General features: G+C 44.8%; 3 protein-coding genes and 1 long non-coding RNA gene across 4 annotated transcripts; all 4 read left to right on the top strand.

Moving 5' to 3' along the window:
* The first annotated feature begins 32,267 nt into the window (after nucleotides 1–32,267).
* LOC123493882 (uncharacterized) lies at nucleotides 32,268–34,800 on the top strand. Its single transcript, XR_006663288.2, has 3 exons — nucleotides 32,268–32,315; nucleotides 33,398–33,460; nucleotides 34,452–34,800. It is a non-coding gene; the product is annotated as an uncharacterized lncRNA (long non-coding RNA).
* Nucleotides 34,801–35,751: 951 nt separating this feature from the next.
* Nucleotides 35,752–39,657, top strand: LOC109773713 (AT-hook motif nuclear-localized protein 10). Its single transcript, XM_020332423.4, has 5 exons — nucleotides 35,752–37,057; nucleotides 37,532–37,584; nucleotides 37,751–37,882; nucleotides 38,044–38,205; nucleotides 39,081–39,657. The coding sequence occupies exons 1-5, from the start codon at nucleotides 36,505–36,507 to the stop codon at nucleotides 39,375–39,377; spliced, it is 1,197 nt and encodes a 398-aa protein (XP_020188012.1). The 5' UTR covers nucleotides 35,752–36,504; the 3' UTR covers nucleotides 39,378–39,657.
* Nucleotides 39,658–39,973: 316 nt separating this feature from the next.
* On the top strand, nucleotides 39,974–42,795 carry LOC109773712 (uncharacterized). The gene is made up of 2 exons (XM_020332421.4): nucleotides 39,974–40,391; nucleotides 42,443–42,795. The coding sequence occupies exons 1-2, from the start codon at nucleotides 40,212–40,214 to the stop codon at nucleotides 42,614–42,616; spliced, it is 354 nt and encodes a 117-aa protein (XP_020188010.1). The 5' UTR covers nucleotides 39,974–40,211; the 3' UTR covers nucleotides 42,617–42,795.
* Nucleotides 42,796–43,525: 730 nt separating this feature from the next.
* LOC109773723 (uncharacterized) lies at nucleotides 43,526–44,276 on the top strand. The gene has a single exon (XM_020332436.3). The coding sequence runs from the start codon at nucleotides 43,783–43,785 to the stop codon at nucleotides 44,122–44,124; it is 342 nt and encodes a 113-aa protein (XP_020188025.1). The 5' UTR covers nucleotides 43,526–43,782; the 3' UTR covers nucleotides 44,125–44,276.
* The last annotated feature ends 27,813 nt before the right edge of the window (nucleotides 44,277–72,089 follow it).

The following is a 72,089-nucleotide window of genomic DNA, read 5'->3' as shown; positions in this document are numbered from 1 at the left end:
ACACAGGCGAACCCCAAGGTGAGGAGCTGGCTCGAATAAATCCTTTGTCCAACAATTCCTTTATCTGCTTCTTCAACTCCACCAATTCTGAGGGTGCCATTCTATACGGCTTCTTATAGATGGGAGCGGTGCCAGGTGCTAGTTCAATGCTGAATTCGATCTCTCGGTCTGGTGGCATGCCTGGCAGTTCTTCCGGGAATACATCAGAAAACTCGCATACCACTGGAACTTTTCTCAGTTCTGCAATGTCCATTTTGTTCAGTTTTGGTTTCTGTGATCGTGGCCTTTCTTGAGCGGAAACTCTTATAGTCTTGCCGTGATGGTGAGTGAGAATCACTGTCCGATTGAAGCAGTCAATGAATCCTTTGTTGGTGGTCAACCAGTCCATCCCTAAAATGACATCCAGTCCTTTACTTTCCAACACGATGAGATTCGCGTGGAATTGTAGTCCTTCGAACTCAATGACCACTCCTTGGCAGTAACCTTGAGCGATTTGCTTATTACCGGGGGACTTGATGATCATAGATTTTTCCAAGGGGAGTATCGGAAAATCATGTTGCGAAACAAAACTCTTCGAAACGAACAAATGGGAAGCTCCAGAATCAAACAAAACCGTGGCAGGTACTGTGTTGACAGGGAACGTACCGAGCACGATGTCTGGGGCATTCTGCGCCTCTTCCCTGGTCACATGGTTCAGGTGACCCTTCCTGTGGTTGTTGCTGGGGTTGAAGTTGTTGCGCTTGGGGGCTGGATTGTTTCCACCATTGTTCGGCTTGGGTGCCGAGTCTCTTGGCTTCGTTCACTGTTTAGCATAATGCCCTTGTTGACCACAAGCATAGCAGGTGACCCCTGGATGGTATGTGAACTCCTTGTCCCTGGCATGAAACTGTCCGACGGGCCTTGGCTCAGTAGTCGTGGATTTCCTTGCGTCTGTCCTTGGGACCTCAGTCTTGCCTCGGTTGCTGCGGGCAATAGTCGTCTTGTCCCTCTTCCGCTTACGGATATCTTCCAGACCACGGCGCTCATTCTCCAAGGTGATGGCCTTGTCCACCAGCGTCTTAAAATCCGGAAAGGTGTGCACAATCAGTTGGCATCTCAGTGCTGGTGCCAGGCCGTCCAGGAATTTTTCCATCCTCTTGCTTTCTGTCATGTGCTCGTCGTAGGCATAACGAGACAGCTGGGTGAACTGACCATTGTACTCTGTCACTGACATGCCTCTTTGCTTCAGGTCATCAAACTCTCTCTTCTTGATCTTTAGGATGCTTCTGGGGATGTGTGCCCCACGGAAGCCTTCCTTGAACTCTTCCCAGGTGATGTTGTGTTCCCTGGGATGCATGTGTAGGAAGTTTTCCCACCATGCTGCGGCTGCTCCAGTAAGGTAGTGTGGTGCATAAAGCACCTTCTCATGATCTGAGCACTGAGCAATAATCAGTTTCCTGTCAATCTCACGAAGCCAATCATCGGCTTCCAGCGGCCTATCGGTGTGAGCAAAAGTTGAGGGGCGAGTCTTCTGTAACTCGGATAACTTGGAATGTGGTTGATAGGGTTCACGGTGGTTTCCCATATTGATGACATGGTTCATCATCTCTTGGTGCTGTTGCTGGCTTTGCTCGAAGAGATGGCATACTTGAGACAGTGCTGCTTCGCTGTCTTGTTGGCTGGACTGACCCTGAGTGAAATTGTTGCAGGTCTGTGTCCCGTAAACCTCTTCTGGCTGATTGGGCATGGAGCGAGTCCACGGGCGAGACATTTTTCCAGACTGAGGTATTATTTGCAAAACCCATGAGAAAAACTGTGTAGCACAAGAAAAATCTCGCAAAGGCAATAATCAAAAGGCTTCAAGGTTTTCAAAGAAACACAAATGATTTTTTATGGAGAAGAAGTGCTTAACATAAATCTTACATGCGAAAAGCAAACACGTGATACAGCACTCAGGATGCGCGTACACAATCCTGACATGTTATTAAAACTAGCGTACTACTCCGGAAGGCAGCAAACACACCAATACAAACTATCATACAGGAATAAACAGCACATAATACAGGCAGACATAACACGCGGCTACTCGGTGCTCTCAGTCGGAGATGGTGAAGATCTCCTTCCCCTTGCCGATGGCAAGGCTCAGCGGTCCAGGAGAGTCAACCTCCACCTCCTCTCTAGCTGGCTCCTGGCGCGTGACGCTGCGCTGCGGTGATGGTGCGGGGGCGACTGGTGGTAGAGCGTGTGCGGCAGGTGGTGCGGCTCTGACTGGAGTAGGAGCGATGACTCGGTCGAACTCCTCAGTGGTAGGAAGACGGCGAGCAGTGGCCAAAATGGACGGTGCATAAGAGGCTGAAGACGAGACGAATGTCAGGGGCGGCGCCGTGTTGAGAAGTTCCTTCCTGCTGGCAGGACCGCCCCAGACTAAGTCCATGCGGGCAGCCACAAGATCATCTACGAGGTTGTCGAAAGATTCCTCCAGAGCCTTGAGATACTCCACAACCATCTCGATGGCTTCATCTCACTCTCCCCGATGGCAGGCAAACGCATAGTGGCTGGTGTAAGGCACATGGCATGGGAGGTAGCGGTAGCGACGAGTCTTCATCATAGGAAGGATGTCCCGAAGGCGAGCTATCGCCTCACGGGCAGCCATCTGCATGGCATGCCTCTCCGTAGGCATGGCCCTTCCCACAAAACGGAAGTGGCGAGCAGCAGAACGTCCTCCCTTGAACTGCACCACAGCTTGGTGCATAGACACGTCGTCATTGAGCTTGTGCTGGTAGAGTGTGAACTCCGGGCGAGCTGCTGGCCCGATCGCGAGCTTGGTGATGGATACGAGGAGCTTGACAAACCCCTCGGGCACGTTGGTGAACACTCGATTTTCACGGCTGCTGCCAGCCATCTACAAAAGTAGGCAAAAATTCTGAGTAGTCATGTCATAAATTTATGATGACCAACAGAAAATAGCTACAATTGCAAAATGCTGAAAAAGCACAAAAATGCTAATAACCGATTAGCGATCGCACCTAGTGGCTTCCTACAGTCAGCCTGGCTCTGATACCAAGCTTGTCACGACCGGTTTTTTAATAAAATAATTATTGAGAGACCAATCCCTTTTACGGACCAGCGAGGAAGAATTCCTTCTCACTGGTAGACAATATCTTGGTCACAGAAGAAAAATACCAGGAGTACTAAATATAATACAAGGTTGAGCAGAGACTGCCCAACAATTTATTACATGCACGCCGCTAAAACAAGACGGCGGATAGGGTGGCAAACTACTAACTCATGATAATAACGGTGGTGGAAATATCATCGCGAAGCGAGTGATATGATTCCAGAAAACTACAACTCTTCGAGCGTCGGAGTGAGGCTCGAGAAGACTTATTGCGGGTGGCGGAAGCGTATACAAAACAAGTGACCAATATCCGGGATCGAGCAGGACTGACTGGGACTCCTCTAGGCATCGGACGCGCTATCAAACTATTCATCCAAGAGATCGCCTTCGTCAACATCTAGCCAAATCAACAAGCCAGATGAGTACTATGAAAGTACTCGCAAGACAGTTCGGACATAAGATATAACAAATGCAAACATGAAGCATATGAACAAGTTAACCCGTGCGTTCAGACATAGAGATAATAAATACTGGGTGCCAAGCGAGGGTCTGAATGACGCCTCGAGCGGAAACTGCAGAATATTAATACGGGTACCAAACGAGTGTCCGAAAGACTCCTCGAGCGGAAAAATGCGGAATAATAATACAGGTGCCAAACGAGTGTCTGAAAGACTCCTCGAGTGGAAAATGCAGAATAGTAATACTGGTGCCAAACGAGTGTCTGAAAGACTCCTCGAGCGGAAAATGCAGAATAGTAATACTGGTGCCAAACGAGTGTCTGAAAGACTCCTCGAGCGGAAAATGCGGAGTAATAATGCGGGTGCCAAACGAGTGTCTGAAAGACTCCTCGAGCGGAAAATGCGGAGTAATAATGCGGGTGCCAAACGAGTGTCTGAAAGACTCCTCGAGCGGAAAATGCGGAGTAATAATGCCACAGTCGGGCGTCGAGGCGACACCACATAAAGGGCTTATAACAGGAAATAAAGACAGTGCATGCCACAGTCGGACGTCTGTGCGACATCACATAAAGGGCTTATATTTAAAGTAAGAAGCAAGAACACGCCACAGTCGGACGTCTGTGCGACGTCACATAAAGGGCTTATATCACAGCTCAATAATACAATAGTTCGGGAACATAAATTATCACAAGCAGGAGACAAATATAAAGCTAGTCCATCCACAGGAATAACAATAAATCTGGATTTACCACTTGAGCTTGTTCACCGGGGACAAGTTTTTCACACGAATAGATATGGATTTACACTACTTGATCATGGATACGATGATTTGGAAAGAATTGACTCTGCAGAGTTTGTACTTAACCACAACCAACGGATTTCAGTATTCACGGGGACTAGTTCCATCTACGGTGTTTTGGAAGAAACACGTCTAACCAGTACACACCCAATTCAACCATCCGAAGCCAGGGATCACCCTCGGCAACATTCAAGAAAAACCTTGAGACGGGGAGGCTACAACCTCGCGTAGCATGGGATCAAATTTCTATACGCGCGCTCTAAGGGGGTGCCCCCCCTCTCGGTCCCAACCGGAAACACCCATGCCCCCTGACCGGATGACTGGCTTTAATCTTGGGCCAAGGTACCATCATCCCGGCCTCTCTGTTTGGTGTGTACACGGAAAGAGGTTACCAACTTACTAAACCGCATCCTGGCAATGAGACATGTGGTAGCACGGAAAGGGGAAAGAACGGTAACGTGGCTCCAACCACGTTAACGTCGGAGGAAGTCAGATGACGCAAGGCTGGTATGCTACAACAGTACCACCTTGCTGCCCTTCATGTGACCACATGATTTGGCCATCTCTCATCAGAGATCATCGCAACTTTGGAACATGCGGGAAAAGAACGATAACGTGGCTCCAACCACGTTAACGTCGGAGAAAGTCGGATGACGCAAGGCTGGTATGCTACTACCACCTTGCTGCCCTTCATGTCACCACATGATTAGGCCATCTCTCATCAGAGATCATTGCGACTTTGGAACAACCGGGTCGTTGCCTTACAAGCAACGAGGTATTTACCGACACTCATATGCCACGCACAAACTCTCACGTGAACATGTAAAACACCTGTCATATCAAATGTTCAAAACATGCTTGCCTGGTTCGGAGAAGTCGGAGTCTAGCTCGGCGAAGTTCGCGGCTCCTTCACCTCTTCCGGAACCTACGGCAATCACGAAACGGGTACTAACGTGAAAACCAACACTTGCACAGAAACTTTTCCAAATATTTTTCAAATAAATCCCATAAAAAACTAGACAAAATTTGAAGATTGTCAGAAAAAGAATCACTCAAAAATTCCTTTTTATTAAAAAGTTAAAAAGGTTTCTGTCCAGGGACTTATCTGTAATGAAACAGAAAAGTTCCAGGGTTTTAACTGAGAAAACAAAAAATGCTTCGGTTGGGAATGCGTAAGCGCAAAGGAGAAAACGTATTTGCCCGAAGGCGCCAACAGAAAACGGTTCGGAGGAGAATAGAATAGAGGCTGACAGGCGGGGTCCACCTGTCAGGTTTAAAAAGCTCGCCGGCGCCCGAAGACTGCGGTGGACGCCGGCGTCGAACCACGGCGAGTTAGGAGAAACGGAGGGTACCAAGAGCTTCAGCGTCTTCTTCCGCATCGGTGGGTGGTGGACTCGTCCAACGGGGAGCACCACGTCGACGGCGACACTATCACCGGCGGACGGCGGCTCGGGTGAGGATGGGGAACTCCGGTGGAGGGTTGCAAACTACGAATTGAGGCGCGGGTCAGAACGAGGGATGCAAGGTGAAGCTACTGGCAAGAGAATGGAGGCGGAGGAGCGCACACGGGGGTGAATCGGGCTGGATCCCGTGGCGGGTCGCGGCGGCCGGAGTCGAGGAAGGAGACCTCCTCGGGGCTCTACCAGTGGCTAGGCTTGCTCTAGGGGGAGTGCAGGGATGGTGGGTGCTCGAGTTGAAGCTCGGGGCCTCTATTTATAGGCAGATCGACGGGGTGGCCGTGAACGGAGAATCTCCGGCGAGTGATTACGGCGGAGCAGTGGATTGGCAGAAGGTTTGAGTGGCCAGGCAGCATCAGTGGAGGTTACTGGAGTCGTTTCACAGCTAAACGGGGTCGGTCTTGGCGTAATGGCGTCGGTCCACGGTGAGGTAACCGCACGGGCTCAACGGCGGCAGAGAGCGCGCTCCGCGCCCTGCGGTTCACGACGAGAGTGGCAGCGCGTTCGGGGGAGTGGAAGGCCACGCGGCGAGCTCCGGTGGTTTGGGCGGCGCTGGGTGGCGTCGTCGGCGCCGTGTCTCCCGCTGGCGTCCGCAAAGCCGCTGCCGGCGTCGGTCACGGGGCGGCGCACCTTCTGCTGCTCGTCGCCGACGCCCGCAAGGCGCCAGGCGTTCGTGCGGTGCAGGAACAAGAGGGCGGGGACGAGGAGCAAGGCGACGTGGTGGTACTGGCGAGATCGACGTCCTTCTCTGAAGAAAACGACAGCAGGCCACTGCAGTGTTCTCTGAACTTTCTGAACTTGACATAGACAGTGCACTGCAGGTGTTCGACAGAAAGATTTTGCAATGAGATGAATTTTTCTAGAGCTGTAACTTGGTGATTGACCACTCAATGCACCCAGAGGCTGCCTGATTTTACTTGGAATTTTTGGAGAAGGTTTTGAATGAATTTCACCAAATTTGGCAAATCTGGTCCAAACTTGCAGCAGGTGTAGTTTGAAAATTTTGAACTGAAGACCAGTGGATCTTCATGGTTCTAGGTTGAGGGTTCAAAGGACTAGGAGGGGAAAAAGGTTTGGGGCAAAAATCAAGACAGAAAGTGGAGTTCCTTTGCAAATCTCCAAGTGCTAGGAAAGAAGGCAGAAATTTATTTGAATAGAATATAAATGGAAATAATCACATGGGGAGGTTTAACTTGCTGGATTTGATGCAAATCATGATCCAAAGGTGAGGAAAGGGTTAGGAGAGAGGATTTGCACTAAGGCCATGGCAAGAAGGAATTGCTGAAAGTGGCAAAGGATTTTCCAAAAGCCATAGTGCAAATTTCAAGGAGATTTTCAAAAGTCATTTCCCAAGTGAAAATATTTTGTCTTGAGTCCAAGTGAAAAGCAAGAACCTCCAAGACCAAAGACAGATCTTGGTTGAATCCAAATAAAACTTTTGCCATAAAGAAAAATATTTGAGAGTGAGAGTTCTCTTGAAGAAAAATTTAAATCACTCCCCTCAAGTCAAATAAAAATCTTTTTAAAAAATCCAAATAAAAAAACTTGGGTGTCACAGAAGCCCGGAGAAAAAAATGAAAATAAGAGAAAAAAGAGAAAAGAAAAAAATGAGAGAAAAAGAGAGAAGGGACAATGTTACTATCCTTTTTTCACACTTGTGCTTCAAGTAGCACCAGGTTCTTCATGATAGAGAGTCTCCTATTTTACCACTTTCATATACTAGTGGGAATTTTTCATTATAGAACTTGGATTGTATATTCCAATGATGGGCTTCCTCATATTGCCCTAGGTCTTCATGAGCAAGCAACTTGGATGCACACCCACTTAGTTTCTTTTTGAGCTTTCATACACTTATAGCTCTAGTGCATCTGTTGCATGGCAATCCCTACTCACTTGCATCAATATCGATTGATGGGCATCTCCATAGCCCATTAATTTGCCTAGTTGATGTGAGACTTTCTCCTTCTTTTTGTCTTCTCCACAACCACCATATTCTATTCCACCTATAGTGCTATATCCATGGCTCACGCTCATGTATTGCATGAAAGTTGAAAATGTTTGAGAACACTAAAAGTATGAAACAATTGCTTGGCTTGTCATCGGGGTTGTGCCTGATGAAATACTTTATGTGATGAATATGGAGCATAGCCAGACTATATGATTTTGTAGGGATATCTTTCTTTGGCCATGTTATTTTGAGAAGACAAGGTTGCTTTATTAGTATGCTTGAAGTATTATTGTTTTTATGTCAATATTAAACTTTTGTTTTGAATCTTATGGATATGAATATTCTTGCCACAATAAATAAGATTGCATTGATAAATATGTTAGGTAGCATTCCACATCAAAAATTCTGTTTTTATCATTTACCTACTCGAGGACGGGCAGGAATTAAGCTTCGGGATGCTTGATATGTCTCCAACGTATCTATAATTTTGATTGTTCCATGCTATTATATTATCTGTTTTGGATGTTTTATATGCATTAATATGCTATTTTATATTATTTTTGCTACTAACTTATTAACCTAGAGCCCAGTGTCAGTTTCTGTTTTTTCCTTGTGTTTGACTTTTTCAGAAAAGGAATGTCAAACGGAGTCCAAATGGAATAAAACTTTACGATGATTTTCCTTGGACCAGAAGACACCTACATGACTTGGAGAGAGTGCCAGAAGAGTCCCGAGGAGGCCAAAAGCCTCTAGGGCGCGCCTCGTGGCTTGTGGGCCCCTCGGGAGTCCTCTAACCCTAGTTCCACCTCTATATATATTCTCAAATATTCTCCAAACATCAAAAGCATCCACAAAAATACTTTTCCGCCGCCGCAAGCTTCTGTTCTCGTGAGATCCCATCTTGAGGACTTCTCCGGCGATCTGCCGGACATGGATTCTGTCACGGAAGGCCTCTACATCAACCTTGCTGCCCTACTGATACGTCTCCAACGTATCTATAATTTTTTATTGTTCCATGCTGTTATATTATCATTCTTGTATGTTTTAAGCATTTTACAATCATTTTATATCATTTTTGGGACTAACCTATTGACATAGTGCCAACTGCCAGTTGCTGTTTTCTACTTGTTTTTTACATCACAGAAAATCAATATCAAACTGAGTCCAAATGCAGCGAAACTTTTTGGAGAATTTTTATGGACCAGAACACCCAGAATGGGCCAGAGCAGCACCTGGGGTGCCCCGAGGGGGGCACCCAGGTGCGCCCAGGTGGGTTGTGCCCACCTCGGTGGCCTCCCGCACCCCCTCTTTGCCCTATAAATTCCCAAATATTCCAAAACCCTTCAGGGTAGCCCTAGATTAGAAGTTCTGCCGCCGCAAGGCCTCTGTATCCATGAGATCCAATCTAGACCCCGTTCCGGCACCCTGCCGAAGGGGGAAATCATCACTAGTGGCCATCTTCATCATCCCGGTGGCCACCACGATGAGGAGGGAGTAGTCCACCCTCGGGGCTGAGGGTTTGTACCAGTAGCTATGTGTTTAATCTCTCTCTCTCTCGTGTTCTTGAGAATTCATGATCTTGATGTATCGCGGGCTTTGTTAATGTAGTTGGATCATATGGTGTTTTCCCCTCTCTATCTTATTGTGATGAATTGAGTTTTTCCCTTTGAGATTTTGTTTTATTGGATTGAATACTTTTATGGATTTGAGAGCACTTGATATATGTCTTGCATATGAATACTCGTGGTGACAATGGGGTATCATATTGATTCACTTGATATATGTTTTGGCACTCAACTCGCGGATTCCCGAGGTGACATTGGGGTGATCTACGCATAGGGGTTGATGCACGTTCCTGTCTTTGTTTCTCCGGTAGAAATCTTGGGGCACTCTTTAAGGTTCTTTATGTTGGATTGAGTATTATGAATCTGAATTTGCTTTGGTGTTATTTTAGTACGAACTCTAGGATAGATCGAACGGAAAGAATAGCTTTGTGTTATTTTAGTACGAACTCTTGAATAGATCGAACGGAAAGAATAGCTTTGAGGTGGTTTCGTACCCTACAAACAATTTATTCGTATGTTCTCCGCTAGATAAGAACTTCGGAGTGATTCTTCGTTGCACGTTGAGGGATGGTTATGTGATCCAATTATATTAGCATTGTTGAGAGATTGCACTAGCGAAAGTACGGACCCTAGGCCTTGTTTCTAAGCATTGTAATACCGTTTTTGTGCCCGTTTACTATTTGCTACCTTGCTATTTTTATTTATTCAGATTATAAAAATATAGTTCTACCATCCGTATTGCACTTTTATCACCATCTCTTCGCCGAACTAGTGCACCTATATAATTTGCCATTGTATTGGGTGTGTTGGGGACACAAGAGATTTCTTGTATTCGGTTGCAGGGTTGTTCGAGAGAGACCACCTTCATCCGACACCTCCCACGGATTGATAAACCTTAGGTCATCCACTTGAGGGAAAATTGCTACTGTCCTACAAAACTCTGCGCTTGGAGGCCCAACACGAGTCTACAAGAATAAAGTTGCATAGTAAACAACAAGCTCTTCTCTGGCGCCGTTGCCGGGGAGGTGAGTGCTTGAAGGTATATCTTTAGATCTTGCAATCGAATCTTTTAGTTTCTTGTTTTATCACTAGTTTAGTTTATAAAACAAAACTACAAAAAAATGGAATTGAGGTGGTCTCATATTATTCATCTTTATAATGTCTTTCATGAAAATGATGGAAATGAAAATTGTGCTCAATTGATAGAAGAAGAATTCTATAAAATATTTGGCAAAAAATCTTTGAATGATGAGCATGATTGCAATGTTGTTGGTATGAACTCTTTGAATATCCATGATGCTAATGATATGCAAAGCCATAAGCTTGGGGATGCTATGTTTGATGAAGATGATATTTTTTGTCCCCCAAGTTTTGATGAGAAAAAATATTATGATGAAAGCATACCTCCTATTTATGATGATTATATTGATGAAAGTGGATTTGGAGAGGTCATGACTTTATTTAATGATGATTCCACTATCTTGGAAGAGGTTTCAATTGACTATGATAACAAAGTTGCTATCTATGATGATTATGGTGATGACATGTATGGTATAAAGAATAATGATAACCATGAAACTTGTCATCATGATTTTAATTTTCACTCTCATGATAGTTATTTTGTTGAGTTTGCTCCCACTACTATTGATGACAAGAAATTTGCTTGTGTGGAGAGTAATAAGTTTTATATGCTTTTGTGTCATGAAAATAATGCTTTATGTGATGGTTATATTGTTGAATTTCTTCATGATGCTACTGAAAATTATTATGAGGGAGGAACTTATGCTTGTAGGAATTGCAATAATATCAAGTTTCCTCTCTATGTGTTGAAAATCTTGAAGTTATGTTTGTTTTGCCTTCCTATGGTAGTTGATTCTTGCTCTCATGAATTGTTTGATCACAAAATCCCTATGCATAGGAAGTGAGTTAGACTTAAATGTGCTAGTCATATGCCTCATGATGCTCTTGTTATGTTTCAATTCTTATCTTTTATGAGAGCATCATTGAAATCATCATGCCTAGCTAAAAGGCATTAAAGAAAAGCGCTTGTTGGGAGACAACCCAAAATTTACCCCTACTGTTTTTGTGTGTTAACATGATTAAGCTACTGTAGTAATCATGTTTTATTGCTTTTGTTTCAATAAAGTGCCAAGTAAAGCCTTTGGGATAGTGTGGATGATAGTTGACGTGAATCTGTGCAAAAACAGAAACTTTTGCGCGCAGTCCAGGAATTTTGAAAATTCACGGGAACGTGATTTTGATCTGATTTTTTTACAGGTAGTATATATACAAATTCTCTACGTTGTCCTAATTTTTCAGAATTTTTGGAGTAGCAGAAGTATGGTTGGAGTACAGATTACTTCAGACTGTTTTGTTTTCAATGCATAGTTTGCTTGTTTTCTAGTTTCTATGGCTTATATTGCTCAATATAAATTGTGCAAATGATATGCTACAGTAGGAATTGTGTGGAATAAATTATGAATCTTGTCTTTGACAGTACCAAAGTGAAATGGTTTGCTCTTTATCATACTAACCTATCTCACAAAGTTCTGTTAAGTTTTGTGTGATTGAAGTTTTCAAGTTTTGGGTGAGATATCGATATGACGAGAACAAGGAGTGAAAAGACCCTAAGCTTGTGGATGCCCAAGGCACCCGCAAGGTAATATTCAAGGAAGATCCAAGCAACTAAGCTTGGGGATGCCCCGGAAGGCATCCCCTCTTTCGTCTCCAACAATACCGGTAACCTTACTTGAGGCTATATTTTTATTCGTTACATGATATGAGTTTTGCTTGGAGCGTTATTTTATTTTGCTAGGATTTGCTTTCTGTTATTTATAATAATGTTTTGCATCTTTATTTTCAATAAAAATGTCAAGGATAGCCTTTACCATGCTTATTTTGCAAGTATACATGTTGCTGTTTCAAAACAGAAAGCTTATCATTGTTGCAAAAGTTCCATAGAAAAGTCAGAATGTGATAAAATGTTAATTTTTTTGAAAAATAAGCTCTGATAAATTTTCTACAGTGTGGTAAATTTTCATAATTTTTGGAGTTTAAGAAGTATTGATACTCTTGCATTCTTTACAGACTGTACTGGTTTGGCAGATTGCTGTTATGGTTGCATTGTTTGCATATGTTTGCTTGTTTAATGATTCTATTTGCGGATAGGAGTATTAAATATGCGGAGGCATTTAGCATGAAATTTTGAATAATATTTTTTGTGATTTTCTACAGTAGAGAATGATAAGGTTTTTTGCATTGATTTATACTAACTTATCTCACGAGTTCTTGTTGAGTTTTGTGTGGATGAAGTTTTTTAGATTTAGGGAAACCGTGATAAAAAAGGAATTAAGGAGACACAAGAGCTCAAGATTGGGGATGCCCAAGGCATCCCAAGATAATATTTCAATAAGTCTCAAGCATCTCGGCTTGGGGATGCCCCGGTAGGCATCCCACCTTCTTCTTCAACGATTATCGGTTAGTATCGGTTGAGCCTAAGTTGTTGCTTCTTCACATGATGTGTGCTATCCTTGAAATGCCATTTTATTTTGTTTTCCTTGCTGTTTTAATAAAATACTTAGAACTGAAAGTTTTTAAATAAAATAGAGTCCTCAAATAGTTGCTAGCGAGGCTAGGTAAGCGGCACTCACATCCCGTCACGAAGCTCTTTTCTATGGAATTGCTCTAGTGCTTCACTTATATCTTTTTGAGCACGGTGTGCTTTAATATTTTTGTAGAAATTCTCTCTTGCTTCACATAAATTAATTTGAGAGAAATAAATATTATGCTCATGATCTTCACTTATATTTGTTTGAGCTTATCAAAAGCAACACATGAAAATTAGTCCCAAAGTGATAGATATCCAAGAAGGATATAATAAAAACTTTCATGAAGATCATTGGACAAAATAAACTTGACTCTTTGTAATAGTTTTGAGATATGATGATGTGATATGTGAGTCATGTTGATGAGTAATTGTGCTTTAGTAAGAACATTGGTGTTAAGGTTTGTGATTCCCTATGCAAGCACGAAATTCAATAGTCATGCAATGAAATTATGTCCTACTTGTGGTGCATTATTTGGTGTTAATTATGCTTAAGGTTTGCTTATGAGATTATTCGTCTCTTGGTTGGTCGCTTCTTAATCTTTTGCTAGCCTTCATTTTGCACTAAGTATGATCACTACTTGTGCATCCAAAATCCTTTAAACCAGTTTTGCCACATGAGTCCACTATACCTACCTATATGCGGTATTCTTTTGCCGTTCTAAGAAAATTTGTATGCGCCATCTCTAATTTTCAAAATAAAATTTTCTTTTGTGTGCTCGTACTGCTCGCGAGGCGGTGAGGGGTGGCCGATATTTTCCGTGCAAGATGTGTTATTCTCACGATGAGTGTTTATTCACTTGTCATTGCACGAGAGTAAGGCAAAGGTATTAGGGATGCCCAATCCCAAAATGAAAAATGAATTTACTTTATGTTGTCAAATAATAAATTCCTTGGAAAGTGTTGGTATGGAGGGCAACCGTGGATTCGTCTAGCCATGGAAAGTGAAAGTATGGTGGAAAAAGGAATAAACTTTAATTTCTGTTTGGGAACCGCCTAAGATATATCTAGCATGGAAAGTGTTGGGAGCTCTAAGCCATTTTCGTTGGTGGGAAAAGTATGCCTCTCAAAAAAAAATTATCCCTATATTTTTCGCTTTGAGCTCTGGCACCTCTACAAATCCCTACTTCCCTCTTCGAAGGGCCCTTCTTTTACTTTATGCAATTTTTATTTTGAGTCTCCATCTTCTCTTATAAAGCACCAACTAGGAGGCACTATGATCGTACTTGAGCATTGGGTGTAGCTAATATGCGAGTGTGTTTCATGAATGGATCAATGATTGAGCATGATGGGCTAGGGATAACTTATTTTAGCATTGATATTTTGAAAGACATGGTTGCTTGTAGGTATGCTTGAGTATTAAAGTTCTCATGTCAAAACTAGACTATTGCTTTGAACCATATAAAAGTCCAAATGTCCATGCTATAAAGAAATATGATATGACATGTTAGGCAGCATTCCACATCAAAAAATTTGTTTTTATCATTTACCTACTCGAGGACGAGCAGGAGTTAAGCTTGGGGATGCTGATACGTCTCCAATGTATCTATAATTTTTGATTGTTCCATGTTGTTATATTATCATTCTTGGATATTTTACAATCATTTTATATCATTTTTGGGACTAACCTATTGACATAGTGCCAAGTGCCAGTTGTTGTTTTCTACTTGTTTTTTACATCGCAGAAAATCAATATCAAACAGAGTCCAAATGCAGCAAAACTTGTTGGAGAATTTTTATGGACCAGAACACCCAGAATGGGCCAGAGCAGCACCTGGGGGGTGCCCCGAGGGGGGCAAAACCCACCAGGACGCGCCTGGGCCCCCAGGCGCGCCCAGGTGGGTTGTGCCCACCTCGGTGGCCTCCCGCAACCACTCTTCGCCCTATAAATTCCCAAATATCCAAAACCCTTTGGGGTAGCCCTAGATCATAAGTTCCGCCGCTGCAAGGTCTCTGTATCCACGAGATCCATTCTAGACCCCGTTCCGGCACCCTGCCGAAGGGGGAAATCATCACCTGTGGCCATCTTCATCATCCTGGCGGCCACCACGATGAGGAGGGAGTAGTCCACCCTCGGGGCTGTGGGTTTGTACCAGTAGCTATGTGTTTAATCTCTCCCTCTCGTGTTCTTGAGATGTCACGATCTTGATGTATCACGGGCTTTGTTAATGTAGTTGGATCATATGGTGTTTTCCCCTCTCTATCTTGTTGTGATGAATTGAGTTTTTCCCTTTGAGATTTCGTTTTATTGGATTGAATACTTTTATGGATTTGAGAGCACTTGATATATGTCTTTCATATGAATACTCGTGGTGACAATGGGGTATCATATTGATTCACTTGATATATGTTTTGGCACTCAACTCGCGGATTCCCGAGGTGACATTGGGGTGATCTACGCATAGGGGTTGATGCACGTTCTTGTCTTTGTTTCTGCGGTAGAAATCTTGGGGCACTCTTTAAGGTTCTTTATGTTGGATTGAGTATTATGAATCTGAATTTGCTTTGGTGTTATTTTAGTACGAACTCTAGGATAGATCGAACGGAAAGAATAGCTTTGTGTTATTTTAGTACGAACTCTTGAATAGATCAAACGGAAAGAATAGCTTTGAGGTGGTTTCGTACCCTACAAACAATTTCTTCTTATGTTCTCCGCTAGATAAGAACTTCGGAGTGATTCTTCGTTGCACGTTGAGGGATGGTTATGTGATCCAATTATATTAGCATTGTTGAGAGATTGCACTAGCGAAAGTACGGACCCTAGGCCTTGTTTCTAAGCATTGCAATACCGTTTTTGTGCCCGTTTACTATTTGCTACCTTGCTGTTTTTATTTATTCAGATTATAAAAATATATTTTTACCATCCGTATTACACTTTTATCACCATCTCTTCGCCGAACTAGTGCACCTATACAATTTGCCATTGTATTGGGTGTGTTGGGGACACAAGAGATTTCTTGTATTCGGTTGCAGGGTTGTTCAAGAGAGACCACCTTCATCCGACACCTCCCACGGATTGATAAACCTTAGGTCATCCACTTGAGGGAAAATTGCTACTGTCCTACAAAACTCTGCGCTTGGAGGCCCAACACAAGTCTACAAGAATAAAGTTGCGTAGTAGACATCACCTACCGATGATGTGTGAGTAGTTTACCACAGACCTACGGGTCCATAGCTAGTATCTAGATGGCTTCTTCTCTCTCTTTGATCTTCAATACCATGTTCTCCTCGATGTTCTTGGAGTTCTATCCGACGTAATCTTCTTTTGCGGTGTGTTTGTTGAGATCCGAGAACTATGGGTTTATGATCATATTATCCATGAATATTATTTGAGTCTCCTCTGAACTCTTTTATGCATGATTTAAATATCTTTGTATTTCTATCCAATCTATTTATTTGGTTTGGCCAACTAGATTGATCTATCTTGCAATGGGAGAGGTTCTTTGTGATGGGTTCAATCTTGCGGTGTCCTCACCCATTGACATAGTAGGGGTAGCGAGGCACGTATTGTATTGTTGCCATTAAGGATAAAAAAATGGGGTTTACATCATATTGCTTGAGTTTGTCCCTCTACATCATGTCATCTTGCTTAAGGTGTTACTTCGTTCTTATGAACTTAATACTCTAGATGCATGCTGGATAGCGGTCGACGTGTGGAGTAATAGTAGTAGATGCAGGCAGGAGTCGGTCTACTTGTCACGGACATGATGCCTGTATACATGATCATTGCCTTAGATATCGCCATAACTATGCGCTTTTCTATCAATTACTCAACAGTAATTTGTTTACCCACCGTATGCTTTATTCAAGAGAGAAGCCTCTAGTGAAACCTATGGCCCCCGGGTCTATTTTACATCATATATTTTCAGATCTAGAAAACCAAAAAATACCTTGCTGCAATTAATTTACTTTTACTTTAGTTTGCTCTTTTATTTATCTTTTATACCTATATCTATTAGATCTCACTCTTTTTCGAGGCCGTGAAGGGATTGACAACCCCTTTTTCGTGTTGAGTGTAAGTGTTTGTTAGTTTGTGCGGGTTCATATATTGGAGACTTGCTTGTGCCTCCTACTGGATTGATACCTTTGTTCTTAACTGAGGGAAATACTTATCTCTACTTTGCTGCATCACCATTTCCTCTTCAAGGGAAAAATCAACGCAAGCTCAAGAAGTAGCAATGCACACCCACTTAGTTTCCGTTGAACTTTCGTACACTTATTGCTCTTAGTGCATCCGTTGCATGGCAGTCCCTACTCCATGTTTTGATATCGATTGATGGGCATCTCCCTAGCCTGTTGATTTGTTGTGTCGATGCGAGACTTTCTTCCTTTTTTGACTTCCCCTCATTGATCTCTATCACCTCACTCTATTCCACCTATAGTGTTATATCCCTGGCTCACGTCATGTATTGCGTGGGGGGTTGAAAATGCTGAAGTGCTTAAAACGTACGATCCAATTGCTTGGCTTGTCATCGGGGTAGTTCATGATTAATATTTTGTCTTAGGAAGACTAAGCAAGATGGGCTATATGATTTTGTCGGGTAGCATTTTTAGCATTCTTTATTTTGAAAGGCATGATTGTTTGTTGGTATGCCTGAGTATAGATGTCTTTATATCAAATTACAGACTATTGCCTTGATTCACTCGTCTCTCAATATTCATACCGTGAAAAGATTACATGATTAAATATATTTTACGTAGCATTTCACATAAAAATTTTGTTTTTATCATTTACCTACTTGAGGATGAGTAGGAATTAAGCTTGGGGATGCTGATACGTCTCCAACGTATCTATAATTTTTATTGTTTCATGCTATTATATAATCAATCTTGGATACTTGATATGCATTTTATACTATTTTATATCATTTTTAGGAACTAACCTATTAACCCAGTGCCTAGTGCCAGTTGTTGTTTTCTGCTTGTTTTTGGTTTTCCAGAAAATCAGTACCAATGGAGTCCAAATGCTACGAAACTTTTTGACGATTTGTTTTCTGGACATAAGAGACCCTAGAAGCTTCGGGAGGAGTCTAGACGGCGAACGAGGATATGGCAAGGTAATAGGGCGCGCCTAGGGGCGCCGCGCCCTATTACCTTGTGGGCCCCACGAGGCTCCGTTTGATCAAATTGTGTTGGGGAACGTAGCATGCAATTTCAAAAAAATCCTACGATCTCGCAAGATCTATCTAGGAGATGCATAGCAACGAGAATGGGAGAGTGTGTCTATGTACCCTCGTAGACCGAAAGCGGAAGTGTTAGTTTAACGTGGTCGATGCAGTCGAACGTCTTCACGATCCAACCGATCAAGCGCCGAACGTACGGCACCTCCGAGTTCTGCACACGTTCAGCTCGATGACGTCCCTCGGACTCTTGATCCAGCAGAGGGTCGAGGGAGAGTTTCGTCAGCACGACGGCGTGGTGACGATGATGGTGATGTGATCCGCGCAGGGGTTCGCCTAAGCACTACGTGAATATGACCGGAGTAGTAAACCGTGGAGGGAGACGTCGCACACGGCTTGGAACAATTAGTGTGTCTCCAAGGGGTGCCCTGCCCACGTATATAAAGGAGGGAGAGGGAGGAGGCCGGCCTTAGGGGGCGCGCCATAAGGGGGGAGTCCTACTAGGACTCCTAGTCCTAGTAGGATTCGCCCCCCCCCCCTCTTTTCCTTCTCATGGAGGTGGAAAGGGGCAAGGAGAGGGAGTAGGAGAAGGAAAGGGGGTGGCGCCCCCTTCCCTAAACCAATTCGGTCTCCTCCCTTGTGGGGGGCGCACCAGCCCCTTGTGGGCTGGTTAGCCTCCCTCCTATGGCCCATATCTTTCCCCGGGGAGTTACGGTAACCCCTCCGGTACTCCGGTATGTACCCGATACACTCTGGAACCTTCCAATATATCAATCTTTACCTCTCGACCATTTTGAGAGTCCTCGTCATGTCCGTGATCTCATCCGGGACTCCGAACAACTTCGGTCACCAAAACACATAACTCATAATACAAATCGTCATCGAACGTTAAGCGTGCGGACCCTACGAGTTCGAGAACTATGTAGACATGACCGAGACACATCTCCGGTCAATAACCAATAGCGGAACCTGGATGCTCATATTGGTTCCTACATATTCTACGAAGATCTTTATCGGTAAAACTGCAATAACAACATACGTTATTCCCTTTGTCAACGGTTACTTGCCCGAGATTCGATCGTTGGTATCATCATACCTAGTTCAATCTCGTTACCGGCAATTCTCTTTACTCATTCCGTAATGCATCATCCCGTAACTAACTCATTAGTCACATTGCTTGCAAGGCTTATAGTGATGTGCATTACCGAAAGGGCCTAGAGATACCTCTCCGATACTCGGAGTGACAAATCCTAATCTTGATCTATGCCAACCCAACAAACACCTTCGGAGACACCTGTAGAGCATCTTTATAATCACCCAGTTACGTTGTGACGTTTGATAGCACACAAGGTGTGCCTCCGGTATTCGGGAGTTACATATTCTCATAGTCAGAGGAATATGTATAAGTCATGAAGAAAGCAATAGCAATAAAACTTAATGATCATTATGCTAAGCTAACGGATGGGTCTTGTCCATCACATTATTCTCCTAATGATGTGATCCCGTTCATCAAATGACAACACATGTCTATGGTTAGGAAACTTAACCATCTTTGATTAACGAGCTAGTCTAGAAGAGGCTTACACGGGACACGGTGTTTTGTCTATGTATTCACACATGTATCAAGTTTCCGGTTAATACAATTCTAGCATGAATAATAAACATTTATCATGATATAAGGAAATATAAAATAACAACTTTATTATTGCCTCTAGGGCATATTTCCTTCAGTCTCCCACTTGCACTAGAGTCAATAATCTAGTTCACATCGTCATGTGATTTAACACCAATAGTTCACATCTATATGTGATTTGTTCACATCGCCATGTGACTAACACCCAAATGGTTTACTAGAGTCAGTAATCTAGTTCACATCGCTATGTGATGAACACCCAAAGAGTAATAAGGTGTGATCATGTTTTGCTTGTGAGAGAAGTTTAGTCAACGGGTCTGTCACCTTCAGAGCCTATGTATTTTGCTAATTTTCTATGTCTACAATGCTCTGCATGGAGCTACTCTAGCTAATTGCTCCCACTTTCAATATGTATCCAGATTGAGACTCAGAGTCATCCGGATCGGTGTAAAAGCTTGCATCGACATAACTCTTTACGACGGACTCTTTATCACCTCCATAACCGAGAAATATTTCCCTAGTCCTCTTAGGTAACTAAGGATAACTTTGACCGCTGTCCAGTGATCCACTCCTGGATCACTATCGTACCCCTTTGCCAAACTCATGTCAAGGTACACAATAGGTCTGGTACATAGCAAGCATACTTTATAGAACCTATGGCTGAGGCATAGGGGAATGACTTTCATTCTTTTTCTATTTTCTGCCGTGGTCGGATTTTGAGTCTTACTCAACTTCGTACCTTACAACTCAGGAAAGAACTCCTTCTTTGACTGATCCATTTTGAACTCCTTAAAAATCTTATCAAGGTATGTACTCATCAAAAGTCTTATCAAGCGTCTTGATCTATGTTTGTAGATCTTGATGTTCAATATGTAAGTAGCTTCACTGAGGTCTTTCATTGAAAAATTCTTATTCAAGTATCCTTTTATGCTATCCAGAAATTCTGTATTATTTCCAATCAACAATATGTCATCCACATATAATATCAGAAATGCTATAGAGCTCCCACTCACTTTCTTGTAAATACAGGCTTCTCCAAAAGTCTGTACAAAACCATATGCTTTGATCACACTATCAAAGCGTATATTCCAAATCCGAGAGGCTTGCACCAGTCCATAAATGGATCGCTGGAGCTTGCACACTTTGTTAGCACCTTTAGGATCGACAGAACTTTATGGTTGCATCATATACAACTCTTCTTTAAGATATCCATTAAGGAATGCAGTTTTGACATCCATTTGCCAGATTTCATAATCATAAAATGCGGCAATTGCTAACATGATTCGGACAGACTTAAGCATCGCTACGGGTGAGAAGGTCTCATCGTAGTCAACTCCTTGAACTTGTCGAAAACCTTTCGCAACAAGTCGAGCTTTGTAGACAGTAACATTACCGTCAACATCAGTCTTCTTCCTGAAAATCCATTTATTCTTTATGGCTTGCAGATAATCGGGCAAGTCAACCAAAGTCCACACTTTGTTCTCATACATGGATCCCATCTCAGATTTCATAGCCTCAATCCATTTCGCAGAAATCTGGGCTCATCATCGCTTCCTCATAGTTCGTAGGTTCGTCATGGTCTAGTAACATGATTTCCAGAACAGGATTACCGTACCACTCTGGTGCGGACCGTACTCTGGTTGACCTATGAGGTTCGGTAGTAACTTGATCTGAAGTTTCATGATCATCATCATTAGCTTCCTCACTAATTGGTGTAGGAATCACTGGAACTGATTTCTGTGATGAACTACTATCCAATTTGGGAGAAGGTACGATTACCTCATCAAGTTCTACTTTCCTCCCACTCACTTCTTTCGAGAGAAACCCCTTCTCTAGAAAGGATCCATTCTTAGCAACGAATATCTTGCCTTCGGATCTGTGATAGAAGGTGTACCCAACAGTCTCCTTTGGGTATCCTATGAAGACGCATTTCTCCGATTTGGGTTCGAGCTTCTCAGGCTGAAGCTTTTTCACATAAGCATCGCAACCCCAAAATTTAAGAAACAACAGCTTAGGTTTCTTGCCAAACCACAGTTCATACAGTGTCGTCTCAACAGATTTAGATGGTGCCCTATTTAACGTGAATGCAGCTGTCTCTAATGCATAACCCCAAAACGATAGTGGTAAATCGGTAAGAGACATCATAGATCGCGCCATATCCAATAAAGTACGGTTACGATGTTCAGACACACCATTACTCTGTGGTGTTCCAGGTGGTGCGAGTTGCAAAACTATTCCCCATTGTTTCAAATGAAGACCAAACTCGTAACTCAAATATTCGCCTCCGCGATCACTTCGTAGAAACTTTATTTTCTTGTTACGATGATTTTCCACTTCACTCTGAAATTATTTGAACTTTTCAAATGTTTCAGACTTATGTTTCATTAAGTAGATATACCCATATCTGCTCAAATCATCTGTGAAGGTCAGAGAATAACGATACTTGCCACAAGCCTCAACACTCATTGGACCGCATACATCAGTATGTATTATTTCCAATAAGTCAGTGGCTCGCCCATTGTTACGGAGAACGGAGTCTTAGTCATCTTGCCTATGAGGCATGGTTCACAAGCATCAAGTGATTCACAATCAAGTGATTCCACAAGTCCATCTGCATGGAGTTTCTTCATGCGCTTTACACCAATATGACCTAAACAGCAGTGCCACAAATATGTTGCACTATCATTATCAACTTTGCATCTTTTGGCATCAATATTATGTGTATCACTACGATCGAGATTCAGTAAACCATTTACATTGGATGTAAGACCATAGAAGGTTTTATTCATGTAAACAGAACAACAATTATTCTCTGACTTAAATGAATAGCCGTATCGCAATAAACATGATCCAATCATATTCATGCTCAACGCAAACACCAAATAATATTTATTTAGTTCCAATACTAATACTGAAGGTAGAGGGAGTATGCGATGGTGATCTTATCAACCTTGGAATCATTTCCAACACACATCCTCACCTCGCCCTCAACTAGTCTCTGTTCATTTTGTAACTCCTCTTTTGAGTTACTAATCATAGCAACTAAACCGGTATCAAATACCCAGGGGCTACTATGAACACTAGTAAAGTACACATCAATAACATGTATATCAAATATACTTTTGTTCACTTTGCCATCCTTCTTATTCGCCAAGTATTTGGGGTAGTTCCGCTTCCAGTGACCATTCCTTTGCAGTAGAAGCACTCAGTTTCGGGCTTAGGTCTAGCTTTGGGCTTCTTCACGGGAGTGGGAACTTGCTTTCCATTCTTCTTTGTCGATGGGAAACAACACCTATGGGATCACAAGAATCCCTACTACGGTTGCCGGGGCGCGGGGTTGTGAGAAGAGCAGGATTAGCAGTCAACACAAGGATCGTTTACCCAGGTTCGGGCCGCGAGGATGCGTAATACCCTAGTCCTGCTTTGGTGTGTATTTGAGAGAGTTCTTGAGCTCTCGAACTAGCTATGGTGGCTGCGTATTTCAAAAGAGCCGAATCCCTGTCCAGTATGCCAAGGGCCTCCTTTTATAGTCGGAAGGGGCTGCCACAGTGGCACACAGGAGGTGGAAAGGCCTACAGTGTTGCGAGCTTATCGCTTGTGTTACATGACAAGATGCATTTCATGCGTAGCTTAGGTGTCCCTTAGCTTTACTGGGGACGGGAACGAGGCCCGTCCCGTCCGTTGTCGCCTCGCCTTGCTTCGACACACGCCCAGGCCAACGGTGCATGCGGCGCCATGCAAGCAGGCAGGCAGCTGAGGTGGCGCGGTGGTAGGGTCTTCACGAAGATCTGCATGCCACCACGCAGGTGCTTGCTGAGTTGGCGTAGAGGCCGCCCGTCGCCATGCAGGTGCCTGCCCAGCTGGTTGAGCTAGCAGCTGCTTGGGGACGGCGGTGGAGTCTTGGTCGACGCGGGCCTGGCTGTGGCCCCGCTGACACCCTCGGCAAGGGCCTTGCCGGGGGCCCGGCAAGGGTCTTGCCATGGCGTTGCAGTCATCCCCGGCAAGGCGCTTGCCGGGGGTCTTGTGGATCTCCTCGGCAAGGATCCCACCGAGGGTCGCCGTCTTCTGGTCCTCATCTGATCTCATATTTATATGGTCTTGACAAAGATTTGTATGCTACCACGGAGGTGCCTCCCGAGCCCTAGTTCCAATGTGGTTGGTTGAGTAGGAACCCGTGGGCTCAAGGGTGGCTCGCTCTGTTAGCACCGGGCAAGTTGCCCCGGCAAGGCGGAGGCTGCCCCGACAAGGGCCTTGCCGGGGGAGTCCACCTCGCCCTCTCGCTCTTTGGTATCTTTGGTCTTGGCGTTGCCTTGGCCATCTTGTGCTTCGGCTTCTCTCCGGCTCCCCTCCTCTGCCCTGCTTAGTGTGGCCATGGCGCGCGGCTCCGACTGCCCGTGCACAAGTAAAGGGGTACAAAGGTGTGCCCCTACTTTTGTACACCGACATTCTTGAAGTTCCTTTTCTTTTCCTTGCCCTTTTACTTGAAACTAGTGGTCTTGTCAACCATCAACACTTGATGCTTTTTCTCGATTTCTACCTTCGCTGATTTCAGCATCGCGAAGAGCTTGGGAATCGTTTCCGTTATCCCTTGCATATTATAGTTTATCACGAGGTTCTAGTAACTTGGTGATAGTGACTAGAGAACTCTGTCAATCACTATCTTATCTGGAAGATTAACTCCCACTTGATTCAAGTGATTGTAGTACTCAGACATTTTGAGCACATGCTCACTAGCTGAGCTATTCCCCTCCATCTTGTAGGCAAAGTACTTGTCAGAGGTCTCATACCTCTTAACACGAGCATGAGTCTGAAATACCAATTTCACCTCTTGGAACATCTCATATGCTCCATGGCGTTCAAAACCTTTTTGAAGTCCCGGTTCTAAGCCGTAAAGTATGGCGCACTAAACTATCAAGTAGTCATCATACCGATCTTGTCAAACGTTCATAACGTCTGCATCAGCTCCTGCAATAGGTCTGTCACCTAGCGGTGCATCAAGGACATAATTATTCTGTGCAGCAATGAGGATAATCCTCAGATCACGGACCCAGTCCGCATCATTGCTACTATCATCTTTCAACTTAGTTTTCTCTAGGAACATATCAAAAATAAAACAGGGGAGCTATACGCGAGCTATTGATCTACAACATAGATATGCAAATACTATCGGGACTAAATTCATGATAAATTAAAGTTTAATTAATCATATTACTTAAGAAATCCCACTTAGATAGACATCCCTCGAGTCATCTAAATGATCACGTGATCCAAATCAACTAAACCATGCCCGATCATCACGTGAGATGGAGTAGTTTTCAATGGTGAACATCTCTATGTTGATCATATCTACTATATGATTCACACTCGACCTTTCGGTCTCTAGTGTTCCGAGGCCATATCTGCATATGCTAGGCTCGTCAAGTTTAAACCCGAGTATTCTGCACCTGCAAAACTGGCTTGCAGCCATTGTATGTGAAAGTACACCTTATCACACCCCATCATCATGTGGTGTCTCGGCATGACGAACTGTAGCAACGGTGCATACTCAGGGAGAACACTTATACCTTGAAATTTAGTGAGGGGTCATCTTATAGTGCTACCACCGTACTAAGCAAAATAAGATGCATAAAAGATAAACATCACATGCAATAAAAATATGTGACATGATATGGCCATCATCATCTTGTGCCTTTGATCCCCATCTCGAAAGCACCGTCATGATCTCCATCGTCACTGGCTTGACACCTTGATCTCCATCGTAGCGCCGTTGTCATCTCGCCAACTATTGCTTCTATGACTATCGCTACCGCATAGTGGTAAAGTAAAGCATTTACATGGCGATTGCATTTCATACAATAAAGTGACAACCATAAGGCTCCTGTCGGTTGCCGATAACTTTTACAAAACATGATCATATCATACAACAATTTATATCTCATCACGTCTTGACCATATCACATCACAACATGCCATGCAAAAACAAGTTAGACATCCTCTAGTTTGTTGTTGCAAGTTCTACGTGGCTGCTACGGGCTTCTAGCAAGAACCGTTCTTACCTATGCATCAAAACCACAACGATTTTTCATCAAGTGTGCTGTTTTAACCTTCAACAAGGACCGGCCGAAGTCAAACTCGATTCAACTAAAGTTGGAGAAACAGACACCCGCCAGCCACCTGTGTGCGAAGCACGTCGGTAGAACCAGTCTCATGAACGCGGTCTTGTAATGTCGGTTCGGGCCGCTTCATCCAAAAATACCGTCGAATCAAAGTAAGACGTTGGTGGTAACCAGTATGACTATTATCGCCCACAACTCTTTGTGTTCTACTCGTGCATATCTCTACGCATAGACCTGGCTCGGATGCCACTGTTGGGGAACGTAGCATGCAATTTCAAAAAAATCCTACGATCATGCAAGATCTATCTAGGAGATGCATAGCAACGAGAAGGGGAGAGTATGTCTACGTACCCTCGTAGACCGAAAGCGGAAAAGTTAGTTTAACGCGATTGATGTAGTCGAACGTCTTCACGATCCAACCGATCAAGCGCTGAACGTACGGCACCTTCGAGTTCTGCACACATTCAGCTCGATGACGTCCCTTGAACTCTTGATCCAGCAGAGGGTTGAGGGAGAGTTTCGTTAGCACGACGGCGTGGTGACGGTGATGGTGATGTGATCCGCGCAGGGCTTCGCCTAAGCACTACGTGAATATGACCGGAGTAGTAAACCATGGAGGAAGACGCCGTACACGGCTTGGAACAATTAGTGTGTCTCCAAGGGGTGCCCTTCCCACGTGTATAAAGGAGGGAGAGGGAGGAGGCCGGCCCTAGGGGGCGCGCCATAAGGGGAGAGTCCTACTAGGACTCCTAGTCCTAGTAGGATTCGCCCCCCCCCCCTCTTTTCCTTCTCATGGAGGTGGAAAGGGGGGAGGAGAGGGAGTAGGAGAAGGAGAGGGGGTGGCGCCCCCCCTTCCCTAAACCAATTCGGCCTCCTCCCTTGTGGGGGGCGCACCAACCCCTTGTGGGCTGGTTAGCCTCCCTCCTATGGCCCATATGGCCCATATCTTTCCCCGGGGGGTTCCGGTAACCCATCCGGTACTCCGGTATGTACCCGATACACTCCGGAACCCTTCCAGTGTCCGAATACTACCTTCCAATATATCAATCTTTACGTCTCGACCATTTCGAGACTCCTCATCATGTCTGTGATCTCATCCGGGACTCCGAACAAACTTCGGTCACCAAAACACATAACTCATAATACAAATCGTCATCGAACGTTAAGCGTGCGGACCCTATGGGTTCGAGAACTATGTAGACATGACTGAGACACATCTCCGGTCAATAACCAATAGCGGAACCTGGATGCTCATATTGGTTCCTACATATTCTACGAAGATCTTTATCGGTAAAACCGCAATAACAACATACGTTATTCCCTTTGTCATCGGTATGTTACTTGCCCAAGATTCGATCGTCGGTATCATCATACCTAGTTCAATCTCGTTACCGGAAAGACTCTTTACTCGTTCCGTAATGCATCATCCCGGAACTAACTCATTAGTCACATTGCTTGCAAGGCTTATAGTGATGTGCATTACCGAGAGGGCCCAGAGATACCTCTCCGATACTCGGAGTGACAAATCCTAATCTTGATCTATGCCAACCCAACAAACACCTTCGGAGACACCTGCAGAGCATCTTTATAATCACCCAGTTACATTGTGACGTTTGATAGCACACAAGGTGTTCCTCCAGTATTCGGGAGTTGCATAATCTCATACTCAGAGGAATATGTATAAGTCATGAAGAAAGCAATAGCAATAAAACTTAACGTTCATTATGCTAAGCTAACGGATGGGTCTTGTCCATCACATCGTTCTCCTAATGATGTGATCCCGTTCATCAAATGACAACACATGTCTATGGTTGGGAAACTTAACCATCTTTGATTAACGAGCTAGTGTAGTAGAGGCTTACTAGGGACACGGTGTTTTGTCTATGTATTCACACATGTATCAAGTTTCTGGTTAATACAATTGTAGAATGAATAATAAACATTTATCATGATATAAGGAAATATAAAATAAAAAACTTTATTATTGCCTCTAGGGCATATTTCCTTCAAATTGCACTTCTATAAATTTTCCAATATTGGGAAACCCCAGAGAGCCACCCGAAACACTTTTTCCGCTGCCACAAGGTTGTGTTCTTCCGCGATCCCATCTGGAGGCCTTTTCCGGTACTCTGTCGAAGGGAGAATCGATCATGGAGGGCTTCTACATCATCCTTGCTGCCCTCCGATGATGTGTGAGTAGTTCACCACAGACCTACGGGCCATAGCTAGTAGCTAGATGGCTTCTTCTCTCTCTTTGATCTTCAATACAATGTTCACCTCGATCTTCTTGGAGTTCTATCCGATGTAATCTTCTTTAACGGTATGTTTGTTGGGATCCGATGAATTGTGGGTTTATGATATGAATACTCCTTGAAAGTAATTGAGTCTTTTCTTAACTTTATTTATGTATGATTGTTATAGCTTTGTATTTCTCTCCGATCTATCCGTTTGGTTTGGTCAACTAGATTGATTTATCTTCAATGGGAGAGGTGCTTTGTAATGGGTTCAATCTTGCGATGCTCTATATCCCAGTGACAGAAAGGGACAAGACACGTATTTGTATTGTTGCCATTAAGGGTAAAACTACAGGGTTTATTCATATTGATTGGGTTTACTTTGTCTACATAATGTCATCTTGCTTAAGGCGTTACTCTGTTTGTCATGAACTTGATACCATAGATGCATGCTGGATAGCGAACGATTGGTGGAGTAATAGTAGTAGACGCAGGCCGGAGTTGGTCTACTTGTCTCGGACGTAATGCCTGTGTAGATGATCATTGCTGTGAATATCGTCATAACTACGTGATTTTCTGTCAACTGTCCAACAGTAATTTGTTTACCCACCGTATGCTATGTGTTCGAAGAGAGAAGCCTCTAGTGAAAACTACGGCCCCCGGGTCTACTTTAATCATATTATAAAAAGCAAAATTCCTTTGCAAGTAACGAGTTCAAGGGGATTGACAACCCTCTTGTCGCATTGGGTGCAAGTATTTGCTTTTATGTGTGCAGGTGCTGTTCACGAGGCTTTGCGTGATTCTCCTACTGGTTCAATAACCTTGGTTCTCATTGAGGGAAATAGTTATCTCTACTATATTGCATCTCCTCTCCTCTTTGGGGAAAATCCCAACGCAACTCACAAGTAGCAGTCGTCGACAACTGACAACGCCATGGCAACGAGGATCGCCATAATGGCCGTGCAAGAGCTGCTGGTGCCCCTACTGGTGGTGTTAAATGAAGGCATGGTAATCTTGATTCACCCCATGATGGTGGGTTGCATGGAGGAGAAGCTCGTGGGTGAGGCCATGGCCCCGTGGGTTTTCCACTGATCATCGGCCAAGAGCTGCACATGATAGTGATGACATCTCCCACGAACATCTCTCCAGGCATGGTGACGAAGATGAAGGCATGGGGAATTATGAGCCATACTATGCGACATCCTCAAGAAGAAGATGTACCATGGTAAAAGTCAAACTAAAAAGGATAGATCTAGCAACAAGTGCACAGATCCTACCGTGTAAACCTGGCTCTCATACCAGATGATCTGACACCGTCTTTAAAGAAGAAGATGTACAAGGGGAGGTATGATATGCACGGCGTAGGATCGATGAATGGATGGGTATGAGTAGTTGTAAGTAGCCAAAAAATAGAAAATAAGATATTATGACCCGACAAGGAGGATGCTAATCTTAGCCTGCAATCTAAACATTCATTGATCCACAACCCGCAATACTGCCCCACACAACCACACTCAAGTCGTGGAGCATGGGATAGGTGCAATCTATAAGGGAAACCACGAACTCTAACCCACACAACACGATCTAGTCATGGAGCACAGATTAGGAGTGACTTTTCCAGGAATCATGAGAATAAGGATAACAAGAATTCTCTAATCTCAGGAGGAGTCTATGTCTTTGGTTTTGGATCGCAAGGGCAAAAGTTCCCAATGAAGGGAAGAGTAGCCTATTTATAATAGGGACAATCCCCCTAGATAGGTGTAAAAGTAAACTAGCTTTGGAAACAAACTTACGTGTGAAACGAAACCAACTTTGGGAATTAATGAGGTAGCTTCTAGAGTTCTCCCATGTGGTGAGTGGATGGACGTCCCCGACGAAACATTGTTCGCTGGAGTTGAAACAATGTTTCTTCAGCATCAAACTCGAGTTGTGGAAACCTTTCACAAGTTGGGGTAGCTAAACTCGTCCAAAACATTGTTTTGTCAGAATGAGAACATAGTTTATTCAGGAGACAACTTATTTCTTCATGAACTCCCAAGTTTGTTTCTTTGTTATAAAACACTTTTGTGTGCAGACTGAAATGTGGTTGGTCTTCTTTAATATTTCACCTAAGCTCAACCAACAACAAAGGAGCTGAAGGCACAACCATGTTTTCAAGGTCATATGGTAAACTCAAGTTAGCGTTCACGTGATCACGTATTTGCTTCGCATGACTTCTTATGATTGGACCGATGATGAATGTTGGTTTGGTGTCAAAGGTTGGGATGTCCTCATCACAAAGTGATGCAGTTATGGTATAAATATAGCATAAAACAAGCAAAAATTATTGATAGGTTTGAGACATATCATGGGCCCAGTCACCCAAGGGAACTAGGCGCCTAGTGCCCTTGGGCACCCCCTTGTCCCAACTCTAGGTCTTATTAGTCCTCATGTTACACATATACCTATAGTATTTTGTATATTTTTTCAGGATGAATCTCTGCAGAAATAGATAGCGTCCAAGAGATTATGTTGAAAACACTGTCACTCCTTATGTTTTTGTCCATTACAACAAGTTTCGAGAGCAAAAGCAATGCAAAAGTGTTCAAACAAGTTATATGTTTAAGACTTATCACACGTCACTAGCATGTAGACCCACATGTCTACAACCGTGCCTGCATCGTTGACCCCAACAACACCTAGCTAATGATAGTGACAATACAATTGTCACCAAGAAGATGACAATGTGACAAATTATCATGTATACTTTGATGATAGGGACCATCATATATACACCTATTCAACAATGACATGAGGATTGCCACAAAATGAATGATATGCAATGATATCTCCCCCAAATACTGTCACCGAGAGCGATCTATGACATAACTTCTATGATGGTCTTAGCAGCAGTCCAAAACCGTCACCAACATCAAAATCAATGACAAATCTTGATATTAGTTGAAAAAATGGGGTTGTCATTAAATATCAGATCGTTGTAGTGAGGACATCGTCTATAAAAAATGTAGAGTACCACACAGCCTCCCCAAGTGGCCATATAGCTTGGTAGTGTGGGCCCCTCATGGCCCACCTTGGACCCATCTTTGATGGTTGGTTTCCCTAGAAAACTTTAAGCACCAACATATCATATACATTTATAACATTTCAAAGATCATGCCCCAATGATATCTAAGTCAAGGAACCCACATACTGTCCTTGTCCGACCAGATACTCCTACTCACCCATAGTTACCCCCTCGTTCCCATGTATTTGCACAAAAATAACAAACACAAAGGGATTTGCACATCCACATTTATCCCCAAACTATAGTATATAAGACGCACACACGTTTAAAAATTAACCTTGATCACTAAATAGACAAAAGCATACAAGTCATGTGATTAAGGGTTATACTATTAGAAACTTTGCTCGAATACAAATTTAGTTGTATGATTTTGGTGGCACATAACCCACATTCGCTGGCAATTGATGGCCGATCTTGATTCTCGAACTACACATGGGCCTTAAAAACTAGAAAGTGGTAGGCAAAGGGACGGAAGTAGTGATTTATAGGAAATTAAGGGGATAATCCAACATATCATCTTAAGAATATCAATATACTTTGAAAGTGATGGATACATAATGTTCTCATCTGTAACACTTCTTGGTGAAATAAACTATTTTTTCCTTGTAAAAAATACATGAAAAAACACCCTGGGGAGTATATATCTACATCATAGAGGAGGGCCCCTTCCTTCTCTGTGTCACTCCTAAAAGTCTAGAAGATATGTGAAAAAGGTGAAGAGAACTAAGAAGAATGCTAATATGATAAGGTAACGTATGAAGAACAATAATTGCAAAAGGCGTTTCAGACCTAAAATAAGAAAATTATAATAGTTTGATCAAACCCCTTTTGCACAATACACTAGACATTATATTTATGACCGTCTTTTGCGGAAACGATATGTATCAAACTATGTCCAACTTTAGAAGGAAATTGAAGCAACAGGTTGAAACTGAACTATGTACCGTAGAACACGGTTGCTTTATCCAGTTGACCAAGACTAGCAACTCCTTGGCTAGTATTTTATGCATGAAATAAATACCCATTTGATTTAGATTTAATGATCTTGATCACCATGTATTAACTCGTTTCTTCATAAAATTAATCATTCGCTCCACTACCATGTATTTCAGTTCTCCTATAAATACAACACCCTTGGTTCTTCCTACTCCACACTACCATTCGAGATACAACCATACAGTCAATCTATCGCCTCACCATCGCAACCTTGTCACATCTAGGTAGGTCCTATTCTTTTAGAAAATCTTGGTAGGTCCTCGCTCCATCTTCTTCCCAACCATACCATTGTTCATGGCCATTTATTTGTTGATCAGTGCCACCGCTTGTTTAGCAATTTCTTTGTTCAGATCTGAATGAACCATGAGTTATGTTCATGCTCGTCATGTTTATGCTCATTTTTTATTTCCATATCGCACCGAAACAAAAAAAATTATAGTTAAAATTCTCATAATTATGAAATTTACATGACGAATTCAATATATGTTATAGATGTGAATTTTCATATAAATGAGTAAATCGTCTTTGAACATATATGGATCCAGCCAAGTCATTTTGAAATGTTTGGGATTTGGTCATACTCTTTCAGGAACATGCGATGTAGTAAAATTGTTTTCAAAGCACATGGGTCTCGTCTAATCTTCGTCTAGATCTTGTCAAATCCTTTTTAAAACAATTGCATATGTAAAACTTTGGAAACATGGTAATGCAGTCAAAAAAATTCCAAAATTTTTTTTTTCTCAATGTTTTTCACAGACATGTGATATTTTCAAATCGTTTTGAGAGAACCTTGCCAGAGCATAGTGTTTTTTTCTCTAGAAACAACATAATCTAGTGAATTTCCATTTAAAGCATGTTTATCTTGTCAAAACCAATCGAACAGAGCAAATTCTGGTCAGACCTTTTCGAGGATAATTGTATCTAGTCAAATCCCATTAAAATAGTTAAACTAGTCAAACTTCTTTGGAAGCATATTTATCTGTTGACTTCCTTCCACATTCATACAAACCTGGAAATTAAAGGAAAAGGAATCGAAGTGTTTCTTTTACTAAAAATGAATCAAAGAGTTGAAACCGGAATATGTATTGTAGAACACAGTTGGTTGCATCCAGTTGGGTGAGACTACCAACTCTTTGAATATTTTTATGTGCATATGGAATGGAATACCAATTCGATTCATATCTTATGACCTTGATCATCATTCAGTGTACTAACCCTTTTCCTCACAAAATTACCCGCTCTCTCATATCATGTATTAAAGATCTCGTATTAATACATCACCATCGGTTCTTCTTGCTCCACACAGGCATTCAGAATACAACCACCCCATCAATCTACCGCCTCGCTATCGCAACCTTGTCAGAACTCGGTATGCCCTCACCCCGTCTTCTTCCCAACCATGCCATTGTTTATTTCCATGTAGTTCATTTATTGGTTCCACCACTTTTTTGGCGACTACATTGTTTAGATCCGAATGAACCATGGGTGATGTTCACACTCGTATGTTTCCTAGTTGTATTATTATTATTGTTGAATTCTCTATCGCAACGAACATAAAAAGTATTTTTAACATTTCTCTTAATTATTATATTTACACGATGGACTAAATACATGTGATAAAGGTGAATTTTCATATGAATGAGTCAAATATTTTCGAAAACATATGGATCTAGTCATAAGCTTTCTAGAACACATGGATCTGGTCAAATCCATTTGAGAACAAGAATCTTGTCAAATCCTCATCTAGATTTGCCCCTTTTAAACCATATATTTTTTAAACATGTTAGTATATTACAAAATAATAATTAAACAGTAGATCTGGTCAAATCCTTTTTTAATAGGACAAATCATAATCTTTAGTAAAGAACTGAATATAGTGAAAATCCTATGAAAGCATGTTTATCTTGTCAAAACCTGTCGAAAACATATGATCCTAGTCAGATCTTTTCGAGTACAATTGGATCTAGTCAAATTCCACTAAAACAAACATGGTGAAATCTATTTGTTAAGAAATATGTTAGAACCACATTGATCGTATGAATTCTTTCCCATATACATACAAACATGGTGAAATCTGTTTGTTAACATATTAGTGTGGTATTTATTTGTGAAATACACGCTAGTCTGGTCAAAGAAAAGCATGCTAGCTAATTTATGGCGTTGGTAACCGAAGTATGTATTGTAGAACACAGTTGGTCGTATCTAATTGACTAGGACTAGCAACTCTCCAGCTCATCTTGGATGTATATAACAGAACACCCATTCAATTCATATTCAATGATCTTGTTCACCATGTAATGTCTTAACTTTTATTCTCATATCATTAATAGTTCAATCCATTGTCACCTATTTTTTCTAAGCCTCAATTCTTCCAACTCCACCCTACCATTCGAGATACAACCATCTCGCGGACCTATCTCCTCGCCATATTAACCTTGTCACATCTCGGTATGTCCTTGCTCCATCTTCATCCCAACCATTCAACTCTTCATGCCTAGGTTGTTTGTTTATTTACATGGCCATTTGTTTAGTGATTACTTTGATCAGATCCGAATGAGCCATGAGTGACATATATGCTTGTATTGTTTCCTAACTATAATGTTTTTACTGTTCATTTATGTATCCCCACGAATTATAAAAGGTATATAGTTCAACCCTTTTCCATAGTTATCAGATTTTACACAATGATGTTTACCTTGACTGCAGTGATAAGTCATGATCATTTATTCGTACTACCTTTATATGCTATTCTCAAGAATATTGCACATATATAACAATACGTATTCACACCTAGCATGATCTAAATAATTATTGCCACGACAATATATGTGATAGGTGTTAATTCTCGTATAACTTAGTCAAACCTTTTCTGAAAACATATGGATCTGGTCCAACCGCTTTGAAATGTTATGGTTATTGACATACTTAAAAAAGCATACAATGTGGTCAAAGTGTTTTCAAAACACATGGATCTAGTCAAATCCCATTTTAGATCAAGGATCTTGTCAAATCCTTCGTCTTGATCTGGCCAAACCCTTTCAAAATGTTTGCATGTGGAAAAAGATCCATTGAGAACATGACAATTTAGTCAAAACCATTCAAAAGTATAGATCTGGTAAACAAATTGAAAACATATAAAAATGATCAAATCCTTTTTCAGCATATAAGAATATTGTCAAATCATTTTTTTTTCAAAATGAACGTAGTGAAATTCCTTTGAAAATGTTCATCTTGTCAAAACGCCGTAAAAAAAGTCCAATTCTTGCCCGAACATTTTTGGGACAACTGCATGTGGTCAAATCTCATTAGACGATTAAATTAGTCGTAACCTTTTTAAAAACTTATTGATGTGGTGAAACCCTTCCATAGACAAACCAACCATGCGAAATCCTTTGGTTAACATATGAATCTGGTCAAGTTTTTTGAAACACATACTAGTCTGGTCAAAGCAATGCATGCTATGTGTATTTTATTATTGGCTTTGCTATCCAGTTGGCATGTGGTGGTAGGGAGGGGAACGGCTTTGGGTTAGGTCCATGTGCACAGTGAAAAACAGACAACAGCAAAAGGAAAAAAAATACACACAGGGTCGGATAAAGCCAAAAGCAGAGGAGGTCACAAAGTAAATATAATAAGTGCCCTGGGGGGGTCAAATAATGTAGATCCTTCCTTACCAATGCAGCCCTGACGCGCCTCACTTACCTGCCCGTTTTTAATCCCCCCGGCAAATTTAATCCCTTTTTCTTTTCTCAAAAGATTACGTGAGAGCGGGGGAGTTTAGAAAGAAAAGCAAAAGAAGAAGAAGAAGGAAAAAGAAACGAAATTGGGAGGAGAGCTCGTGAGGGCTCCCAAATTACGTAGGAGATAAGCGAAATCCCCAAATTTCTCGCCCCCTCTCCTCCCCGTCCGCAGTCGTTCGAGTGGCCTGCGAGCGAGCGAGCGCCCCCGAGCTCCGTCTTCCCCGCGCGCAGTACGAGCGTGCAGCCGAGAGCTTCGCTTTGTTGCTGCTTTTGTGTTTCCTGACTGATTATTTTCTTTGTCTTTTGTCCGTATTTTCGCGGTATTATCCTGGTTTGCGGTGATTTCTCGGTGATTTTGCCGCGCCCTCGCTCGGGCGGGGGATCTGTAATTTCTGCGCCTGGTCTGCCAAATCCTCTCGCCGGGGCTTGGATTACCAACCACCCCGCATTATTTTTCCATTTCGTTCTGGTTTACCGTTTCTTGCTCCCGTTTTCTCCTCATTTTTTCCCGTCATTTGCGGCCTCGCCCCACTCGTCCCAAGATACTGCGAGCTCTGTTCGTCGTCAAAGATTTCGAGCTCTGCGCGCGCGGCGTGGGGTTTATGGTTTTCTTATAGCTGCTGCCGAGCTTGCTTGTTCTGGGTAGGAGCTTCGCTTCTGCTTTTTTTGAGGAATGATGGAGGTGAGGGCGTCGCAGGAGCAGCAGGGAGGGATGGCCGGGAGGGAACCGTTCGGGCTGCCCAACAGCCCGCCCACGCCGCAGTCCTCCGGCCCCGTGCCCAACATGCGCATGACCTACGGCGAGGACGGCAACGCCTACTTCCTCAAGCCGGGCTCAGCTCCGCCGCCGGCGGAGGCGTACCAGCCAGGGGGAGGCGCTGGCCTCGACATGCCGGCTGGCCCCGACGCGGCTGCTGCGGGGGGCAATGGCGGGCCGGCGTTCGAGCTCAACATGGAGGAGGAGGCCGCCAAGAAGCGCGGCCGCGCAATGAAGTACGGCGACGACGGCTCCACGTCCCTGGCATTGGTGCCCGTGCCCATGCCCGGGGAGCCGACGGCGGTGGCGCCCGGTGATTCCGGGGCTTTCTCGGCGCCGGCCGGCAAACCGGCGGCGGGCGGCGTGCTGGCGGTGCCACCGGTGGGGATGAAGAAGCGGGGTCGCCCAAAGGGCTCCACCAACAAGGTGAAGAAGCAGGACAAGGTCATGTCTGCGCTTGCTTTCATCGGTAAATCTCTCTGAACTTCTCCATTTTTCTGTTATTACGGTTTTAATTACTTTTGTGAAGCAATTAGAAGAATTATTTACCTCCTCTTTATTTAATTTAATTACCTGTTTAGAAATTCGAAATTTACTGCCTAGCCTCTGGACATACTGAGTAGCTTTGACTAGATCTGGGGTGTTGTACTGCGTGCAGACTGCAGGTGGAAATTACTGCTGTACCCTTCTTGCTTTTCAAACTGTAGCCTCTTTACTGTGTATGTAGTACAGGCAAGCTTAATTGAATACTTGCAGTGATTTTTGAAAAAATGCATAGTTAAGGATCCCTATTGCCTGACAGTTTCATCACCCAGCTGAAATTGAACTTTTGAACTGAAGCCTTACATGTCTGTTTGACTGAAGTTTAAAATGTGTCGCCCTGCTTCTTCTGAGATCTACACGAGTGTTTGATCATGTTCTTGGTGAAATTGTATCTCTGCAGGGACTGCAGGAGCTGGCTTCACTCCACATGTCATTGCTGTTCAAGCTGGAGAGGTAGTAAAGATTCCTCCTCAATCCCATATTTACATTGTTGCAGTGTCTGTCATAATATGTATTTTCGCATGTCATCCTTAGCACATACCAAAAAGGTGTGCATTTTCACATCGTAACTACAAATTATCCACAACACTTGTGAATAACTTTGAGTGCTGCATTGCAGGATGTGGCTGCAAAGATCCTGTCATTTGCGCAGCATGGAGTTCGTGCAGTTGTTGTTCTTTCAGCAAATGGCGCCATTTCAAACGTGACCCTTCGGCAATCTGCCACTTCAGGTGGGACGGTCACATACGAGGTATGCACTTCTTATTCGAGATAATGCATCTCTTTCGATGAAATGGCAATTGCCAATATACAAAAGTTCAAAAACTGAAATGGTAGTTGTGTTGGAATCACTGTGGACGGCTTGTCTACGACAGGTTTGTAACTGATGGTTCTTCTTGTTTTCTGCCACAGGGCCGATTTGAGATACTGTCGCTGTCCGGATCGTTCACCGTGCAAGAGACTGGAGGCCATCGTAGCCGAACCGGTGGGCTGAGTGTTTCACTTGCAAGTCCTGATGGCCGCGTCTTGGGTGGCGGAATTGCTGGACTCCTGATTGCCTGCACACCTATTCAGGTCTGTTCTTTCACACCAACCTCAAATCTCAGTAAATCATATATATGCAGCCATAGTTTCACTTTCATACATAGCATTCCTAATGAAACTTTCTACATTGCATATGCCAATACAGCCAAAAGTAAAATTCTTTGCATCTTTTCGTCCCAGCGTGTTAGCATTCTTCAGTTTCTTTACTGCTTCAAACTGAGAATAATAGCTTTACTTAGGTTACTTTGTCAATCTTTTCTATCTCATATACTAGCGAAAAGTAAAATTCTGTGCATAATTCGCTTTCAGGATATGAGCATTCTAGCACAACTGTCTGTCTCCTGTGTTTTGGTTTATGATGTGTATGTAAAGTCCATGCCTCTCTGACTGATATTCTGTGCACACTGCTGAAAATTGAATGCTGCTTCATGATTATATTCCTCAATAGCCAGACTGCTATTTACAGTTAGTTCCCTAGAGTTTCCACATCATTGGCATCCACCTACTAGATCAGCTCTCTATTAGCAAGAAAAATTCTTTGCATAATTTTGCTTTGAGTGCATTAGCATTCCTCTGTTTCTTCTTTACTGCAGCAATCGTTTGATGCATAGCTGTACATGTGTAGCTTGTGCATCAAAATTGCTTGTCTTTCCTAGCCCAAAGTGAAATGAATTCAGTATATTAGCAGAATTATTCAGTTTCTTCACTGCTTCATGCCAAGGATGTTAGCACAATGATCTGTCTCCTGGATTTTCGTTTCATGCTGTTTTTGAAAAGGGCATGCCCCTCTGACTGAAATTCTGGGGACACTGTCCAAACCTGAATGTTGGTTCATGATTTTATTTCTCACTAGTCATAGTACACTAGAGAAATGACTAACCAGTGCTATCCTTGCACTCCCACAGGTTGTGGTGGGAACCTTCAACACCGTGGCCGAGAAGAAGAAGGCGCCGAAGCACGCCGCCGCCGCTGCTGCTGCACATGAACCGGCATCCGCGCCACCGAGGATGACGCCGAGCTTCGTGCCGGCGCCGATCGCCGTGCCGCCTCTCGCGCATGCTCCCATCAGCGTCGGGATGGCCCAGAACAGCCCGCCGTCCAGGGGCACGCTGAGCGAGTCCTCCGGGAGCCCGATGAACCAGGGCGTCCCGGCGGCGGCCACTCCCAGCAACAGCGGCCTGTCCAGCATGCCCTGGAAGTGAGCTCAGTGTCAGTCTGCATGCCGTCGTCGTCAGTGACCAGCTTGACGTAGAACTCTGAAGCAGAAGAAGAAAAAAAAACCTGAACTAGATGTTACCGTTGCCTTAGCGTAATCTCGTGGTCGAGACTGTTTGTTTAGGCGTTGAACTGCTTAATGTGTCGTCGTGGATTGTTGTTAGCCCGGATGTCGTGGATTAATGTGTCGGATTATCGTCGTGTCGTCGTCGTCGAGTTTAACCGGTGGTTATCATAAATTTATGAACCTTTGACATTTGGTTGTTCTCTGCTGTGTGTATGTCTGTGATGCTGATGGTTTTTCCTTTTGGTTTTTGTTTTTGCAAGTTTTCCTGTGGTATTGCTAATCTTTCTGCTGCCGTGATGCTGATGGTTTTTCTGTTTGAACTTTTTTATTTTTTGCAATTTTTCCTGTGCTGCTCCTAGTCTTTCTCTAGTGGGTTTTGCCATCGAGTACGTCTTCAGATCAGGTTTACGGTCTTTAGAGAATACGTCTTCAGGCGAAGGCGACGGTTGAGAGATCACAGGAGGCGTCCGGATGCTGGGTCGGCTCGCTGTTGCTGGGTCCCACATCTTCTCTTCCACACAGCAGCAGCGCTACAGCCCAAACGAGAAGACGGCCAAGAGAAGACACCATCGGCGCACGAGACTTGCGGCGCCCACCAACCTCGCCACGCCGGAACCCTAGCCAGCCAGCCGGCGAGCCGTCCATGCGTATCGCCGGAGGGAGGCACCAGTAGAGGGCGGCAAGAGAAGGAGGAGGAGGAGGAGCGCGGAAGCGGAACCCGCGCGGTGTAGGTTAGGACTTAGGAGGGGGCGAGATGTCTGTGCGGATCAAGGCGGTGGTGGACAGGTTCGTGAAGGAGCTGCAGGAGGCGCTGGACGCGGACATCCAGGACCGCATCATGAAGGAGCGGGAGATGCAGAGCTACATCCAGGAGCGCGAGCGCGAGGTCGCCGAGAGGGAGGCCGCCTGGAAGGCCGAGCTCTCCCGCCGCGAGGTAGTAATCCCAGCCCCCAGTGCTCTCTGTCTCCTTTCCCACCAGTCCGATTCATCTCCGTGCGTATGCCCTGGTGTTGAGTCAGTTGGTGGTGGTGTCCATCGCATCGTGCCTTCAGAGTAAGTTCAGAGATCGGTTGCTGAATGCTGGCGCATTTCAGATTTATCAGTGGTCTCGTGTAGACGTGTAGTTGCTGAAGGAATTTTGAAGTTTGAGTGACGTAGTTAAATTTGATTGAAGGTGTTTGTTATGTTAGGTGTTGATTAATCAGTAATTGCTACGCTTTGGGAGCAAATTACCCATCTACAGTTAATATGAGCATCTTTGAGGTCTCTGAGGTTCAGGTGTACTGGTTACGCTACGGTAGTCAGTGACTGGATGTAAACTAGCCAGCTTCTTGCACAGGCATGAAAATTGGTGGTGATATACAGTAGTGATGTGAGTGGGACTGCTGCTGCTCGTATGATAGTTCTCGGTTCTAAGTAATGGAAGGGGCGAGGTCAGAGGTTCAGGCGCACTGGTTACGGTGGGCAGTGACTCGATATAAACTAGCCAGCTTCTTGCAAAGGCATGAAAATTGGTGTTATGATTACCGTAATATACAGTAGTGATGTGAGTGGGACTACTCTTGCTCGACTCATAGTTTTCAGTTCCAAGAAATGTAAAGGGGGGGTTTATCTTGTTCGAAAAAATGTCATGTTCTTCTATTGCTAAGATGATAGGTCCTTAGTGATATGGTGTGAATGTAAAATTGTGAGCCTATGCATGGGATTACCTTAATATAGGAGTAAAACCGTGGTTTAATTTATTATTAGTATTATCACAACTATGTTGTTGTGAGAGAGCAGTAGATTTCTTGAAGCCTGTGGCTCAGTCCATATTTGGGATTCCTTCTGACCGAAGTGCTTTTATCTTCTTTCCTGCATGACTAGCACCAGTGAAAGATACATGCCTCTCTTGTTAATTGACTGCTGAAGTTTTTTTAATTTGCGGATTGAATGCACCCTTTGACTTGTTTTCCTACATGTTTTTTGCTGTTGTTGCTAATGTTGTTATGTGTCGACACGTTGTGCTCATGTCTATGGATTCTGATCTGGCCAGCAACTCATAGAAATACAGAATAGTATTTGGATTGCAAGCATATTTGTGCTGTGATATCAGAAAGATGTGGTGGTGTCTTGTCATATTCTGCAGTTCTGCACACTATTCAGTTAATTGGGTAAAATTATACGGCTTGTGTGGTCGGTACACATGGTTTCAGAGTGTCCTGTGCATCTTTATAAAACAAAATTTGTGGATGTCCAACATTTGAACCTGCAACAAACTGCACAAAATTCATTAACAATTACAGTATCTTTCTTTTTTTGACGCTGCTTACAGTATCTTCTGACTGTAAGAAGGTGTCTAATAGAGAAAAATGTTGTGCTTTAGAATTATGCTCTCTGGTTCATTGTGAATGATTTTTGGTTTGATATTTTTTTTCGAAACGGAGGCAAAAGATTTGCCTCATCAATTAAATAAGAGGAGAATAGAGTTTTACAAGTGACTCAAAATATACGGCATGACAATTACTCGCGACAAACAATAAGCCCTAGTTTCTTAGCACCCGCCGTCACCGATAGATTTGCCTCGTCGATGACGCTTTTGAGGAGGATTGGCGGAGGCGCACTTGTGTCGGAACACCCGTGCGTTTCTCTCATTCCATATTGACCAAGAGACGAGCATGGTGAGGGACGCCATAGCCCTCCTATAGGGATTTTAGGTTTGATATTAGCGTAGTGAGCCCTCTTGCGACAACTATATTTTATCTTATTATGAGCAGGTTAAGTTAGGTGCACATTTGTTCTCTCAAAACCTAAGACATTTATTTGAACTGTGTTAGAAGCAGACTTAAACAGGACCTTCTTATAATCTTTGAAAAGATTTATTGACAGATAAAACTGAACTGTGCCTAATCAATAACCCTAAAACATATCCATTCCTTCTGAAATGAAATGATTACACTGTCAGTGTTTAGTTATCATGGCTTGATCCAGACTCATCTTTGACAGGCTGAGATTGCGCGGCAAGAGGCGAGGCTGAAGATGGAAAAAGAGAACCTGGAGAAGGAAAAAAGCGTCCTCATGGGAACCGCCTCCAACCAAGACAACCAGGACGGAGCCCTCGAGATCACCGTCAGCGGCGAGAAGTACAGATGCCTTCGTTTCTCCAAGGCGAAGAAGTGACGGACGAACGAGGCGCCGAGTAGGCCGCCGTGTACTGAACTAGGCATAGATCTGTGTACCACCAAATCACCAGCGTTGGGCCTGATTCCGATTCAAATTGAATTCTTTCTGTACAGGGAATTCTGAAACAGGGGCAATAAAGTGCATAGCAGCTCATGCCGAGCTAAGGATCTTGATTATCTGCATTTTAGGTGGTGTGCAAGTGCAACTGCTGCAAATGGGACTCAGCCGATGGAGGCTCACCTGTCAGTTGTCATTGTCTTGTCCGGTACACCATACCAGGCCCAGCTATGCAGCTATGCTAGCAAGTCGTTAACCACTAGACCAGCTCAGTGCTGGCGGTACGAATGTTGAAGTATTAATTCTCCAATGTCTCCCCTTGCTTTCTTCTAGGCCATCCCTCAAAAAATAAAAATAAACTTTCTTCTAGGCCAGCATTAGCATATCAGGCTATGTCGGTGTTCCAGCTAATTGGGCGCTAAGAAAGGAAATGAATGTATCTACTCCTTCAAACAACAGGAAAGCAGACACGCATCCTACCCGCATCAATGCCTCTGCCCTCTCGGCCATGACAGCCTCTCGATATTCCTGCCAACCTCTATAGTATCTCATCTTAATTAATTAACTAAGCTCCCCGTTCTTAACAGCTACGAAAACTGGCAAATCTTCTCGACTACTCCTGGAAATTTCCTTGTAAACAAAGCGTGGTGCAGCACATTGCTCGGTTTAGTCCACCGAATGTGACCAACAGCCTGTGTACCAGAGCACTTTATTATGCCACTTTATTTATACAAACGTACACACGTCTTGAGATAGTACCAAAAATTCCAGCTTTGGGAACAGCCATTTGTTTAGCCTTGGAGTGCCATTAACGGCTGGCCCCTTTGGCAGCTGGGGAAGCGAGCGGAGAAACGGTCGTCGTCCTCCGGGCCACGTACGGGCCCCGCGGCCCAGCTCGGGCGAAAGCGCCATGGAAACGCTCTCGAACGACACACCCCCGCAGGGAACGCGCGTCCGTCCCCCGTCGCCGTTGCCGCCACGTCTATAAAACCACCCGCGACCGCGAGTCCAACGCCACCACCACACATCATCCATCATCCGTCGCTCCTGCGCGCCTACGTGCGAGCCGCGGAGAGGAAGGGTTCGTGTCCTGTCGGCCGGTTGACATGGGCGCCACGTCGTACGAGAGGCTGTCCGGCCACGCCGCCGGGAGCGGGCGCCGCGGCGGAGGGCTAGGGGCGTGGGCGGCGCTGAGGCGCGGGCTGGCGCGGCTGTGCGCCGCGCGGCGCGGGCGGTGGGCGCCGGCGAGGGGCATGCTGGTGCGGGCGCGGGGGAGGAGCTGGCGCGGCCGCAGGAGGGTGGCGGCCGGGTGCGGGTACGACTCCGAGGGCTACGCGCGCAACTTCGACGACGGTCTTTGGAAGGCGGAGGAGGGCGCGCCGTGGCGGGCCGCCGGGCCGGCCATCGGCGCCTGCAGGCTCGCCCGCGCCGTGTCCTCCGTCCAGTGATTCATTCTTTTCCGCGTTTTTGTGATCGCCCTGTGCGTTGTGAGGTAGCTATTGGTTATTTTTTTCGTAGTTTGATTAATTGTAGGACAGTTTTGCTTGTAGCTTGTAAATCAGGCACGCGGAATTGAATAAATCTCGATGTACATGGCCAAGCTTTTTAGTAGTTCGTTTGGAATGGTGATGATACATGAAGAAAATAGGGCAGATATGACGAATGTTTGGCACAAATTATGATATGGCACTAGCACTAAGCTATCTCAAAACCTGTCAATACAAAATCTGAAAGTTCAGAGATATAGCAAACATACCAACTCATTAGCTCCTTACAAAATGGACTTATTAACAGGTCATGTAAAATAACTTGTGGTTACTTCCAAAAGGAGCTAGTACAAGGTAAATGTTATCATGTTCACACTTACGTCTCGCATCACTGGCCGTGTAGGGTTAGCCGTTGGTTTTACACTCACAAATTAATTGTCATGTACCACACGAGCACCTTGAATACAAAACATAAGTTAATAAACTTGCTAATACTAGAATATATACAATGAGTTTTACATTTCCAAATATAACATAAAGTTTGGTGCTCGTAAAATGACCAAAATTTGGTACTAACTTCGATATTCTTTCAGACGCTTTTGACCAGAAAATAATAAGAATAAGCTTAGTTCTACTATGAAACTTTCAGATACCTATATCGTAGGAATTTCGGTGCATTTTTAACAAAAAGAAGTGTCATCGGCACACACTAGTCGAGCTGCTGTGAGTTGGCTTTGTGAGTGAGGGCGCATATGGTTTTGATTTCTGGCGTCATTCGCCTCTTCACTTTGTGGTCTAGCTATGCACCTGGTTAATGTTTGGCCATCATCATAAATGATATGTGATTAAGTGCATTTTTAGCAAATATGTTTTTATTCGGTAATGTTACCCAGCAAACGCCATTTGATGGCAGTTGTAGTTGTGAGGAAAGATCAAACGACGGCAGTTTTAAAACAAAAAATGAACTCTTTGAAGAAACTGCCATGTCGCTCTGAAGCAACTGCCATGCCCTCACAACTAAAAACACCACCTAAAACGTTTGCAAAGGCCACCCTCTCTGGCGAAGCGTCCGCCAGTTAACAGGGTCCTTTTTATTTGGGGGAGGGGTGTTATGCCACCCCCAATGGGATCCACCATTGACCCATGTCTCACATACATGTACGTCATATGAAATTGGTCTTGTTTTTTGTTATGTTTTCATACAAGTCTATATGCGGTAACTATTAGGTTCACCACACTGGTTAGCCCCACCCAAGTTATCAAGGAGATAAACTAGTACACCAATAACAATGACGACAATAACCACCAACAATAAATAAATAACAACAACAAAGACAACAACCGAGCAAGGCTCAAAAGAAGTTGCCGAATGCAGAAACATAGAGAAGGCGATATCCTATTACTAAAAAAAGAAGGCAACTTTGTACTAAATCAGCGACATTTATTTTGGGACGGAAGGAGTATGTAAACTTTTTATTTGTGGGGTACATATGTAACCTTTTAAGGTTAAACGGAGTCACAATTTCAACAATATTTTTTTGCAAAAACTATTGCATTACTCATCAATCAGGGGTACAATCAGCTCTACATAGATCCTCCACATCACCTGGACCAAAATGGAGCCAAACCGTTGTGCGAGTTTCTGGTCGAGCATAAGATGCCAAGTGGTGGCTTACATTGTTCTTTATTTCTTTTTATACAATGAGCCCCCTCGTCGATTTCCATTAAGTAAACCGTCACAAGGTTCTACGAAGTTCAAAAGCAAAAATAAACTACCAACAATACAATTGGAAAGGACACGCGTGCCTCAGGTGGCAGAAACTACCATATTTCAAGACATGCAATTCTTTTTCAGATCATCAAAAGTAACACCTAATAAGAAGGAACTAGCACAAGTGCAGATATATCAAAGCAGCTGCCTCAGGAGGGTAGAAGCTAGGCCACGAAATCTTCAGTCAGACCATAACAATTCTTCTGTTCAGAGGATTACATCCATGACTCCTGGCAAAAATCTCCTCAAGCACCTTCTTGATCTTCTTCACGCAAAGCTCAGTTCTTCCTTGATCTTGTTTTTTCTACAAAATACCCCACCTCTTAAGGTAATAGGATAAACAATATACCACTGTGGCATGGTCATCATGAAAAATTCTATCTTAACAAGCCATATTTAAAAAAATCATATAGTCCAGCTGATGGTGACCCCCACAAACAGAACCACTTTTCTATGATTTCTTGGGAAGATTTTAATCCAATCCCCCACAAAATATCTGATTCTCTCTTGAGGTCTGAGAAGTGCGAAAGCACAAGTCATCACCTGTCAGACCAATTTAGCAAGGCCACATTCAAAAATAGATGATTAATGCTCTCCCAAAACTTGTGTCAAGAGGGTCGTAGAAAGGAGAAAACACATATTTCAAACTAGCTCGAAACATAAATGGCATTGATCATTCCAAGTTTAGCCTCTTATCAACGGATTGTCCTTGGTCAATATATTACTCGTGAGCATCAACCACATGAGGATCTTTATTTTATGAGGTATTTCAAGTTTCCAGATTGATCTGTATCCAACTAGTCTAGAAGCTTTCAAATGCAAGTATAAATTATTCACCACAAACTTATTCTTGCTATTGAAAGGCCATGTGACTCTAACTTTGGAATCCTTCAACTGAATCCACTAGCTGCTTCAATTATCATTGGGCATCAGTCACCATGTATGTTTCTTCTAAATTGGATAACCTCAAAACCCTCAATTTTGACATATTGGATAAACGCCATTTTTGTAATGTCAGGGTGTAAAATCTAGGAAATAAATCTTCTATCACGCATCTTCCCAAAACGTTATTTTGGCCCCATCTCCTAAAATCCTTTTAGTAAACTGTTGGAATGTATGGTTAACATTCACCAAGCTTTGCAAAAAGTCTGAGCATCCAGTACCATCTGTCCGGTGGGATGAGGATTTCCTACTCGAATATTTCTTGGATATCAATTATTGCCACAACCCATCAGTATTCTCTAACTTCCAAAGCCACTTGGTTAGCAAGCATTAATTCATCACTTCTAGGTCCACACACCCAATCCACCACAACTTTTCGGCATACATATAGTGGGCCAGTTAACCAAATGATATTTCTTTTTATCATTACTTTCCTACCAAACCATCCTTGCTTTCCAGGTATCAAAATTCTTAAGTATTCCATTTGGAGCTTCCAGGAAACAAAGCATGAACACATGAATACTAATAAGATAGGGGTTCACTAAAGGGACCCTATCCGCAATAGATAGCTAATTTTCTTTCCATCCAGCCATCCTCTTTCCAACTTTACACACAACAAGATTCTGTTGAGAATTTCTCAAACTCTTAGCATCCAATGTCAAACCAAGATATTTCATAAGCAACAATCTAGCATTGCAAGTGAGTATCTACTAACAACTTCTCCCAAACAACAAACTCACTCTTATAGAATTTTATCTTTAGACCAGAGACTTGCTAAAAACACAGAGGATGATCTTTAAGTTTCTAGCATTCTCCAGGTTATCTTCTCGGAGGAAGGTGGTATCATCAGCATATTGAAGTAATGCTAAACTGTCATCCACCAAGTTGGGAACCATAGCACTAATCAAACTCTGCCTTCGTGTTTTCTTAACCAACATGGCAAGCCCATCAGCAATGATATTAAACAATAAAGGGGATAATTTATCACCCAGTGTAACACCCTTAAAAGTGGGGAAGTATGGATCAATCTAGTCATTCCCCTTTATGGGCACCCACTTACATTGTTCCGACATTTCCTAATATGAGTAATACAAGATTCTCTACTGTGCATAAAAGATTTGACTTCATGAATCATACCATCATTGTTGGTAACCTTGTTAACTGATTTCAGACAATCTGCTTCAATCAAAATCAAAGTGGTGCAGCATTGTAGGGCCAAGGATAAACTTTCAAGACACGTGGCAATTTATGATTCAAGTGCGGTTGAGCAAATGCGTAAGTACCGGCACGAGCTAAAGATACCCCCCCCCCAACATGGCGACCCTCAAAACATACCCATTCCATGAACTCCATCAGCAAGAACAAATGAGACGTCTACATTAAGCTTTGACCAAGCATACAAAAGGAGGCTTCCATCGGACTTGTGCATTCACAATATCTCTCTTGTGGAGATTCTTTGTGATGGACAAGCATGACACACATGATAAAACAACCTTCCTTTTTAACACACCTTCTTCTGGATGTCGATCAATCATCATGAGCGGGCTACGGTAACTGCAAAAGAACTGTTGAGATACATTAATGGGTGGAGGTACCTTATCATGAACTATCTTGATGCGGTGCATCCTACGATCATCCCCATGTACACTTCGACTACTCCCCAAGCCCCAAGAGGACATACGATGAGACCTCGACCATACGCCATTGGACACAAGGTGAACTCACTCCTCTTTGAACCGTCACTTTCCACATATGAGACATGGCTACTACCTCATGCATGGACCTTGCATATACTCAGGTACAACCCAGATGACCATGGAGGATCCAAGGACCAAGGCCAAGCATGGAAGAGGAGAAGGAAGAAGAAGATCGGAGCAAGACTGGACTTGCCCGGATCATCCGGATCCCCAGCCGGACGATCCGGACCGAGCCCGGATGATCTGGACCCCCACCCGGACGATCCGGGTAATGTGCCCGAAGACAGCCGAAGCCTGCTCGATGAAGCCGGATCATCCGGACCCCGACACCCGGATCATCCGGGCCACCATCCGGATCATCCGGACCATGCCTGCGCACATGACTTGGGCCGAGGCCCGTGTACCCCTTCGCCCCTCACTTACCCCTTCGTGGCTTAGCACTATATATAGACCCCCTCCTCCTCCATTTGAGGGTTAGCAAAGTAGTAACTCATATGTGAGGATAGCTTTTGCTCATCCATACCGATCATCTCCTCGAGAGTGACCGCGGCCCCTTTTCGGAGAAGATCCACGTGGATTCAAGGCCCCCCTCTTGGGCGGCACCCTCAAGACCTCCTCTAGGAGAAGAACCGGTTACCCTTTGTATCGTTCGTTGTTGACTTTGGATCGTGTATCCGCACTTGTGTTTCGAGGATCTAGCATATGTGTGACTATATCTTGTTGGTTTAGTGTTTCCTCTTGTGTTTTCCCTCGTTTCCCCCTCGTGTTCTTCGTGTTCTTGGACGGGATCCGCTCCTTTCGTGAAAGATCGGCCGTTTAGGATTCCACCCTACATCATCTTGGATCAAAGCCAGCGTGCTCATGATCATCTTGGATCAGAGCAAGGTTGATTACGAATTTGGAGCCCCTACCCCTCTTTTTCTAGCCTTGTTTTGCTTGATTTCGTCATAAATTCGAAAATCCACACCAAAAATAGCCCCAATTTTTTTTTGTGATTTGTTGGTTTGATGATGTTTTGTTGATTTTGATCCATGGATTTGCTTGGTTTCGAGTGGATATAGCATCTCCCCAAGTTTCCCCACCTTCCATCCACGAAATCTCCTCAATTTCCCCCCGAAATCATCCATTTCCGCCCAAAAATTCGTCCCCGAGAGGAAATCCCGAGCAGTTTGACTTGCCCGGATCAGCTGGACGCCCCCCCCCCCCCGCGGACGTCCGGATAACCCACGCACCCGAATACCCGAACCGGAGCTGACGAACCCGGATCATCCGGAAGTACACCCGGACCATCCGGACCAAGCCCGGATCATCCGGACCTCCTCCCGGATGTCCGGCTAACCCTGACACTGACTCGGCTGAATTCTTGTTTCGGCCTGTGACGCCCCCGATTTGACCGTACACTAATCATGCACGCAAATGTGTACGATAAAGATCAGGGACTCACGGGAAGATATCACAACACAACTCTAAAACATAAATAAGTCATACAAGCATTATAATACAAGCCAGGGGCCTCGAGGGCTCGAATACAAGTGCTCGATCATAGACAAGTCAGGGGAAGCAACAATATCTGAGTACAGACATAAGTTAAACAAGTTTGCCTTAAGAAGGCTAGCACAAAAGTAGCAACGATCGAAAAGGCAAGGCCTCCTGCCTGGGACCTCCTAACTACTCCTCGAAGCCGAACTCCACGTAGAATCATCCTCGGGATCTCTAGCTCCTGGACTCCAGCATCTGGTTGCGACAATCCGGTATAGAAAGGGGAAAAGAAGGAGAAAAGCAACCGTGAGTACTCATCCAAAGTACTCGCAAGCAAGGAGCTACACTACATATGCATGGGTATATGTGTAAAGGGCCATCTCAGTGGACTGAACTGCAGAATGCCAGAATAAGAGGGGGATAGCTAATCCTGTCGAAGACTACGCTTCTGGCAGCCTCCATCTTGCAGCATGTAGAAGAGAGTAGATTGAAGTCCTCCAAGTAGCATCGTATAGCGTAAACCTACCCGGCGATCCCCTCCTCGTCGCCCTGTTAGAGAGCGATCACCGGGTTATATCTGGCACTTGGAAGGGTGTGTTTTATTAAGTATCCAGTTCTAGTTGTCATAAGGTCAAGGTACAACTCCGGGTCGTCCTTTTACCGAGGGACACGGCTATTCGAATAGATAAACTTCCCTGCAGGGGTGCACCACATAACCCAACACGCTCGATCCCATTTGGCCGGACACACTTTTCTGGGTCATGTCCGGCCTCGTAAGATCAACGCGTCGCAGCCCCACCTAAGCACAACAGAGAGGTCAGCACGCCGGTCTAACCCTATGCGCGCAGGGGTCTGGGCCCATCGCCCTATGCACACCTGCACGTTGCGAACGCGGCCGCGAGCAGACCTAGCAACCCACACGATCACGGCGGTTACGTCAAAGCGGTCCAACATGGCGCGCGCCACTCAGTCGCTGACGTCACGAAGGCTTCGGCTGATACCACGATGCCGGGATACCCATAACTACTCCCGCGTAGATGGTTAGTGCGTATAGACCAAATGGCCAGACTCAGATCAAATACCAAGATCTCGTTAAGCGTGTTAAGTATCCGCGAACGCCGACCAGGGCCAGGCCCACCTCTCTCCTAGGTGGTCTCAACCTGCCCTGTCGCTCCGCCATAAAGTAACAGTCGGGGGCCGTCAGGAACCCAGGCCCACCTCTACCGGGATGGAGCCACCTGTCCTTTCAGCCCCCTCATCAGAATCATTTGCGGGTACTCAACGAGTCGAGCCGACTTTAGTCACCACATGTGTCATGTATATAATGTATATAGTATATACCCGTGATCACCTCCCGAAGTGATCACGGCCCAGTAGTATAGCATGGCAGACGGACAAGAGTGTAGGGCCACTGATGGAACACTAGCATCCTATACTAAGCAGTAGGATAGCAGGTAAGGGTAACAACTGTAGCAACAATGACAGGCTATGCATCAGGATAGGATTAACGGAAAGCAGTAACATGCTACACTACTCTAATGCAAGCAGTATAGAGAAGAATAGGTGATATCTGGTGATCAGGGGGGCTTGCCTGGTTGTTCTGGCAAGAAGGAGGGGTCGTCAACTCCGTAGTCGAACTGGGTAGCAGCAGCGTCGATCTCGTAGTCTACCGGAGAAGGAGAGGGGGGAGAAACAGTAAATACGGAGCAAACAAAGCATCACAAAACATAAGGAGGCAAAACGCGGTGCTAGGTATGCTCTAACGTGGTAGGAGGTGATACCGACGAAGGGGGTAAACATCCGGGAAAGTGTTCCCGGTGTTTCGCGTTTTCGGGCAGAGGTGCCAGAGGTGAAATGTTGCAGGTTCACTATGCTAGGGACGCGTGGCGGACGTACGGGCTGCGTATCCGGATTCGTCTCGTCGTTCTGAGCAACTTTCATGTTGAAAATAATTTACTCCGAGTTACGGATTAAAAGATATGATTTTCTAAATATTTTAATAATTTCTGGAATTTAATTAATTATTTAATTTAATTCGAAAATGGATTTATGACATTAGCATGATGTCATGCTGACGTCAGCAGTCAACAGTGCAGTTGACTGGGTCAACTACGTGTGGGTCCCGCATGTCATACACTGCTTAGGTTAATTAGGGTTTAGCTAATTAATTACTGTTTAATTAAGTTAACTAATTAATTAGATTAATTAAGTAGGATTAATTAACTTAATTAATTTAGTTAATTAATTAATTAATTATTATTTTATTTATTATTATTATTTATTATTTTATTTTTTTATTATTTTTTTAATTCATCTTTTTTTTAAACACGTTCTGGGAGGGGCCACATGTCATAGGCTCTAGGGGAGCCTAGCGGGCACTGGGCGAATGGGCGCAACGGGTGCCCAGCACCCGTTCATTCGGGCGCACGCCTCAACCGCCAGAGGGGCATCGGCGACGGCATGGCGCCGGGGCGGCGCGGCGAGGGGGTGGTCGTGACGGCAGCAGGAGGTGGTGTCGGAGTGGGGCCGCGCGGACGGGCGCCGGGCACGGAGCGCTAGACGCAGCCAGGGGGCGCGGCCGCGCGCGGCGCACGGGCGCGGGCATCTCCGGGCGAAGGAGTTCGTGCGGCGTGGGGCTCCGGGCGGGCTACGGCCGGTCGGGGCAGGGGAAGGGACCGCGCCTGGGCGAGAGGAGCGGGACAGCGCCAGCGCGCACTGGGCACGGCGTGGACGGCGATTTCGGGGCCGTCGAGCGGGGCCATGGGCGTGGCGACGAGGCGAGCCTACGCGGGCGCGTCGCTAGCAGTAGCAGCACGGCAGGTGCGAGGCGCTGGCAGAGGGAAAGGGGAGGCCGTGGGCCTCACCAGCGATGGAGGGAAGCGGGGGCGGCATGGCTCGAGGAGGCCGGTCGGGGATGAGGTCGGGGACGCGTGCGTCGATGGAGTCGAGGCGGAGGAGCTCCGGGTGGCGGCGAGAAGCGACGACGGGGTCGTCCTCGGGCGCTGGGGGTCGGCGGCAGGCGACGGTTCCTCGGGCGCGGTCGCGCGGGCGAGGTGGGGCTCCGGCGCGGCAAGGGATCGGGCGTGGGGTGCTCGGGAAGGGGGACGGCGAAGGGGCGGCGTCGGGGCGAGGTGGCGCCGACGACGGGCGCCGTCGTCGAGGTCGCGGGGGGGGGGCGCGGGATCGGGGCGATCCCGATCCAGATCGAGGAGTGGCCGATCTGGGGGGGAGGGGAAGTGGGTGCGTGGGGTAGGTTAGGGTTTCGGGTGAGTGGATAAGAGGAGTGGGGGGAGTGCGCGGCAGGGTGGGCCGGCCTGGCGGCCCGGTGGGTTGCGGCCTGGGGGGCCAAAGCCCAATTGGCCGGGGGGTTTTCTTTTCATTTTTTTGTGTTTCTTTTCTATTTTATTTTAGTTACATTTTATTTTAGTTTTGTAAAATGCCAAATGAGCACCTAAATTAATATTACTAATTAGTCCATTGCCACAATTAACTTGGCACCTAAATAAAATATTTTGTAATTGTTGAGTATTTAAAGTATTTAAATAATAGTTTTGCTACTGTTTTATTGCCATTTGAATATTTGAACATTTTATAAAAGTGTGGTTCTCCACCATAATTACCTACGCATTATTTGGCACAACCCGAACATTTTAGTTTTAAAGTTTGAAAACTTTTGTTGTTTGCCTTTTATTCAATTTTGAATTTGAATTGGTTTTTGAACTAACGCGAGATTATCAACACTAACAGAGGTGACGTGGCATCATTAGCGTAGGTTTACTGTAGCATAATTATCCGGGCGTCACACGGCCATAACTAATTCATCCGGAGTCCGTTTTTGACGTTCTTTAGCTCGTTTTGAAGCTATTGACATCCCCCTTCCCACAAAAATACCACCAACATCTTTTGACTCCACCAAATTTTCTGAATTTTGGCATCTTTGCCTAGGGCCACCACCATATCATCCGCATTACCACCGCCGACTTCCGCAACCTAACCCTTTTTGATTCCCATCACATATGTGGTTGCTTGAGTAGTGATTCGAGTCTCCTAAGGTGTTTCGGCTACTTAGGGACAGTTGCTTCTTCATCAACCACCACCACCACTTCCGCATAGGCTTGCCCACCATACACTTCCGCCACACCAACTTAACCCATTTTTGTTTGTGTTGTGAGTTGTGTCTCCTAAGGTGTTTCGGCTACTTAGGGACCGTGCTTTCAACTCCGACACCGTATATAGTCCACCACCATAACTTCCACTTCCGCCTACTCCAAAAACCATCATTGCATTTCCGCTACCACCATTTGACTTTTGTCCTTGACATTTTGAGTTGTGGTTTTTCCGTTTCCTAAGGTGTTTCGGCTAATTAGGAACGGGTTGACATCAACAACACCGCCTCTCATCATCGACACGGACGGTAACCTCGACAACACCATTGTATATTCCCCTAGTAATTGCATTGTTAACCCCTAGCCCATTTTGCGCCACTTGCCTATCGAGACTAGCCATTTGAGTATTGCCGGGCCACGCTACTTGTGCACATTAGTGATCCATACCTTCCATTGCATACATACCATATCATCTTGGTATCATCATATCATCCCTTGTGTCACAAGATTGTTCCCGCATATACACAATTGCTATCTTGGTTTGTGCATTTCGCATTGTGGCCATATAAAAAAAGAATAAGCTTTTAAGCAAAAGAGAAAGAGCAAAGCAGCTTGTAAACAAGAGTCATAGCATCGTACCACATTGCATATAAGATTGTCATATCTGATCATCTTGGATCATCTTGAGAAAACACCGGGAACTATACATAATAGCATACTTGGGATAGAAAGTCGATGCATTTTGCATCTTATAGGTTGTGCACAAGTGTTGTATCCGCCTATTGAGCAATCGTGCTAGCGTCTCTCTTGAGTTGTGCAACACGAGCGTTTTCCGTGGATTCTACATTTTGTGCTCATTCCTTGGTTGCACGACCCCATTTATCTATCCGTGTGTGCGTTTCCGTGTGCCATTCTTTGCTATTGGTCTACTTGTTTCACTTGCGAATTTGTGAATCTCTTTCAAGATTATCGACTCTTGCTAACATTTTGCATCAAATTTTTTGTGCCACTATCCTCACTGAGCTCCACCATAAGCCTTATTTGTGTAGGTGTGAGAAACCGACAAGAATTGGTACCAATAGTGCTATTTCCTTGTTACATCATTGAGTGATCATTGATCCATCTTCAACTTTGGTCAAGGTACATTTGGTATAAGTTCTTCTCTTTCTCCCACTCATATTTGCTCGAGTCTTGTGATGGATAGGCAAGGCCTTTCATCTCCGGTCTTCGACAAGAACGACGGCGTGAGCAACTACATCACCAAAGCGTCCATCTTCGAACTACAACGAGCATCGAAAGCCGCACATTCTACCTTGCAAGAGCGCATCGAGAACCTCTCCATCGACATTCATCACTCTGACGCAAGGAAAAGGGACTACATCGACAACAAGCTTTCTGCACAAAAGGAGGAGCAAGATGCAAGGATGGAGGAGATTCGGGCCTTGATCAAGTCTACTTCCAATTCGTCATCTTCAAGGCGGCGGCGACCAAGTCGATCATCTTCGGGGCGCCCAAGCGATGCAAGGGCAAGTCGTCCACGTCCACATCTACATGGCGACCATCATCACATTCGTGATCCACATCGTCATGAAGAGCAAGTCACCTCCAAGCATCATGTGCACGACGACGACGAACGACATCTACTACGAGCTCAAGTACGACAACGACACCATCATCATGAAGATGCTCAACACACGCAAACCTACAAGTCCCAACAAGCTCTACTACACGCCAAGTCCAAACTTCATGAGCACAAGAGAAGACCGCGAGACGAGCACCACCAAGACGGAGCTATGGCTACACCAACCACTTCGGCATCTTCGCCAAGTGCTATCAAGGCATCTTCGCCTTTGGACGTACGGCATCTTCGCCTACTTCCCGTGAGTTCGCCTACATCGACATATTCAACAACGAGGCGACCACCTATGAGCAAGGGCGACACTTCCATCTTCGGAAGCCCCTCAAGAAAGATGGCCGAGCATGGGAAATTCCCTTCGGTCATGGAGATGAGTGTTGGGGAACGTAGCAATAATTCAAAATTTTCCTACGCATCACCAAGATCAATCTATGGAGTCATCTAGCAACGAGAGAGAGGAGTGCATCTACATACCCTTGTAGATCGCGAGTGGAAGCGTTCAAGAGAACGGGGTTGATGGAGTCGTACTCGTCGTGATCCAAATCACCGATGATCCTAGCGCCGAATGGACGGCACCTCCGCGTTCAACACACGTACGGAGCAGCAACGTCTCCTCCTTCTTGATCCAGCAAGGGGGGAGGAGAGGTTGATGGAGATCCAGCAGCACGACGGCGTGGTGGTGGAAGTAGCGGGATCCCGGCAGGGCTTCGCCAAGCGCTGCGGGAGGAGGAGGTGTCACGGGAGCGAGAGGGAGGCGACAGGGCTTAGATATTGCTGCCCTCCCTCCCCCCCACTATATATAGGGCCAAGGGAGAGGGGGGCGCAGCCTTGGCCCTTCCTCCAAGGAAGGGTGCGGCCAGGGAGGAGTCCATCCTCCCCAAGGCACCTCGGAGGTGCCTTCCCCCTTTAGGACTCTCCCTTTCCCTTATCTCTTGGCGCATGGGCCTCTTGGGGCTGGTTCCCTTGGCCCATATAGGCCCAGGCGCACACCCCTACAGCCCATGTGGCCCCCCGGGGCTGGTGGACCCCCGGACCCCTTTCGGCACTCCCGGTACAATACCGATAAAGTGCGAAACTTTTCCGGCGACCAAAATAAGACTTCCCAAATATAAATCTTTACCTCCGGACCATTCCGGAACTCCTCGTGACGTCCGGGATCTCATCCGGGACTCCGAACAACTTTCGGGTTACCGCATACTAATATCTCTATAACCCTAGCGTCACCGAACCTTAAGTGTGTAGACCCTACGGGTTCGGGAGACATGCAGACATGACCGAGACGACTCTCCGGTCAATAACCAACAGCGGGATCTGGATACCCATGTTGGCTCCCACATGCTCCTTGATGATCTCATCGGATGAACCACGATGTCGAGGATTCAATCAATCCCGTATACAATTCCCTTTGTCTATCGGTATGTTACTTGCCCGAGATTCGATCGTCGGTATCCCGATACCTTGTTCAATCTCGTTACCGGCAAGTCTCTTTACTCGTTCCGTAACTCACATCATCCCGTGATCAACTCCTTGGTCACATTGTGCACATTATGATGATGTCCTACCGAGTGGGCCCAGAGATACCTCTCCGTTTACACGGAGTGACAAATCCCAGTCTCGATTCGTGCCAACCCAACAGACACTTTCGGAGATACCGGTAGTGCACCTTTATAGCCACCCAGTTACGTTGTGACGTTTGGTACAACCAAAGCATTCCTACGGTATCCGGGAGTTGCACAATCTCATGGTCTAAGGAAATGATACTTGACATTAGAAAAGCTCTTAGCAAACGAACTACACGATCTTGTGCTAGGCTTAGGATTGGGTCTTGTCCATCACATCATTCTCCTAATAATGTGATCCCGTTATCAACGACATCCAATGTCCATGGTCAGGAAACCGTAACCATCTATTGATCAATGAGCTAGTCAACTAGAGGCTTACTAGGGACATGGTGTTGTCTATGTATCCACACATGTATATGAGTTTCCTATCAATACAATTTTAGCATGGATAATAAACGATTATCATGAACAAGGAAATATGATAATAACCAATTTATTATTGCCTCTAGGGCATATTTCCAACAGTCTCCCACTTGCACTAGAGTCAATAATATAGTTCACATCACCATGTGATTAACACTCATAGGTCATATCACCATGTGACCAACATCCAAAGAGTTTACTAGAGTCAACAATCTAGTTCACATCACTATGTGATTAACACTCAATGAGTTCTGGTTTGATCATGTTATGCTTGTGAGAGAGGTTATTAGTCAACGGGTCTGAACCTTTCAGATCCGTGTGTGCTTTACGATTATCTATGTCATCTTGTGGATGCTACCACGCGCTACTTGGAGCCATTTCAAATAACTGCTCTACTATACGAATCCGGTCTACTACTCAGAGTCATCCGGATTAGTGTCAAAGTTCGCATCGACGTAACCCTTTACGACGAACTCCTTTTCACCTCCATAATCGAGAAAATTCCTTAGTCCACTAGATACTAAGGATAAGTTCGACCGCTGTCATGTGATCCATTCTCGGATCACTATTGTACCTCTTGACCAACTCATGGCAAGGCACACTTCATGTGCGGTACACAGCATAGCATACTGTAGAGCCTACGTCTAAAGCATAGGGGACGACCTTCGTCCTTTCTCTCTCTTCTGCTGTGGTCAGGTCTTGAGTCTTACTCAATACTCACACCTTGTAACACAGCCAAGAACTCCTTCTTTGCTGATCTATTTTGAACTCTTTCAAAATCATGTCAAGGTGTGCGTTCTTTGAAAGTATCATCAGGCGTCTTGATCTATCTCTATAGATCTTGATGCCCAATATGTAAGCAGCTTTATCCAGGTCTTCCTTTGAAAAACTCCTTTCAAACAACCCTTTATGCTTTCCAGAAATTCTACATCATTTCGGATCAACAATATGTCATTCACATATACTTATCAGAAATGTTGTAGCGCTCCCACTCACTTTATTGTAAATACAAGTTTCTAACAAACTTTGTATAAACCCAAAAACTTTGATCACTCCATCAAAGCAAATATTCTGACTCCGAGATGCTTGCTCTAGTCCATGGAAGGATCGCTGGAGCTAGCATACCTTTTAGCATCCTTAGGATTGACAAAACCTTTCTGATTGTATCACATACAACCTTTCCTTACGAAAACTGGTAAGGAAACTTGTTTTGACATCCATCTGCCAGATTTCATAAATGCAGCTAATGCTAACATGATTCCGACGGACTTAAGCATCGCTACGGATGAGAAAATCTCATCGTAGTCAACTCCTTGAACTTGTGAAAATACTCTTTGCCACAAGTCGAGCTTCATAGACGGTAACATTACCATCCACGTCCGTCTTCTTCATTTATCTCAATGTCTTGCCGATCATCGGGCAAGTTCACCAAAGTCCATGCTTTGTTCTGATACATGGATCCTATCTTGGATTTCATGGCTTCTAGCATCCTCGTCGTCCTACGAGGTTTGGTAGTGACTTGATCCGAAGTTTCATGATCACTATCATGAGCTTCCACTTCAATTGGTGTAGGTGCCACAGGAACAACTTCCTGTGCCCTGCTACACACTAGTTGAAGTTATGGTTCAATAACCTCATCAAGTTTCCACCATCCACCCACTCAATTCTTTCGAGAGAAACTTTTCCTCGAGAAAGGAACCGTTTCTAGAAGCAATTACTTTTGCTTCCAGATCTGAAATAGGAGGTATACCCAACTGTTTTGGGTATTCTTATGAAGATGCATTTATCCGCTTTGGGTTCGAGCTTATCAGCCTGAAACTTTTCCACATAAGCGTCGCAGCCCCAAACTTTTAAGAAACGACAACTTAGGTTTCTCTAAACGGTGTCGTCTCAACGGAATTGCGTGGTGCCCTATTAAAGTGAATGCGGTTGCCTAACCCATAAACAATAGTGGTAATTCGATAAGAGACATCATGGTATGCACCATATCCAATAGGGTGCAGTTATGATGTTCGGACACACCATCACACTGTGGTGTTCCAGGCGGTATTAATTGTGAAACACTTTCCACAATGTCTTAATTGTGTGCCAAACTCGTAACTCAGATATCTCTATGATCATATCATAGACATTTTATCCTCTTGTCACGACGATCTTCAACTTCACTCTGAAATTTCTTGAACCTTTCAATAATTCAGACTTGTGTTTCGTCAAGTAAATATTCTCAGCATCTACTCAAATCATCTGTGAAGTAAGTGTTGGGAATCGTAGCATAATTTTAAAAAAATTCTATGCTCACCAAGATGCATCTATGGAGTCTACTAGCAACGAGGGGAAAGGAGTGCATCTACATACCCTTGTAGATCGCTAGCGGAAGCGTTCCAATGAACGTGGATGACGGAGTCGTACTCGCCGTGATCCAAATCACTGATGACCGAGTGCCGAACGGACGGCACCTCCGCGTTCAACACACGTACGGTGCAGCGACGTCTCCTCCTTCTTGATCCAGCAAGGGGGAAGGAGAGGTTGATGGAGATCCAGCAGCACGACGGCGTGGTGGTGGATGTAGCGGGTCTCGGCAGGGCTTTGCCAAGCTTCTACGAGAGAGAGAGAGAGGTGTTGCAGGGGAGGAGGGAGGCGCCCAAGGCTGTAGGTTGCTGCCCTCCCTCCCCCCCCTTTATATAGGCCCCCTGGGGGGGCGCCGGCCCAGGGAGATGGGATCTCCAAGGGGGGGGGGCGGCGGCCAAAGGGGGGAAGGGGTGCCTTGCCCCCCAAGGCAAGGGGGAAGCTCCCCCCTAGGGTTCCCAACCCTAGGCGCATGGGGGGCGCCCCAGCCCACTAAGGGCTGGTTCCCTTCCACTTTCAGCCCACGGGGCCCTCCGGGATAGGTGGCCCCACCCGGTGGACCCCCGGGACCCTTCCGGTGGTCCCGGTACAATACCGGTAACCCCCGAAACTTTCCCGGTGGCCGAAACTTGACTTCCTATATATAATTATTCACCTCCGGACCATTCCGGAACCTCTCGTGACGTCCGGGATCTCATCCGGGACTCCGAACAACTTTCGGGTTTCCGCATACATATATCTCTACAACCCTAGCGTCACCGAACCTTAAGTGTGTAGACCCTACGGGTTTGGGAGACATGCAGACATGACCGAGACGCCTCTCCGGTCAATAACCAACAGCGGGATCTGGATACCCATGTTGGATCCCACATGTTCCACGATGATCTCATCGGATGAACCACGGTGTCGAGGATTCAATCAATCCGTATGCAATTCCCTTTGTCAATCGGTATGTTACTTGCCCGAGATTCGATCGTCGGTATCCCAATACCTTGTTCAATCTCGTTACCGGCAAGTCTCTTTACTCGTACCGCAATGCATGATCCCGTGACTAACGCCTTAGTCACATTGAGCTCATTATGATGATGCATTACCGAGTGGGCCCAGAGATACCTCTCAGTCAAACGGAGTGACAAATCCCAGTCTCGATCCGTGCCAACCCAACAGACACTTTCGGAGATACCCGTAGTGCACCTTTATAGTCACCCAGTTACGTTGTGACGTTTGGCACACCCAAAGCACTCCTACGGTATCCGGGAGTTGCACGATCTCATGGTCTAAGGAAAAGATACTTGACATTGGAAAAGCTCTAGCAAACGAAACTACACGATCTTTTATGCTATGCTTAGGATTGGGTCTTGTCCATCACATCATTCTCCTAATGATGTGATCCCGTTATCAATGACATCCAATGTCCATAGTCAGGAAACCATGACTATCTGTTGATCAACGAGCTAGTCAACTAGAGGCTTACTAGGGACACTTTGTGGTCTATGTATTCACACATGTATTACGATTTCCGGACAATACAATTATAGCATGAACAATAGACAATTACCATGAACAAAGAAATATAATAATAACCATTTATTATTGCCTCTAGGGCATATTTCCAACAGTCTCCCACTTGCACTAGAGTCAATAATCTAGTTACATTGTGATGAATCGAACACCCATTGCGTCCTGGTGTTGATCATGTTTTGCCCTAGGGAGAGGTTTAGTCAACGGATCTGCTACATTCAGGTCCGTATGTACTTTACAAATATCTATGTCTCCATTTTGAACACTTTCACGAATGGAGTTGAAGCGACGCTTGATATGCCTGGTCTTCCTGTGAAACCTGGGCTCCTTCGCAAGGGCGATGGCTCCAGTGTTGTCACAGAAGAGAGTCATCGGGCCCGACGCATTGGGAATCACCCCTAGGTCGGTAATGAACTCCTTCATCCAGACTGCTTCCTGTGCTGCCTCCGAGGCTGCCATGTACTCCCCTTCACATGTAGATCCCGCCACGACGCTTTGCTTGCAACTGCACCAGCTTACTGCTCCTCCATTCAAAATATACACGTATCCGGTTTGTGACTTCGAGTCATCCAGATTTGTGTCGAAGCTAGCGTCGACGTAACCCTTTACGACGAGCTCTTCGTCACCTCCATAAACGAGAAACATATCCTTAGTCCTTTTCAGGTACTTCAGGATATTCTTGACCGCTGTCCAGTGTTTCATGCCGGGATTACTTTGGTATCTTCCTACCAAACTTACGGCAAGGTTTACATCAGGTCTGGTACACAGCATGGCATACATAATAGACCCTATGGCCGAGGCATAGGGGATGACACTCACCTTTTCTATATCTTCTGCCGTGGTCGGGCATTGAGCCGTGCTCAATTGCACACCTTGCAATACAGGCAAGAACCCCTTCTTGGACTGATCCATATTGAACTTCTTCAATATCTTGTCAAGGTATGTACTCTGTGAAAGACCAATGAGGCGTCTTGATCTATCTCTATAGATCTTGATGCCTAATATATAAGCAGCTTCTCCAAGGTCCTTCATTGAAAAGCACTTATTCAAATAGGCCTTTATACTTTCCAAGAATTCTATATCATTTCCCATCAACAGTATGTCATCCACATATAATATGAGAAATGCTACAGAGCTCCCACTCACTTTCTTGTAAACACAGGCTTCTCCATAAGTCTGTGTGAACCCAAACGCTTTGATCATCTCATCAAAGCGAATGTTCCAACTCCGAGATGCTTGCACCAGCCCATAGATTGAGCGTTGGAGCTTGCATACTTTGTTAGCATTCTTAGGATCGACAAAACCTTCCGGCTGCATCATATACAACTCTTCCTTAAGGAAGCCGTTAAGGAATGCCGTTTGACGTCCATCTGCCATATCTCATAATCATAGTATGCGGCAATTGCTAACATGATTCGGACGGACTTCAGCTTCGCTACGGGTGAGAAAGTCTCATCGTAGTCAACCCCTTGAACTTGTCGATAACCCTTAGCGACAAGTCGAGCTTTGTAGATGGTCACATTACCATCTGCGTCCGTCTTCTTCTTAAAGATCCATTTGTTTTCTATGGCTCGCCGCTCATCGGGCAAGTCTGTCAAAGTCCATACTTTGTTTTCATACATGGATTCTATCTCGGATTTCATGGCTTCTAGCCATTTGTCGGAATCCGGGCCCGCCATCGCTTCTTCATAGTTCGAAGGTTCACCGTTGTCTAACAACATGATTTCCAGGACAGGGTTGCCGTACCACTCTGGTGTGGAACGTGTCCTTGTGGACCTACGAAGTTCAGTAACTTGATCCGAAGCTTCATGATCATCATCATTAACTTCCTCCCCAGTCGGTGTAGGCATCACAGGAACATTTTCCCACGCTGCGCTACTTTCCGGTTCGGAAGGGGTGACTATCACCTCATCAAGTTCCACTTTCCTCCCACTCAATTCTTTCGAGAGAAACTCCTTCTCTAGAAAGGACCCGTTCTTGGCAACGAAGATCTTGCCCTCGGATCTGAGGTAGAAGGTATACCCAATAGTTTCCTTAGGGTATCCTATGAAGACGCATTTTTCCGACTTGGGTTCGAGCTTTTCAGGTTGAAGTTTCTTGACATAAGCATCGCATCCCCAAACTTTTAGAAACGACAGCTTAGGTTTCTTCCCAAACCATAATTCATACGGTGTCGTCTCAACGGATTTCGACGGAGCCCTATTTAAAGTGAATGCGGCAGTCTCTAAAGCATAGCCCCAAAATGAGAGCGGTAAATCGGTAAGAGACATCATAGATCGCACCATATCCAATAGAGTGTGATTACAACGTTCAGACACACCGTTTCTCTAAGGTGTTCCAGGCGGCGTGAGTTGTGAAACTATTCCACATTTCCTTAAGTGTGTACCAAATTCGTGACTTAAATATTCTCCACCACGATCTGATCGTAAGAATTTTATTTTCCTGTCACGTTGATTCTCGACTTCACTCTGAAATTCCTTGAACTTTTCAAAGGTTTCAGACTTGTGTTTCATTAGGTAGACATACCCATATCTACTTAAATCATCAGTGAGAGTGAGAACATAACGATATCCTCCGCGAGCCTCAACACTCATTGGACCGCACACATCGGTATGTATGATTTCCAATAAGTTGGTTGCTCGCTCCATTGTTCCGGAGAACGGAGTCTTGGTCATCTTACCCATGAGGCATGGTTCGCACGTGTCAAATGATTCGTAATCAAGAGACTCCAAAAGTCCATCTGCATGGAGCTTCTTCATGCGCTTGACACCAATGTGACCAAGGCGGCAGTGCCACAAGTATGTGGGACTATCGTTATCAACTTTACATCTTTTGGTATTCACACTATGAATATGTGTAACATCACGTTCGAGATTCATCAAAAATAAACCATTGACCAGCGGGGCATGACCATAAAACATATCTCTCAAATAAACAGAACAACCATTATTCTCAGATTTAAATGAGTAGCCATCTCGAATTAAACGAGATCCAGATACAATGTTCATGCTCAAAGCTGGCACTAAATAACAATTATTGAGGTTTAAAACTAATCCCGTGGGTAGATGCAGAGGTAGCGTGCCGACGGCGATCACATCGACCTTGGAACCATTCCCGACGCGCATCGTCACCTCGTCCTTCGCCAGTCTCCGTTTATTCCGTAGTTCCTGTTTTGAGTTACAAATATGAGCAACCGCACCGGTATCAAATACCCAGGAGCTACTACGAGTACTGGTAAGGTACACATCAATTACATGTATATCACATATACCTTTGGTGTTGCCGGCCTTCTTCTTGTCCGCTAAGTATTTGGGGCAGTTCCGCTTCCAGTGACCACTTCCCTTGCAATAAAAGCACTCAGTCTCGGGCTTGGGTCCATTCTTCGACTTCTTCCCAGTAACTGGTTTACCGGGTGCGGCAACTCCCTTGCCGTCCTTCTTGAAGTTCTTCTTACCCTTGCCCTTCTTGAACTTAGTGGTTTTATTCACCATCAACACTTGATGTTCTTTTCTGATCTCCCCTTCCGCTGATTTCAGCATTGAATATACCTCGGGAATGGTCTTTTCCATCCCCTGCATATTGTAGTTCATCACAAAGCTCTTGTAGCTTGGTGGAAGCGACTGGAGGATTCTGTCAATGACCGCGTCATCCGGGAGATTAACTCCCAGTTGAGACAAGCGGTTGTGCAACCCAGACATTCTGAGTATGTGCTCACTAACAGAACTGTTCTCCTCCATTTTACAGCTGAAGAACTTGTCGGAGACATCATATCTCTCGACCCGGGCATGAGCTTGAAAAACTAATTTCAGCTCCTCGAACATCTCATATGCTCCATGTTTCTCAAAACGCTTTTGGAGACCCGGTTCTAGGCTGTAAAGCATGCCGCACTGAACGAGGGAGTAATCATCAGCACGTGATTGCCAAGCATTCATAACGTCTTGGTTCTCTGGGATTGGTGCTTCACCTAGCGGTGCTTCTAAGACATAATCTTTCTTGGCTACTATGAGGATGAGCCTCAGGTTCCGGACCCAGTCCGTATAGTTGCTGCCATCATCTTTCAGCTTGGTTTTCTCTAGGAACGCGTTGAAATTGAGGACAACGTTGGCCATTTGATCTACAATACATAGTGTAAAGATTTTAGACTAAGTTCATGATAATTGAGTTCATATAATCAAATTATTTAATGAACTCCCACTCAGATAGACATCCCTCTAGTCATCTAAGTGATACATGATCCGACTTTAACTAGGCCGTGTCCGATCATCACGTGAGACGGACTAGTCAAGATCGGTGAACATCTCCATGTTGATCGTATCTTCTATACGACTCATGCTCGACCTTTCGGTCCTCCGTGTTCCGAGGCCATGTCTGTACATGCTAGGCTCGTCAAGTCAACCTAAGTGTATTGCGTGTGTTCCGAGGCCATGTCTGTACATGCTAGGCTCGTCAACACCCGTTGTATTCGAACGTTAGAATCTATCACACCCGATCATCACGTGGTGCTTCGAAACAACGAACCTTCGCAACGGTGCACAGTTAGGGTGAACACTTACTTGAAATTATTATAAGGGATCATCTTACTTACTACCGTCGTTCTAAGCAAATAAGATGCAAAAACATGATAAACATCACATGCAATCAAATAGTGACATGATATGGCCAATATCATTATGCTCCTTTGATCTCCATCTTCGGGGCACCATGATCATCTTCGTCACCGGCATGATACCATGATCTCCATCATTGTGTCTTCATGAAGTCGTCACGCCAACGATTACTTCTACTTCTATGGCTAACGCGTTTAGTAACAAAGTAAAGTAAATTACATGGCGTTATTCAATGACACGCAGGTCATGCAAAATAATAAAGACAACTACTATGGCTCCTGCCGGTTGTCATACTCATCGACATGCAAGTCGTGATTCCTATTACAAGAATATGATCAATCTCATACATCACATATATCATTCATCACATCTTCTGGCCATATCACATCACATAGCACTTGCTGCAAAAACAAGTTAGACGTCCTCTAATTGTTGTTGCAAGTTTTTACGTGGTTTGTAGGTTTCTAGCAAGAACGTTTTCTTACCTACGTATGACCACAACGTGATTTGCCAATTTCTATTTACCCTTCATAAGGACCCTTTTCATTGAATCCGTTCCGACTAAAGTAGGAGAGACAGACACCCGCTAGCCACCTTATGCAACTAGTGCATGTCAGTCGGTGGAACCTGTCTCACGTAAGCGTACGTGTAAGGTCGGTCCGGGCCGCTTCATCCTACAATGCCGCCGAAACAAGAAACGACTAGTAGCGGCAAGAAGAATTGGCAAACTCAACGCCCACAACTGCTTTGTGTTCTACTAGTGCATAGTAACTACGCATAGGCCTGGCTCATGATGCCACTGTTGGGAATCGTAGCATAATTTTAAAATTTTTCTACGCTCACCAAGATGCATCTATGGAGTCTATTAGCAACGAGGGGAAAGGAGTGCATCTACATACCCTTGTAGATCGCGAGTGGAAGCGTTCCAATGAACGTGGATGACGGAGTCGTACTCGCCGTGATCCAAATCACCGATGACCGAGTGCCGAACGGACGGCACCTCCGCGTTCAACACACGTACGGTGCAGCAACGTCTCCTTCTTCTTGATCCAGCAAGGGGGAAGGAGAGGTTGATGAAGATCCAGCAGCACGATGGCGTGGTGGTGGATGTAGCGGGTCTCGGCAGGGCTTTGCCAAGCTTCTGCGAGAGAGAGAGGTGTTGCAGGGGAGGAGGGAGGCGCCCAAGGCTGTAGGTTGCTGCCCTCCCTCCCCCCCTTTATATAGTCCCCCTGGGGGGGCGCCGGCCCAGGGAGATGGGATCTCCAAGGGGGGGCGGCCAAAGGGGGGGAAGGGGTGCCTTGCCCCCCAAGGCAAGGGGGAAGCTCCCCCCTAGGGTTCCCAACCCTAGGCGCATGGGGGGAGGCCCAAGGGGGGCGCCCCAGCCCACTAAGGGCTGGTTCCCTTCCACTTTCAGCCCACGGGGCCCTCCGAGATAGGTGACCCCACCCGGTGGACCCCCGGGACCCTTCCGGTGGTCCCGGTACAATACCGGTAACCCCCGAAACTTTCCCGGTGGCCGAAACTTGACTTCCTATATATAATTCTTCACCTCCGGACCATTCCGGAACCTCTCGTGACGTCCGGGATCTCATCCGGGACTCCGAACAACTTTCGGGTTTCCGCATACATATATCTCTACAACCCTAGCGTCACCGAACCTTAAGTGTGTAGACCCTACGGGTTCTGGAGACATGCAGACATGACCGAGACGCCTCTCCGGTCAATAACCAACAGCGGGATCTGGATACCCATGTTGGCTCCCACATGTTCCACGATGATCTCATCGGATGAACCACGGTGTCGAGGATTCAATCAATCCGTATGCAATTCCCTTTGTCAATCGGTATGTTACTTGCCCGAGATTCGATCGTCGGTATCCCAATACCTTGTTCAATCTCGTTACCGGCAAGTCTCTTTACTCGTACCGCAATGCATGATCCCGTGACTAACGCCTTAGTCACATTGAGCTCATTATGATGATGCATTACCGAGTGGGCCCAGAGATACCTCTCCGTCACATGGAGTGACAAATCCCAGTCTCGATCCGTGCCAACCCAACAGACACTTTCGGAGATACCCGTAGTGCACCTTTATAGTCACCCAGTTACGTTGTGACGTTTGGCACACCCAAAGCACTCCTACGGTATCCGGGAGTTGCACGATCTCATGGTCTAAGGAAAAGATACTTGACATTGGAAAAGCTCTAGCAAACAAAACTACACGATCTTTTATGCTATGCTTAGGATTGGGTCTTGTCCATCACATCATTCTCCTAATGATGTGATCCCGTTATCAATGACATCCAATGTCCATAGTCAGGAAACCATGACTATCTGTTGATCAACGAGCTAGTCAACTAGAGGCTTACTAGGGACACTTTGTGGTCTATGTATTCACACATGTATTACGATTTCCGGACAATACAATTATAGCATGAACAATAGACAATTACCATGAACAAAGAAATATAATAATAACCATTTATTATTTCCTCTAGGGCATATTTCCAACAGTAAGAACATATCGATATCCACTGCGTGCCTCAGCACTCATTGGACTGCACACATCAAATGTATTACTTCCAACAAGTTGCTCTCTTGTTCCATCTTACTGAAAACGAGGCCTTTCAGTCATCTTTCCCATGTGGTATGATTTGCATGTCTCAAGTGATTCAAAATCAAGTGAGTCCAAACGATCCATCTGCATGGAGTTTCTTCATGCATATATACCAATAGACATGGTTCGCATGTCTCAATCTTTTCAAAAACGAGTGAGTCCAAAGATCCATCTACATGGAGCTTCTTCATGCGTTCTATACCAATATGACTCAAATGGCAGTGCCACAAGTATGTGGTACTATCATTACTATCTTATATCTTTTGGCATGAACATGTGTATCACTACGATCGAGATTCAATGAACCATTCATTTTAGGTGCAAGACCATTGAAGGTATTATTCAAATAAAAAGAGTAACCATTATTCTTCTTAAATGAACAACATAATCCAATCATGTCTATGTAAACACCAAATAACAATTATTTAGGTTTAACACCAATCTCGATGGTAGAGGGAGCATGCGATGCTTGATCACATCAACCTTGGAAACACTTCCAACACATATCATCATCTCACCTTTAGCTAGTCTCCGTTTATTCCGCAGCTTTTATTTCGAGTTACTAACACTTAGCAACCAAAACGGTATCTAATACCATGGTGCTGCTAGGAGTACTAGTAAAGTACACATTCATATAATGTATATCCAATATACTTCTGTCGACCTTGCCTGCCTTCTCATCTACCAAGTATCTAGGGTAGTTCTGCTTCAGTGACCGTTCCCCTCATTACAGAAGCACTTAGTCTCGGGTTTGGGTTCAACCTTGGGAGTCTTTACTAGAGCAGCAAATGATTTGCTGTTTCATGAAGTATCCCTTTTGCCCTTGCCCTTCTAGAAACTAGTGGTTTTACTAACCATCAACAATTGATGCTCCTTCTTGATTTCTACTTTCGCGGTGTCAAACATCGTGAATAGCTCAAGGATCATCATATCTATCCCTGATATGTTATAGTTCATCACGAAGCTCTAATAGCTTGGTGGCAGTGACTATGGAGAACCATCACTCTCTCATCTGGAAGATTAACTCCCACTCGATTCAAGTGATTGTAGTACTCAGATATTCTGAGCACATGCTCAACGATTGAGCTTTTCTCCCTTAGTTTGCAGGCTTTAGAAACTTGTCAGAGGTCTCATACCTCTTGACGTGGGCACTAGTCTGAAATCCCAATTTCAGTCTTCGGAACATCTCATATGTTCTGCGACGTTTCAAAACCGTCTTTGGTGCCACAATTCTAAACCGTTAACATTACGCACCGAACTATCACGTAGTCATCAAAACGTGTATGTCAGATGTTTCGCAACATCTACAGACAATGTTGAGGTTCAGCACACCGAGCGGTGCATTAAGGACATAAGCCTTCTGTGCAGCAATGAGGACAATCCTCAGTTTACGGACCCAGTCCGCATAATTGCTACCATCAACTTTCAACTAAATTTTCTCTAGGAACATATCTTAAACAGTAGAACTATTGCGTAAGCTATGACATAATTTGCAAAGACCTTTTGACTATGTTCATGATAATTGAGTTCATCTGATTAATGAACTCCCACTCAGATAGACATCCCTCTAGTCATCTAAGTGATACATGATCCGAGTCAAACTAGGCCGTGTCCGATCATCACGTGAGACGGACTAGTCATCATCGGTGAACATCTCCATGTTGATCGCATCTACTATACGACTCATGTTCGACCTTTCGATCTCTTGTGTTCCGAGGCCATGTCTGTACATGCTAGGCTCGTCAAGTCAACCTAAGTGTTTCGCATGTGTTCCGAGGCCATGTCTGTACATGCTAGGCTCGTCAACACCCGTTGTATTCGAACGTTAGAATCTATCACACCCGATCATCACGTGGTGCTTCGAAACAACGAACCTTCGCAACGGTGCACAGTTAGGGGGAACACGTCTCTTGAAATTTTAGTGAGGGATCATCTTATTTATGCTACCGTCGTTCTAAGCAAATAAGATGTAAACATGATAAACATCACATGCAAATCATAAAGTGACGTGATATGGCCAATATCATCTTGCGCCTTAGATCTCCATCTTCGAGGCGCGGCATGATCACCTTCGTCACCGGCATGACACCATGATCTCCATCATCATGATCTCCATCATCATGATCTCCATCATCGTGTCTTCATGAAGTTGTCTCGCCAACTATTACTTCTACTACTATGGCTAACGGTTAGCAATAAAGTAAAGTAATTACATGGCGTTATTCATTGACACGCAGGTCATACAATAAATTAAGACAACTCCTATGGCTCCTGCCGGTTGTCATACTCATCGACATGCAAGTCGTGATTCCTATTACAAGAACATGATCAATCTCATACATCACATATATCATTCATCGCATCCTTTTGGCCATATCACATCACATAGCATACCCTGCAAAAACAAGTTAGACGTCCTCTAATTGTTGTTGCATGTTTTACGTGGCTGCTATGGGATTCTAGTAAGAACGTTTCTTACCTACGCAAAAGCCACAACGTGATATGCCAATTTCTATTTACCCTTCATAAGGACCCTTTTCATCGAATCCGATCCGACTAAAGTGGGAGAGACAGACACCCGCTAGCCACCTTATGCAACTAGTGCATGTCAGTCGGTGGAACCTGTCTCACGTAAGTGTACGTGTAAGGTCGGTCCGGGCCGCTTCATCCCACGATGCCGCCGAATCAAGATAAGACTAGTAACGGCAAGTAAATTGACAAAATCGACGCCCACAACTACTTTGTGTTCTACTCGTGCATAGAAACTACGCATAGACCTAGCTCATGATGCCACTTTTGGGGAACGTAGCAATAATTCAAAATTTTCCTACGCATCACCAAGATCAATCTATGGAGTCATCTAGCAACGAGAGAGAGGAGTGCATCTACATACCCTTGTAGATCGCGAGCGGAAGCGTTCAAGAGAACGGGGTTGATGGAGTCGTACTCGTCGTGATCCAAATCACCGATGATCCTAGCGCCGAACGGACGGCACCTCCGCGTTCAACACACGTACGGAGCAGCGACGTCTCCTCCTTCTTGATCCAGCAAGGGGGGAGGAGAGGTTGATGGAGATCCAGCAGCACGACGGCGTGGTGGTGGAAGTAGCGGGATCCCGGCAGGGCTTCGCCAAGCGCTGCGGGAGGAGGAGGTGTCACGGGAGGGAGAGGGAGGCGCCAGGGCTTAGATATTGCTGCCCTCCCTCCTCCCCACTATATAT

This window comes from Aegilops tauschii, chromosome 5, assembly GCF_002575655.3.
Source record: "Aegilops tauschii subsp. strangulata cultivar AL8/78 chromosome 5, Aet v6.0, whole genome shotgun sequence".
NCBI classification, from domain to species: Eukaryota; Viridiplantae; Streptophyta; class Magnoliopsida; order Poales; family Poaceae; genus Aegilops; species Aegilops tauschii.
This window is presented reverse-complemented; position numbering and strand designations above follow the sequence as displayed.

Excerpts from the sequence above, each read along its gene's own strand:
- LOC109773713 (XM_020332423.4), top strand. The coding sequence starts at position 36,505 with ATGATGGAGGTGAGGGCGTCGCAGGAGCAGCAGGGAGGGATGGCCGGG. Across the intron at positions 37,883-38,043 it reads GTGGGACGGTCACATACGAG|GGCCGATTTGAGATACTGTC; the intron begins GTATGCACTTCT and ends TTTCTGCCACAG. Across the intron at positions 38,206-39,080 it reads TTGCCTGCACACCTATTCAG|GTTGTGGTGGGAACCTTCAA; the intron begins GTCTGTTCTTTC and ends GCACTCCCACAG.
- LOC109773712 (XM_020332421.4), top strand. The coding sequence starts at position 40,212 with ATGTCTGTGCGGATCAAGGCGGTGGTGGACAGGTTCGTGAAGGAGCTG. Across the intron at positions 40,392-42,442 it reads CCGAGCTCTCCCGCCGCGAG|GCTGAGATTGCGCGGCAAGA; the intron begins GTAGTAATCCCA and ends CATCTTTGACAG.
- LOC109773723 (XM_020332436.3), top strand. The coding sequence starts at position 43,783 with ATGGGCGCCACGTCGTACGAGAGGCTGTCCGGCCACGCCGCCGGGAGC.